General features: G+C 36.3%; 1 protein-coding gene across 16 annotated transcripts; it reads right to left on the bottom strand.

Annotated features, from left to right (window-relative positions):
* Window positions 1-6926: 6926 nt before the first annotated feature.
* Window positions 6927-50328, bottom strand: LOC134047426 (sodium channel protein type 2 subunit alpha-like). 16 transcript variants are annotated; one of them, XM_062498550.1, is made up of 26 exons: window positions 50056-50328; window positions 48219-48337; window positions 46832-46921; window positions 45869-45997; window positions 45351-45442; window positions 44066-44302; window positions 41914-41977; window positions 40541-40682; window positions 39515-39721; window positions 38457-38747; window positions 37426-37806; window positions 35768-35900; window positions 34702-34940; window positions 32754-32927; window positions 31557-31913; window positions 29245-29697; window positions 22670-22787; window positions 20616-20770; window positions 19285-19458; window positions 16111-16233; window positions 15571-15852; window positions 12773-12830; window positions 11847-11980; window positions 9158-9262; window positions 8483-8753; window positions 6927-8110 (listed from the first exon to the last, which is right to left on the bottom strand). In XM_062498550.1, the coding sequence occupies exons 1-26, from the start codon at window positions 50326-50328 to the stop codon at window positions 6927-6929; spliced, it is 5985 nt and encodes a 1994-aa protein (XP_062354534.1). The 16 variants fall into 16 exon arrangements, with proteins under 16 accessions (XP_062354534.1, XP_062354533.1, XP_062354542.1 ...); XM_062498549.1 differs by having other exon boundaries at window positions 11847-11984; window positions 12777-12830; XM_062498558.1 differs by having other exon boundaries at window positions 37459-37806.
* Window positions 50329-60948: the final 10620 nt, after the last annotated feature.

Genomic DNA, 60948 nt, shown 5'->3' with positions numbered 1-60948 from the left:
CACCTGTATAAATAAATTTACTAGTATTTGCAACAATGCTGCAGCAATCATTGTAAGACCACATTTGACAACCATTAGGGCCATGAAGAACTTAAGAAAAGAGAAAGGGTATTTACAATGTTAATTACCAGAGAGAATATTTTTAACTTTTTGCCTGCCTGAGACCAAGAACTTGAGACCACTGCTGGCATAGTTCAGTTTGCATTATGTTGTGGATGCAGCTGCAATTTTTACTAAACACTATATAAAGATATTAATGCAAGTATGGCTGCAGAATATGAGAATAAAGCTACTATACAGCTTGGCAATCAAGAAGTACCACATGATGGGTTGCTATGGTATCTGCAAGCATGACTTTTCTATAAAGAAATATTGCAAATAGCAATTCAGCATGTAATTCTCCGACCATTTTTAAACTGACTTACAGATGCTGCTTTGAAAATGAAAGCAGTTTATTACATTCCATTTCAGATACACATTTTTTGAAAAATATATTGTGCTGGTTTTTAATCAGCTGTCGCATTCCACAAAGATCATTATCAAGATTGCTGTTCAAGTAACATGCTTTTAAGACAATAGAAAATGAAAGTGCAGAGCATGTCTGGAACTGCACGCTTTGATTGTTATAAATTGTTTATGAAGTGTCATTCCTTATTTTCATCAAAAGCTTTTCTTGCAGCAGTCATCATGTGTGCTTCAGCATGCAATTTTCCCTCTCCAAAGGGATGAGAATGTGCCGCAGCTTACTTTGCTACACTGCAGTGTCTTTTTCTTTTTTTTTTCTTTTTAAAGCAAGCACTAGAATAGGTCTCTTTCCACTGTGCATCAGCTTCCAGTGATCAGCGTGGAAAAATAAATACACCAAGTGACAGAGCCTGCATACTGTATCACATTGACAAAACCTAATTCTGCCCTGAGAATGAAAGAAATGGTACCATCCCCCACTGAAAAAGATGTTGTTAATGCAGAGGTTTGTGAGCCACTAAATATTCTTACACTGCAGAGATTTCAGATTATTTCTCTAATGCCTTACTGAGTTAGATGAGCCTTTCTGAATCTATGCTAAAGAACGAATATCACAAGGATTTTCTATGTCAAACCGCCCCCCCTGCATATTTAATAAAAATACTACATTATATATATATATATATATATATATATATATATCACTATTTGCCACACAAACGACACACATACTTTCATATGTGATTCTTTTAGAAGGCTGGAGCTGTTCAGGGGGGCACCGTGGGATTAGATGAAAATGCTGTTAAGAAAAGTAAACCTAAAGCTGTTTGATTAATTCCCTGCTGCATCAAAACCCTTCAGCTGCAGTTTAGCAATCTGAGATGAACATGGCACTTTTCAGCCAGCATGGTATCAGGTCTGGATGTAGGTCCACATGTCTTACAGGGTACAGAACTGAAATGCAAGAAGCTACTGGTGCAGTCACACACACATTGCCAAGGAACCTGTCTGCACACAACCAGACGAGCAATCAGGCTGTAACAAGCACGTGGTGGGCGCAGTCTCCACAAGTCCAGACTGTCCCAAGCTGGAGCTGCGCCCACAGCTGGTGCTGGAGCTGTCCCTGTGCCCAGAGCTGGTGCTGGAGCTGTCCCTGTGCCCCCAGCTGGTGCTGGAGCTGTCCCTGTGCCCAGAGCTGGTGCTGGAGTGTCCCTGTGCCCCCAGCTGGTGCTGGAGCTGTCCCTGTGCCCCCAGCTGGTGCTGGAGCTGTCCCTGTGCCCAGAGCTGGTGCTGGAGTGTCCCTGTGCCCACAGCTGGTGCTGGAGTGTCCCTGTGCCCACAGCTGGTGCTGGAGCTGTCCCTGTGTCCCCAGCTGGTGCTGGAGCTGTCCCTGTGCCCACAGCTGGTGCTGGAGTGTCCCTGTGCCCACAGCTGGTGCTGGAGCTGTCCCTGTGCCTCCAGCTGGTGCTGGAGTGTCCCTGTGTCCCCAGCTGGTGCTGGAGCTGTCCCTGTGCCCCCAGCTGGTGCTGGAGTGTCCCTGTGTCCCCAGCTGGTGCTGGAGCTGTCCCTGTGCCCACAGCTGGTGCTGGAGTGTCCCTGTGCCCAGAGCTGGTGCTGGAGCTGTCCCTGTGCCCACAGCTGGTGCTGGAGCTGTCCCTGTGCCCAGAGCTGGTGCTGGAGCTGTCCCTGTGCCCACAGCTGGTGCTGGAGTGTCCCTGTGCCCACAGCTGGTGCTGGAGCTGTCCCTGTGCCCACAGCTGGTGCTGGAGTGTCCCTGTGCCCCCAGCTGGTGCTGGAGCTGTCCCTGTGCCCACAGCTGGTGCTGGAGTGTCCCTGTGCCCACAGCTGGTGCTGGAGCTGTCCCTGTGCCCAGAGCTGGTGCTGGAGTGTCCCTGTGTCCCCAGCTGGTGCTGGAGTGTCCCTGTGTCCCTAGCTGGTGCTGGAGCTGTCCCTGTGCCCAGAGCTGGTGCTGGAGCTGTCCCTGTGCCCACAGCTGGTGCTGGAGTGTCCCTGTGCCCACAGCTGGTGCTGGAGTGTCCCTGTGTCCCCAGCTGGTGCTGGAGTGTCCCTGTGCCCACAGCTGAGCCCCGATCAGCCGTGCCAGCAGCCGGGAGATGCTCCTGCTGTCCCCAGCAAGGCGAGCCCCTGCTGGAAACACCAACTACCCCAGCACCTGTTCGAGGCCTCCTCCTGAAAACCAGCGAGTCAGCAATATCCGACCTATCCCCCTGCCATCTCCTCCCTTTTTCATTTTTACAAGTGATTTCGTATGAGGGATGTGGGACTAGCCTTGTCCTTAGTAGTGAAACAGTTTTGTTACACTGTTGAGCCAGGGCTGAACCAGACCGGGATTTGAAAAATCCCAGAAATGTTCCTCTTTTACGTTCCTGTATAGGTTTGGGCTATATTTGGGGCTTTTTTGGAGGGTGGGGAGGGAAGCTGGAGGTTGATGACACCATTACAAAGTAAAATACACCTGCATTCCTGGGTTAGAGAGTAAGTTAATTATAGAGACTAAAGAAAACTCATTTCTTAGGCAATTTTAAGGGAGATTTTCTTCTTAATTTTTCCTTCTCTGTGAGCTGGGACAATAAGAGACTGCAGTTTCCTACCGCTCTGGGAATTTTACTGAATGTTTTGCATAGTTATGTATGACTGAGCAATTACCTGAAACCACTCTCTTATATCAAAACTAGAAGACAGATTTATTTGATACCTGCAGGTTAAGGAGGAAGTCTGCAAGTCAACTGTGTCTTCCATAAGCCTTTTACCTTCAAGGTATACTGAAATAATTTCAAAGAAATACAGAAGAATCTGAATTTATGCAAATATTCACACTTGGAACCCAAAAATATATTACTTTTTTTTGTAAAGGTCTAAGATATTGCATTTGAGATACTAAAAATGAAGTGACTTCAGCTGGATTATTGGTTCAATACTCATAAATTTAAAAATAATAGAAATCTTATAGGGTGCAATGATTTTATAAATGACCTTATATATTTCTGTGCACTATCAAAATTTGTAGAAAAGATATTAAATAAATATTTTATGCTTAGTCCACACAGAATTTTCAATTTGACTACACACCCATCCAGCACTGACTTAACTTTATTCGTTATATAGCAATTTAAGAGTATAACCAATATTTTTAAAAAGTATTTACATTATTACTTCAGTACATAGTTATTGTTAGCAACTCCGATATTAAAACACTATCTATTCTAGATTGAAAGAAAAATGCATATTAATTAAAATCAGGTATAGTTACTAAAAACATGCACATTGTCCTTCAAAGCACAGAATAGTTCAGGTTTAACCTGTATAACTAACAGGTTTTATCCTGTTAGTTATACTGCCCCAAAAGAAATTAGAACACAAAAAAAAAAAAAAAAAAAAAAAAAAAAAAAAAAAAAAAAAAAAAGAGAGAGAGAGAGAGAGACACTAATTACCCCATGCCCAGGTCCAGTGCACACGCAGTGCCCCTTATCCCCCTTATCCTGCCTCTTGCCAACCACCATGCCTGAGAGCCCCAGCAAAGGCATCAGTTCCCTGACGACAGCCGTGACATGGCCACTAAAACCTCTAACAGCTCTTGTTCCCTTCTCTGGCCAAGCATGGATTTCTTCAGAGGGAAAGGGATTAAAGCAGCTCTGTTATGCTCCCATGGGGTTATTTTGGTGACAGATCCCAGGTCAGCTATCCCAGCATGAGCAGTGTCTACAGGACCAGCTGTGGAGCCATCCTGCATCAGACTTGCCCAACAGAGAATAACACTGAAGATACTGAAAAATTTGACAAAAAGACAACATAGTTGAAATGTGGGGGCTTTTTGAATTCTAGAAAAACACCTCTGGCCAGGACAACATCAGCATTTCATTTCATCTTGATGGTGACAAATTGCTACTAATCTGTCATGAGGCAACATGTGATCTAGATGTCTAAATCACCTCATTGCTGAAGTGGCTGCCCTGTAATTTTAGCAACCATTACTTGTTAATCTTTATAAACTTCATAAAAAAAAAAGACAAAGACTACAATAATTACATAAAAAGGTTATCTTTATTCTTTTGGGTTGTTAGCAATGTAGTTATTTTTGGTAGAACAACTTCCTGCATGCAGTTCATCAATACACTATGAGCCAATAATTTCTATAAAAGCAGGAGCCCATCATACTCTAGTTCTTTTAAAAGAAATGCAAAGTGTTGCACTGCCCATTCCACAAGTTCACTACCCATCCTCATGAAGGAAGATTTTTGAATAACAAATTATATTTAAAGTGTTTCTATTGCAGTGTACACCAATAAGCAAAGCAGACAATGTGAGATTAACTTTGGGGAAAAAGCAATAGTCCCATGACAAAGATTACCCTGAAAATCAACAGACATCAAAAAAAGGCCTTCTAACTTGTTTCACATAAAAAGACCTACCTAAGGATCAGAAAAAAAATTGCACTGTCCACTGTTTTTTAAATTATTCCTTATTAAAAGTGTTTGAAGCAATTAGCAGAAATTTTCAATTACACATTGTATCTTAGGTTTCTGAAGAGTAAAGTGTCAAAGACAGAGAGCAATAAAAACTAATAGAAACAGGAAAATATGTGTAATTTCTTATAGTAAGTACAAAATGTTATAAAATAAAACTATTTTTAAAATAAAAAGCATGTATGTTAACATTTTCTTCTAGCCCATATTTTAAGCCATCTATTTGTCCTATATAGCCCAGTACCTTACTGCATATTTGCTGATTACAACACTCACACAAAATAAAACCTTTAATAGCAGCAAACTATTGCTTACTGGTATGAGGAATGATGGTCTTGTCAAACAGTTTTCCTTTTTACCACTCATATTTCTTCCCATGTTAAACTTTAACAGCTGTAGGATAATAGCAGCAAGCATGCATCAGTTAGAGCTTCCAATTAATTGAAGTATCACAGAATATATCATAATATCTATTGAAATGTTGTAAGCTAACTTACTTAGCTTAACTTACTCAGCTAACTTAACTTAGGGTACATATTTGACACATACACAGTAATTAGGTCATTGTTTCTTTGTTCAAAAAGGTACCACTGTGTAAAACAACTGATTAAATAACAGAGGGGATTTTACTTACATGTATAGTGTCAGCCTGAATGCAAAAAAGTTCATCTAAACCCCAGTGCAGGACAAAGCTGATTTTAGTACATCTTTTTGGTCGTCTCAGCTCTCTACAGCAGGTTATATTAAAGTGGAAACCTGACTGAATTGCCAAGCAGGTGTCAAAACCACCACTCTCATGTACATATTTTGCGTTTCTATGATCCATCATCCCCAAGTAGGGAAATTTAAATCTGAGGTATATATTAAGGTAGTATTTGTCCCCTAAGGTACTCTGCTATCAACTTATAGCTTTGATTATTTTTCTAAGTGGGATACACTTATGAGAAATAAGAAGTGTAGCAACAGACTTTGAAATAAAGTATGGAAGTTACTCAACAATATTACAGGGACAAAAAATACTTATAATTAAAAAATATTTATAATTTCTCATTGGCAGAATTTGGCATTTGTAGCTTTCCTGTGAAAAGAATTGATTGAATGTTTCAGGAATTATGAGCGATCTTGTAGATTGAAAGTAATTTTTTTTCATAGGTTCACAATTTTCCCAACAGGAGCTCTATGCAGAATCATTTATTTAAACCACTGTATCTGAAATGGACAGTACAATAAATTAAGAACTACTAAAAGGTAATAAATGTATTAAACTTAAAATACTAAGTTACCAACCTCTTTTCTGTGAGAATTATTCCCTTGTTTGATTTACTGATAAATTCTCTATCTGGACTTTGTTGTTTTTTTTATAGTTTGGTGCTTCTTTGATCTACATCCTGAGGTTTGATAAGCTGGAATGCTGGGATTTTTTTGCATTTAGAAGTGGCTTGAAGAGAACTATGTTCATGTTATGATGCCATAATTATGTATTCCTGACATTTGTGTTCCTCTGCACGTAAGAGTATTATTTAGTGTTTATGTAAATAAAAAGTATTTAGATTTTGTTTTCTCAGCACAGCAGAATGAATAAAGCAATATATTATTAAAGCAAACGAGATCATGAAAATGAACTGACACTCATGGAACACAGATAGGAGATGAAATGTACACAGTGGACACACTTATTCCACAAAAGTTCAGGCTTATTGGGACCCATTCAGGGTTCCTGTAGTCCAAGTAGAAATTTTGTGTCTCCTCTCAATTAGTAAGAGCTAATAATCAAAACTATTGCTCCACAAGTTTGTTTCCTGTTACAGACCAAGAGTTTACTAGTGAAGGATCATTGTCTTGGACAGGCACTGACTGCAGCAGTGGGTAAATATGTAAAAGCTTATAATTTTGGCATAATCCTCCAGTAAGAGTGCTACTGACAAAAACATCGCATTTTCAAGCTTGCAAACATTCATCATGGACAACCATTGTCTTTTACTTTTTGTTTCCTCTTCTGTCTTTTCCTTTGTCTTCCTTTTCTGATTTGTCATCTTCATATTTTTCTTTTTCTGGTTTTGTTACACTATCATAAGAAGGGGGAGCTGTGGTGGATGCAGACATACCCATTTTCTCTGGAGATGAGTTTTCACTCAGTTTACCAACAATCATATCTTTTTTGATAAGATGATCACCCCCATCTTTCTGATACATAAATGAAAGCTTCTTTACTGACTGTCTCAGAAGATGACGTCTGTAAGCACGCTGAATGATAGTGGCAGAAATTTCCTCCTGCTTTCTTTTCAATGTAGTTGTTATTGGTTCATAGGAGACTTTGGAAGGATTGGATGCCATAAACCGATCTTCCATCTGTATTCTGAGGGCGTCCATCTCCCCGCTTTCCCCCAAGACACGCTTTGTGAAAGCAAACAAGATGTCAAGGCAGTGAATTCTGTCACCGCTCACCACGGGTAGATCCATTGCAATAAGCTGGACTTTGTTTGGTTTTGGTATATTAAGAGGAGGTTCCAGAGAAGCTGCAAAATCAGACAGTTTGCTGTATTCTATGAATTGTGTTGCATCGGGATCATATTTTTCCCAAACCTCGTAGAACATCTCAAAGTCATCCTCACCCAAGGGTTCAGCGCTTTCTTCAGTAGCAACACTGAAGTTCTCCAAAATCACAGCAATGTACATGTTCACCACTACCAGAAAGGATATGATAATGTAGCTGACAAAGAAGAAAATCCCAACAGAAGGGTTGCCACAGTCACCTTTCACAGAGCTCCCCGGATGAGTTTTGTTAGGGTTACAGTCTGGCTCCCCACTGTTCAGAATTGGGTTGAGCAAATTATTCCAGCCAGCGGACGTGGTGATCTGAAACAGGCAGATCATGCTGTTGCCAAACGTTTCAAAGTTGAACATGTCATCAATCCCATCTTCCCTCTTGACATAGGCAAAGTTGGACATGCCAAATATGGCGTAGATGAACATGACCAGGAAGAGCAGCAGCCCAATGTTGAACAAAGCAGGAAGAGACATCATCAAAGCAAAAAGCAGAGTGCGGATTCCCTTAGCGCCTTTAATGAGGCGCAGGATTCGACCGATTCTGGCGAGACGTACAACTCTGAACAAAGTGGGTGACACAAAGTACTTTTCAATCACCTCAGCTAGAAACATACCTGTGAAATATCACAATAAATTAAGAGAGCAAGTTTTTAACACAGATTACATTTTCCACAAAAAAGTATAAACACCTCCCCCACCACCCCTAGTTATAGAATTAGTGGAAAATATAACTGGATTTATATTTTATCTGCTATGGATAATTTAAATTTTTTTCTTTCACTTCTAGAAAATAACCCCAAACCTAGAAGTATTACAACTGATAAAGAATTAATAATGAAGTTAGCACTGTCAAGTATACATTTCATTTCCTAAATAATCAAGAGAAATGAAAATTAAGTAACTCCTCTAATTTGCACAACTTGGTAGAGATAAAGCATTAAATACACATATAACTATATTTCATTTTGAACACAGTAACTTCTTACCTATTATTGAAAGAATAACAACCACAAAATCAAAAATATTCCAGCCAATGGTGAAGTAATAATAACGGAGTGAAAATATTTTGAAGACGCATTCACCAGTGAAAAGCACAACAAAGACCAAGTTAATCCAATATAAAATATTTTGCATCAGTTCAGTTTGGTCATCTGTTTCTATCATCATTGTGACCATGTTAAGACAGATTAGAACCATAACAGTGATGTCAAATAGTTGCTGTGTTACAATATCAAACATCAGACCTTGCAATTTGTTCTGAGGGGAGAAAAAAGAAAATGTCAATAGTATTTTTCTGTAATAAACATCTGCTTCCACCCTCCCATTTCATTCTTCCTTTCCCAAAATATACAACCAAGCAAAAGGCTCAAAAATCTAACAAAACCATTGTCCAGTAATTTATATTCCAGATCAAGATTTTCCCCTTAAAACCCAAAAATCCTATATTTCTTCACATTCTTTGATTCTCTGCTTCTTCAGGCATAAAAATATGAGAGATTTTTCCTGCAGAACAGATACATGTACATTTCAATTCAGAATAAAGGGATAATTTGAATAAGGCTAACACCATTTTAGAGTTAAATGCAAAATTTTGTTATAATTAATGTACTGCTGTGATTTCTCCCCAAATGAAGATGACATAAGAATAGGATTATTCTTACCACTGGTCGAGGTATAGGTTTTTGTGGTTTCTTGGATCCCAGCTTCTTCATTGCATTGTAGTATTTCTTTTGTTCTTCTGTCATAAAAATATCTTGACCTCCAAGGTAAATTAATAAAAGAAACCCCAAATCTGATTACAGCCAAGGCTTTACATCCATTAATTCACAGCATTGCAGAACATAGTTTTAATGAACCCTTTATTCATCCTTATACACTGTTACTAAAACATAACAATTATTTCAAAGATTGTTAAAATAGCTGACAAATCTTCAAGGAAAAATTTAAAAAATTACAGAACAAAGAAAATCCCCAGAATTTCTATCTCTTATTTTTAAAAAATACATACCTGATTAATTCAGTTAAATAAATAAAATTGAAAAAAATTGTAAAATACACATTTCATAGACACTTAAAAATCTAGCATCGCAAACTCCACATGGTAAATCAATCTACCAGAAATAAAAAAACTTCAAAGATACACTGTGATCAGATATGCCTTCAGGTAAAACATACAAGGAGAAAGAAATTACTGACTTTACTTTACAGGATGTGCATTTTACCATTTGAGTAAAGGTATCTCAGTTCAAATTATATATGAACAGTGTATATGAAGCTTGATCATCCCCCTACATTGTACCAAGATCAGAAGCATGGGTTTACTCTGGAGTTTCTTGTCTGAATAAAAGGATTTCTGGACTGGTGTAATACACACGTGGAAAACCCTTATCAGAAACACAATTTATACTGACATGTAACTACTTTTTATCCTTGCATGCATTTCTTTGTAATTAAATTTCAGGTATACATGACATCAAAACAGTGGCATTTGGAAATGCACTTCAGAGTCAGGGGTGATTCTGTGATTTTGACCCGCTGAATTTGTCAAATGTAGTGTCAATCTTATAGACAAAGTAACAATTCATCTGAATGAAGATGTGTTTAACTTTCAGTTGCGGCTATATACTCACATGAAGATTTAGAAGTCAAAAGAGACTGTCTTTAACAAACTCTCCTCATAAATCAAATATTCAACTAAAATTAACTTCCTGGAGAGTAAGAGTTTTAGAAGAAAAACAAGTTGACTTGATAGTTATGGTGGAAACGTGCTGTGACCGTTGGAAGATTTCACTCAGTAGTGAATGAAAATTTTTTTTAAAAGCCATAAAGTAAGTGGGATTGGATTGTGGATTTCTGCTGTTGTCTCACTGATGGAATGGCTCTCATGAGTGAACAAGCCATCCTTGTCTCAGTGTACTGTCCCTAGGGAGAATATAGGTGCCAAGGCAACATACCCTTCAGGACCAGTTAGGAAATCGACAGTAGAACATTGCCTCCCTCATGGAACTAATGTGATGAAAGTAGGATGCACACAGGAACCACAGAAAAGCACAGTTTAACTACACAGAGACAGTATATTGCAACGTGAGGTCTTATTCATATCCCAACATGACCAAATGCCAGTGATAGGAAAAAAGAATGGACAAGAAAAATACTGCTGGGTAGCCATGAACTGTGTGATCTGCACATTTCTATGAATACAAATGCACCTATTAAAAGTCAGACAACTAATGCTTGCTAATTTGCCACATAAAACTGAAGATTACCATATAGATAGAATTTTACACAGTCTAATTGTATGTAAAGTATTCTGCTTACTTGGTGATTTAAAATAGCTCCAAATGTACAAGAGGTGTACACCACACTGCCAGAAAAAGCCCTTTAGCAGGAACCCTTATCTGCCTTCTGAGTCATGATGATTCCAGTGGACAGTGTCAGCCAAATGAACTTAATAAAATTTATAATTACCTCATTACTGAGTAAAGTCACCTTGTTACATATTGACTGCCAAAAATGCCAATAACATGTATATAACCTTATATATATATAACCTTAGTCTTGCTCTCCAAGAATGAGAAATTGATCCACCTTCCTGCTAACTACTGGATGCCCCTGAAGTTTACTCCAAGGAATGTGCAAATATTTTGAAGGATGATGATTCCACCATTGATGGTTTAAATAGCAAGTACAATTAAATTTGCCATCATAGCCTACATTTTCATCTATGTAAATGTCCCTAGAGTTCTTGACACAATCCTGTGTTCATTTAAATAATAAAAACAGCTTAAGTTGAAAAGAAAACCTACATATTTTCAAATGACACCTATTTTCATTTTATTTTTCTTATAAATTCACTAACTCAAGACAATTTCCCAACCCTCTCTAATCTTACAATACAGAGCAGTATTTTCAGCATTCAACCTGTCTGTATTAGACTCTGTAATGGAGGCCTTCACAATACCACTATATGTTATCTCCTTTAAAATTTATGGTTTTGTATATTCTCTTCTTTCCTGCCTTTTATTTGCTTAAGTCATCTGCACTTTCACATTGCTTAGTCACAGCACTGTAAAGTTAAGAAAAACAAAGATGTAACTTTCTGATGGACAGCATATCCCTGGCTATACAGGGGTGTGGAGAACACTCAATCAGGCTAAGATGAAATAACTTCAAATGCCTTAAAAAGAAAAGACTGTTATTTAATTATTTTGAACAAACAAAAATCTTAAAACCTGATTTCTTTTTTCTATTACTATAAGAAATTTTGAACACTATTACTTATCATTGCATGCATTTACTGAATGCTTAATAACAATGAAGTATTGTGAAAATGAAACATGTGGTACTTATCTTCTTTTTTTGTTGGTTGAAGTTATCTATGATGACACCAATGAATAAGTTTAGGGTGAAAAATGATCCAAAGACGATAAAGGCCACAAAGTAAAGGTACATGTACAGGTTGTCTTCATACTTGGGTTGTTTCTCTGCCTATGTAACATAAGAAAACAGGAAAGCATCACAAACAACAGTTTAGACAAATGAAAGATTCCCAAGCAGGAGGAGAAATTGCATCCAGATGGACGGGGTAAACCCAGCGTTTTTGGAGCACACACTGCACTTGCCTCATATTTGAACTTGAAAATCTATATAATATACAGTTCTGTAATTGCCCACACTGCAGAACTTGCCATTCCTTCCCTCTCTGTCTGTTCTCTTTGATGAGATTTGACATTTCTGTAGGTCCTACTAAATTTCGCAGAAATGTGCAAATCTCAAAAGCAACTCAGTCCTATAGACTATATGCAAATCAAGAGCAGGATTGAGGAGAGATGCAAACAAATACCAAGATCAAAAGAAAAATAGGCAAAATGTAACAAATAATGTTTGCAAGATCAGAGGCTGCAGCTCTGGATTAACTTTTCCAGTGATGCCTCTTGACTACTTGGGTTATTTTTGAAGACAAAGGAAAAACTTTTTTCCTAATCTGGATAATTTCAGACATAAATTAGTAGAAAACCAGATCTTATTAGTTTGGACTTTTACAGAAGAGTTACTAGATTAGTAATAATTTATGTTGCTTACAGCTATAATTTTTTTTTACCTGATAAAAGTATAAACATTCTTTGTGCATAGATTGTAGAAAATTCATCAGGGCTTTACACTTAACTTTTTATATTTTAGCTCATTTCAACTGCCATTCAAGGAGCATTATATCAGTCTCAGATTTGTTTTCCCTCAGTAAATTTTATTTTTACTCAGTAGATTTTATATTGCACTCACTTCTGTAGAATCAACTGCAGCGTACATAATCTCCATCCATCCTTTAAATGTTGCCTAAAAACAAAATTTGTTAATATTTTCTATCAAAACTCCAGTTCTGATAACATTCTAAAAAATACAGTGTCTTCTGCAATGTATTTCTGTTCATAAAGAGAACACTAAAAGTCTGGTGCGTTACAAGTGAAGCATTCACAGGAAGTTCTTTACTGTAGAATATTTCCCCCCAGTTCTTAAAAGACACTGAATATATTCCAATCTTCATGGAAATTCATATGCACTCTGTGAGATGAGTTGCAGTCAATATCATCATACCAGAGAGACAGTAATTTATCTCCCAGGGAAATGGGATGTGCTGGTTGCCATCTGTAAAGCAGCACCTTAACAGGAAAGGCACTGTGCTATTTGGCATCCCAGTAAAGCCAAGTCCCTGATGTCAGGATACAGGGAACCTACATGAGCAGCTAGTCCACCTGCACAGGGATGGTGTGGGTCACTCCAGTGGAAACAAGGAGCTCCAAGAAGAGACTGAGTGAAGCTGCCCAGGGACTCAGTAGCTCATCTGTCCTCCAAGTGTGTGCCACGGTGTCCACAGTGTGCCATGGTGTCCATGGGGGCCAGTGACCACACACAGCTCTGTGCACCCTCCAGAGCCAGCACCCAGCCTGGATCCACTGCTTCTCCTCCAGGACCCCCCTGCACACCCCAGCTCTCTGGCCCCCCTGTAATTCCATTATTGATGGAACCATTCTGAACTGCCCCGTTCCTCTGCCCCGAGTGCAGCACGCGCTGCTGATACCAGCTCTTCTCAAACACTGCTTGGTTTTCCTCAAGGTGTTATAATAAGGCTTTCGGTTCTAACTGTCTGACTACCAAAAAACTGGAGGACTTTTCCAGGGGAAAAAAAAAAAAAAAAATCAGTCTACATCTATTGGCATTGTTCAGACAGAATACAGAAATAGTCCTAGAAGAAACTCTAAAAGGTAAGTAGTCCCAAGAAATCTTATGAAAATAACAGAACCATAGAATGGTTTGTATTGGAAGTGACTTTTAGAAATTACCTAGTTCAAACCCTCTTCCACGGGCAGGGATATCTTTCACTACATCAAATTTTCCAATGATGGGCCATCCACATTCTCTGGGCAACATGAATGTCTCAATGGATTATCATTAAAAAAATAAGTAAATCTTCCTCATATAAATCTACCTTCTTTCAGTTAAAAAAAAAAGTATATCTTGTCACTACAGGCCCTGTAGTGAAAAGAAAAATTTTCCCTCACTCTTTCTGATAACATTAAAAGGACACCATAAGGTTTCTCTGGAGCCTTCTCTTCTCCAGGCTGAATAACCCCAACTCTCTCAGCCTTTCTTCTAAGGAAAGTCATTCCAGTCCTCTGATCTTTTTCTTGACTGCCTTCTGGACCTCTAAGAGGTCTACATCTTCTTGTTCTGGTGAGGTCTCATGAGAATGGAGTGTATAGGGAGAATCACCTCTCTGTCTGTTGGCCACACTTCTTGGCCAGCCCAGGGTACGATTGACTTTGCAGTCAAATCCTGTGCAACCACATGGAAGCACACATTGCCAGCTCATGTCAAACTTTTTTCCCCAAGACCACCTCTGTGGGGCTGACCTCAATCCATTCATTCTCCAGTCTGTACTGACACTGGGGATTGCCCTGAACCAGGTGCAGGACCTTGCACGTGGCCTTGAATTGCCTGAGGTTCATGGAGTTCAACCTTCAGCTGGCTGAGGTCCCTCAGGCTGGCATCTCCTCTAAGCCTATCACAAAGCTCAGCTTGGGTTATCTGCAAACTGCCTAGGGTGCTCTCAATTCCATTATCAATGTCACTGATGGAGCTATCAGACAGTACTGGTCCTAGAGCAAATCTTTGAGAGCACCACTTGGTACTGGTTTCCTCTTGGACACTAAGCCACTGACTGCAAGTCTTTTGACACAGGCATCCAACCAATTCCTTATTCTTCTAGAGGGCCTACATCGAACTTACTCTGGTGAGCTGTGATACTGAGGGCATGAAATGTGTGAATGACATGTTCTCTGCAATAATTACATAGGTGAAGTGTAGGTTGAAGACACGCTACAAGTGCTAAAAGCAGTGCCACTCTCTAAGCTGGTAATTTATGCAGTTCCCTAGTGCTGTTCAATAATAGCTGCTGTTACCCCCTAAAGCAATCAGACGGTAGCCTGCTAGTACAACTGAACTACTGAACACTACCAGTTGGAAATTTTAAAAGACAGAATAATTACCAATTGCTTACAAGTAGTAATTTCCCAGAAGCAGGTTTTTAAATTAACCCGATTATATGTTTGTCTCACTGCCAGTTTACAGACACTTTCTCTAATAAAGGGTCATGCCTAGAAATCTAGCACTCTCTTCTTGTTTGAAGATCAGATAAGTCCTATAATGTATCTATGACAGCCATGGTAAAAATATTAGTCAATATGCCTTAACAGATAAAGAAAATAAAAGAAAATGAAACCTAGTTGCAGTTTTTAACCAAATATTTTAACTACATACTGAATTTCCCTAGCACTTGAAAAGGTACTAGCAGTTGGGTGCCAAGCAACTTTATATCCATCAGGTAAATATTAGATATTCCTCTTCTTCCAAAATGGCCAGAGAATGTATCATATTTTTACCATAAGCAACATTAATTAACACCATAGAACAAAATTATAAAGTTAAATCCATATCAGTTTATTTATTTAAAAATAACATTGAAAATTATGGAATTAAATGACACTGTAACTAAAAGCTGGAAAATTTATGCACTTACCACTTGAAGCAGAGAAAGATAACCAATTGCAACATTATCAAAGTTTACTTTCACATTTTTCCACCGAACACCTCCAGTAGTCCTGTTAATATCTTCACACATACTTTTATTACTGACTTGCTCTGGTGTGAACATCTCATCATTTGTGGTGTTCACACAGTAATAGAATTTGCCAGCAAACAAATTTACTCCCATAATGCTGAAAATTAGCCAGAATGTAAGGCAAACCAGAAGTACGTTCATAATGGACGGGATTGCTCCAGTAAGAGCATTCACAACCACCTAGTCAATAAACACAGAAAAAAAATTAAAAAACAACACAAGAGTTATATTAAAATAGAAAATTAAAATTAAAAAATAAAACATTACAGTACACTGAAGTAATACAAATAGAAAAGGAGTAATGCATGTCACATAACCAGACATGCTACTGTCGGCCTTGCTAACAGACACGCAATTTGTGTTATTCCATGATTTTATAATTTGGAATGTTTTTAAGGATTTGTTTTACACATTATTTCCTTTTTTTTTTTTCCTTACCCTCATGCCTTCAAAGCGCGACAAAGCTCTTAGAGGTCTCAAAGCTCTTAATGTTCGGAGGGATTTAATTGCACCAAATTCTGAGAAACCAAGGGCAGTAGCTACTAAGCTAACCAACGAGACCTAGAGGAAACAAAAAAAAAAACAACACAACAGAAGTGCTTTTCTTTTTTAAGTAGCTTCAAAATAAAAATGCCTTGAGTGGTAAAATTTTGATCTGGATATTGAGAAAAAATTTCACAAGGTCCCCAGTCTTTCAGTGAAAATAAATTTAAAAAGAAGGGGGAAAAAATGAAGAAAAAAGGAAATTAAATATTCTAATATTGCATGCAAATTTCACAACAGTTTGAACAAAAACATACCATAATACCATCTGTGGATATGTGTGTATGTTCATTCACATTTTTTTTAAAAATTAATAATTTCCTCTGGCTCTGTGTGTTTGATTGTGGTTTGGACAGCCTGAGATACCAGCTATCAACTGACTTCCACATATAGAAATGCTAAATATTACATTAGAAAATTAGAACATTAAAAATGTGTATTGCAAAAAAAGCAGGGGAACTATTACAAAAACCCTGCAATAATGCACATGAGACAGAATCCCAACCTCAGCTTCATTTCAACTTTCTGTTCTTGCAACTACCAAATAGGATAATTGCAGAAAAGCATATTATCATAAGGTGGAAAAATCTTACATCGGATTTTTTAATTGTTTGTATTTTTGACAATTAATGTGCCTTGAGAGCTCCTCTTTTAACTTTATTACTTTATTGTAAGAAAGGGTTTAATCCACAAGAATTTTTGAGACCTTCAGTGCAGCTGGATTAACAGCTCAAAAGTTGATTTTCCAGCTGTTTTCCAGTGAAAGTTGATGACTTGTGTCCTCACTGAGCCTCCCACTCCAGATGGCTGTCTCCTGTTGTGTTTACACATGAGGAAGTCTTCTGCAGATTTCTTTCCTCTAAGGGTAGCTCAGACAAGCTGACAAATACTACACAATCCCATCTTTGCACTTTTCTGTGATACCATTTGTACTTGCACATGGAAAGCTGACCAAAACGAGCATTTTTATTTGTTTCAGGGCTTATTATCAGTTTCTGGTATAACTGTAAAGTTCACAATGGGTAAAAACTCTTCTGCCTGTATACTGTAAGTTCTTTTCCAAACAGATAACAGCTGGACAATTAAGGCTGATAGGCACAGAACAGTTAGCCTAAAAATATTCTTTAAAATGTCTCACAGTGATAATTTAACTTGACTGGTACTGGTATGGCAAATTTGTACAATGTTTATCTTGATAAAGGCATAGGACAGAAAGATAAAACAAAGATCTATTTAAGCAGTTCAGGGCAGCTAAACCAGCAGGCAAAATGGCAGCAGGCAGAGGGGAAAAAAAAAAATCCCTGTTACAGGTTGAAAGCAACAAGAAGTCTGGCAATAATGTCAGAAAAAGTTAAGCAGACCACCACAGCTTTAGGGGTGGGAAGGAGTGGGTTTACAATACAGGAGGTCAAACACTAGGAATGGATTGCTAAGTAAGGCATTCTCCATTCAAAACAGAGTATTAGCCTGAGCTGTCTAACCTCACCTTGAGCTTAAGCTAATGGAAAACCTCCAATGGTGTCCCCCAGCATGAACTGTTATATAATCTGCCACTACAGGGCCACAAAATGCAGACACTCTAAACGAAAGATTAAGATGGCTACATGAAAGCACTGAAATCACTGAAAAAAACGAAGAATTCGTACCTACCTACATGAATGTATGGTATGCCTAATCAGAAGAATTGATCTTAAAACTCAAGTCAAGATTAACCTTTCCCAATACATGCTTGTATGGCGACACTAATTCTGAATACTCCTTAAATAGTAATAGATTTATTTAATTAATTTTATTTCCTTTTTACCAATGAATATTGCAATGGAAAAAAATTCCAAATATAAGTATCACAAGGTTCAGGAAACATACTGTCTGGTTATTCAAAATATGAAAAGAGTCTAAAACATAGCATCAACAATTTTTGCAAAGTGACAAAATCTATCCAGATAATTGCCACTGATTTCCCATTAATTATAAAATTTTCATAATTTTTCACTTAAGTTATAATAAAGAAAAGTCAGAATGCTATAGTATCCACAAAGAAAGCAAATATACAAAAATTAAATATTCAGCCTTACTCAAGACAGTCCTAACTTTTTTTTTCTTTCATGTGCTGAGGTTATCTTGTTTTGGAAAATTTGATTTTAGGGAAGGACCCTTATACTTGCTAAGTTCTTACAGATCAGTACATCTATTCTGGGAATATGCTGACTTTATACTTGGTGTAAGTATAAAGCGAGAGTTCACAACAGAAAAAATGGAGAGGCCATGAAAGTAAAAAGCAGGAAACTGCATGTATCCCATAAAAGACCTATCACATGTTTTCTCATGTAACTGAGCTAGTCCATTTGCTGAGAATGGGAATTCACTGAAAAGAGAAGCACAGTTAAATGAAGAAGACAAATAACAAACACCACTTGTGCCTTTCCCTCCAAAAAAGCTACTTTTAAAAGAGTATTAGGTAAGTTTCAATTCTTCTAGTAGGGGACAAAATTTCTGTCCAAGATTCCAGATACCATCCAATCAAGAGAGTTTACTTCTGTCCATTTGTTAAATTTCCACTCCAACATCTTTGCAAAAAGAAAGAGCTCCTTTAAATGAACGTATCATGAATGTCATCAATTTCATTTCTTTGGAGTGCAGTATCAACACTAGTTTTTAATGTTATTGCTGAAAAAATATTCTCCCCTACAGTGCTTTTTCAGTGCCCTCATTAAAACCATAACCAAATGCTATACCCCATGTGCTCACTTAAATTTCCCTTTCTTTTATTGTGTCTACATCCTCCTCCCTCTCTGTTGCCACATCCAGCAGACTGAAGTCAAATCAGTAAACAGTGCCCCCTCACCAGCTGGGACCCCACACAGAACACATGGTGCCAATGACAACACTGGGGCAGATTTAGCTACACGCTGCATAATTGCAGCAGGATCTTATTCACCAGTATGTAATTTTCTGTTCCTTTAAACCAAATTTATATTATTCACTGCATATACCTCTATCAGATTGAAGTTACATAAAACAGCCTGCCTAAACAACAGAGACAGACTACTTAGAAAGCATAGTACCTACATCGACAATCAGGAAGTCCAGCCAGCACCAAGCATTAGTGAAGTAAGTCTGAAAACCATAGGCAACCCATTTTAGCACCATTTCCAGAATAAACACGTAAGTAAAGATTTTATCAGCATAGTCCAGCAGGGTTTTTATAGTCTTGCGCTGTTCAATATATATATCTTCAAAAGCCTGTAAAGAAGGGGTTGCATATAGTCAGAAACTGAAAAGTGTTTGAAAATTAGAAATTAAGCCAGAACTAAATGAAAACAGCCAAGTAAAATAACTTTCAACTCCAGATGCCTTACCTTGAAAAACCAAAATAACAGAAATTACAGTTACAATTCTTTCTGCATTTTAGATTTGATTATTGTCTGAAAATGGAATTACAAATAAAGTCTGAGGTTGCCAAAATGATTTTTAGAAATTTCAATAATAGTCGACACAGAATTATAATTTTTCACCCTGAAAAGCCCAGCCAGGTTCCATCAGAAGGCAGCCCCGTTATTACGTTAATGTCAATTAATGAAAGAGACCAGGTATTATGCAGATGATCTCCAGTGAATTTCAGTTGTAGGTGCTGATGCAAAGTTTTAGAAGTGGGAGGCTGTAGATGCAGCCACCATGAGAAGAGATCAGGGGACTGCTTTGTGCCAGCCCCACCACTGAGCCCACACAGGAAACAGCCAAGCATATCAATGAAGCTGATGGTGCTCCTGGGAAAGCATATTTAACAAAGGGCAAAACACTGCAGGGCAGTATGAGCACTGAAGGAAAAAGTGAGAGAAACTACCCTGCACACGCCAAGGTCAGAGAAGAAGGGAAGAATGTGGTACTTTAGGCGCTGGAGCAGAGACCAAGACAATACACAGTGAATCCTGTGTCAATTGGCAACCAAAATGAACCCAAATATGTGAAGAATTAAATGTTACTAAGAATAGTATAAAGAAATTCAGGAATTCCTATGCAATAGTCCAGAAATACTGCAACTAAAACCACAGCAAAAATTAACTAAGAACATGATGAATTCAGTATCTGCTTTTGGGAACAATTTTCATTTGAAATAGAATAATTGTTTCATGCACATATTCTTTTTCATGATTTCAAAAATTTCTTAAAGAAGACTTTTAGTGTAATCCTTTTCATAAACACACACATCACCTTACATTCATCAAAATTTTAATTTAATGCATATTAAATGTAATACCCAAAATATTCTGGGGACTCAGTTCCAAGTTCTGTTCAAAGACAACTTTGTGTTTTAGTCCTAATGAATACACGTCTTATAATACGAACTTTGATAAAACATTTTTATAGGTACTGTTTCTATGAGTGCAAGCTCTACTTACCAGAGCACCACTGCTGAGAAGAATCATGAAGACAATGAATGATTCAAACCAGTTGTGCTCTACTATCTTGTAACAGGTTTTTCGAAGGTTCCACCAGATTCTTCCTATTGTGCTCTCCCTATTGCCTTTGCAGCATTTAAACTTCTGTACACAGCCTAACAGCACAAAAATTAAGAAACTGTTACTTGGTAGAATTTTCACTATCCTGAAAAATCGAATCATTCTTAGCTAGCTCCTGTTCCATGAAGTTCAAGCTACTTCATGCTACTTATGCTACTTATCTTTTCAATTTTATACTTTGGATGCAGGAAAACTTGAGTGTACACAATTTTTTCTCTACCCTGATGCCACATGAAGCTTATAGTAAAGAACAGTCATCTAATTGAGCTAATTTTCATTTACAAACACATTTAAAAACATGTATTATTCAGTTTATATACAGACAATTAAAGAACATAGGCAAATTGTCAGGGAGTAGAAACAAAGAACATACGTAGCAACTTTCACATGAACTTGTTTGAGAATACAGAAGCTTATTTTAAAAGAATTTTTGCCTTTAAGAAAAAGTTCAAATAAATCAGACATAAATAATATTTTTATTATACTGAGGACTAATGCTCAGTACAATAAATGCTGATGTTCCAAGAGCAGATGAGGGACACCCCTTTACATAAATGTTTTAACAGGAGATTATGAGAGCTTTTCCAATGTGATACAGGTTTGTGGCAATTGTCCACAGAAATTTGCCTCACATTGGAGAGCTCCCTATTTTATTATGAGGCCTTAAGGCATTGTAAGCAATGAAGCTCAGTATCTGCCTACCCAAAAGTAGCCTCCTTAATTCTTTAAAAGTTATTAATCACACAGAAACAAAACCAAGTTGACATTACTTTAATGGGTCCCAGAGGCATTCTGGTTTTCCTGATAATTTGTAACATATGAACTTATATCATTAAGTTCATATGTTACAAGTAAGTTTCACTGTATTTCATCATCTCAGCTACCACTGTGAAGAACATGAACTACCTTACCTTCAACCACTCAAAATGTTTACATTATGAAAAAAATGAATGCTATGGCCAAAAATGAATTGGTATCCCATAACACAAGGATAAGGAAGAATTGTAATATATTGTCAAATTATTTGAGAAAGGTACATTTGTCTGTTGAATTTTTTAAATTAAGAGCTTGATATAGTCAATACAGCCCCACACTGACAAACATAAATACCAGTAAAACAATACTTCAAAAGACAAAAGTCCTAGCCTAAATCAAAGATGTCTGCAAAACAGCAAAATAAAAATAACTGACAGAATAGGAGAGTTAATCCTGGACCATATTTTTTTTCTGAGTTATTTTATTCATGATTTAAAAGGAAATTAAGTTCTGTAAGATCACAAAAAACCCAGAAATTCTTTCCTACATAGTAAATTTCAGTAGTCCCCTGGAAGATATAGCTATACAGAACTAAAATTAATCAAAACATTTAAGGACATGTAAGTATGCTGCTACAACTTCTTTACTTAAATAGATACATAGGATCTCATCCACCTGTTTTAACCCAGAGTATATTTCTACATCCTCTCCCTCCATTAATGGTGTAATGTCAGCAAAATAAGTTTATTGTTTGAGTCAAACTTTCCATTGAATGAAGTGGATGTTCTGAATCACCCACTGGATTGCCTTCAAGCACTAGGAAGTGACCATGAATAATCACATGGCTCCATTTGAAATTGCTCAGTGAAGTGAGCCTTGTGTAGGGTTTGATCTCGCACGTTTCACTACTGACCAAGGAACTGAAACCAAGAGAATGGCTGTCTGCTAAGTTTATAGAACTGTGCCTGGCCATTCTTTTAAAATACTATAAATGATACATTCACACATAGTACTTCATAGATGTCAGTATTGCTATCTACAACAGGCAAAATTAATCTTACCCTAATACCTGATGAACTAAGATCCAGGAACGCTGTAGCAAACAGCTTCCTTGAACTTCCAGTGTTTGTTGTCAACAAGCAAAATGTAATTGCTAGGCCGAAATTTTATTTCCATACCTTCTGTAAAGCATGGCTGTAGTTCTGATGCTTTTTCTGGTTCAGTTTCACTTTTCTCTTCTCCGAAGACAGCTAGATTAACTGTACTTCCTTCTGATGAGCTGGAAAAATCTAGCTTCTGAAAATAAAATTCAATTATTTTTTTACTTTATTAATATTTATATTTTCAGAAGTGTAACAAACTAAGCATGCAACACTATGTGCCAGTAATAAGAACAACAATATTTTTCACCAGAAATACAAAGAAAACACCCACATGTAGCAGTCAATGCTGTTGAAATGTGCATAAATCATTCACTTTCTATCTACAGATTGCAGAGCATATCATGGAATCTTTCATGGAATTTCAGAATTTCTAGAAAGTTAACTGTTAACAAGTTGATTTGCTGTTACATATTCTATTTATTTTACATTCTACTATTACTTTCTTATACATTTCAACTGGCATTAATTTGCATTCTTTTTTGCCAATGCACATATGTAGTACATTGTGCATTCTGAAACTACCCATTACTCTGGTACACATACCTGTACAGTCAACACCCAGAAAGAATTTTTTGTTTTTTTGAAAATAATTAATATTACATAAGTCACATTATTAAAATTATCCCCAAGCATAAAAACAAACACACACACACACAAAACTTCCCATCCAATACAAGAACAAGCCTTAATATATTATTTTGTAATCTGCCTGTGTATTGCAGAGATCTGGAGATTTTAAGGGAAGATGTGGTGTCCTGTACATTTCAGTTAAGTATGAGTACCAAACTAAATCAGAGTAGTTTTGGTCACAGCATTCTCTGACATTTTACAATGTTATTATAAAGAAGTACATAACATCAGTAATGAAGTCACACAAGTAAGTGTCTGCAGGGAATGATGTAAGCACGTCTCAAAAAAAAAAACTTGGTTGTGTCAAATCAACACCACTTCTACTAATTTAGTTTTTTATAATTAAGAGATATTAAGAGATAAATGAAGAAAAGTTACTATCCAATCAAGCTGTATTTAGACCTCAATTGTAAAATGTGAAAGGACAAGATTATTTTTGGTATTAAACAATTTTTTATGTTTGTGAAAGAAGACAGACAATATGAAAACAATAAAAAAAACTCAGTATCCTGCATTAACTTTTTAACAGAAATGGTTTTATTACGTTGCCTACTTCGCTATTACTTTACAAACTGGACTAGAATCCTTCTATTACTTACATTTACTTCTCCTTTTTAGTAATGTAATTTCAAAATAGCAATATTCGTAGCTAACAACTTTTCCTGTCATTACTCCTACTGAACTCAGGGATATGTCCTCCACAATTCTATTATTATGCTGCTTTCATCATTCCATAACATAGCATATATATTGCAAAATGTTGCAGTGGCAGTGAGTAAACTAAAATACTTAATTAAGTCAAATTATTAGTTTTAAAATGTATACTTTTTAAAGAGAAAATAAGTTTTGTGACATATTATGAATAAAAATACAAAGCAATATGAAGTACCCTGAGTAATTTGAACTGTAAGCTTAGTACACCGTTTGAGCAGATGACATTAATTCAAATGCAAGTATAAAAGATGAACTACAAACACAAAAGGAACTGAAAAGAATCAATGTGTTTAGAACATGAAGTTATATATTTCATATAATTCATGTTAGAAGAATCAGAGATCAGAGCTTTTTAAAAATTATTTTTAAATACAAAAGGCAATTTTCTTTACTCTAGAAATGAAACTAGAGATTCCATGAGCTATTTGATATAGACCAGATAGTCTGGTTTCCTCTTTCTTCTACAGATGGTGTAGAGTATTATCCTACTGCTTGAAGAGTTACAGATTTAATTAAACATTGGCTCTTTTTTTTATGTGAGGGGCTCATGCTTTTCACTGAGATGCAGGCATCAAACAACAACAAAAGTGATCAAAAAAATCAATATGCATAGAAGAGTTTCTCCCTCTAATTGAAAACTAGAAATCTCATTTCTTTGCTATTTGCAACATAATTCTTTGCAGAAATCTAACTGTCTGGGGAATCACCCCAGGAAGAGAACTTTTAGGAAAGATAGAAATGTTCATCCTTCAACTTCCAGAACCCTTAACTGCTGCTGAGTTTACTAAACAGTGGTAAGAAGGCCACATTGTATGTACACTAAGCACTGGATTGAATAGATGAACTTGGAAAAAACTGGCACACAGATCTATTAAATAAAAGCACTGACTTGTTATGCAGGAAAGGATAAGAAGGACAAAGTGACATCCAAATGAAAAAGACTTGAGTATTTTTCAGTCAAACGACTGGAAGCTCCCAGGTTACTGGTTTGCATGCTGCTCTACACTTGACCAGACTCATGCAAGCAAAAGCTTGAGTTAGGAACAGTGTCACATAATTAATATCCATCAAATAAGACTCATGCCCTCATACCTGGGACCACCAGGATGGGATATCACCACATTCTACTCTTCCCTACTGTAGTGCCTTTTTGAAAATAGCTTCCAAAAATCTCTAGAAAGATACTTTTCCTCTCCTTCTGAAGTTTACCATCTCCTCAGACACAAAAGAGAGACCTAAATGTTTCCAATATATAACACAGTGCAAAAGAATACATGGAATATAATGCAAGAGTCCACAACAAAACCAGGCAAACAAAATTTTTATTTGCAAAAGGATTGCTTCGATGATCCCTAAATGGTAAAGAGAGGAACTACCAAACTACTGAGAAGAGACCATCAGGGATAAGAAATGCATAGCTTGGTACGATTAAGCTAAATAGAAGATTTTGTGAGTTTATGCTTCTAGAGTTTCTGAATTTAGAGGTTTGCGAGTGCAGTAGTTCCTATTTTGTCTTTTCAAAAATTGTCTTAACTTTATCCTTATCCTGAGCTCTCCTATTTTATATTTCTTTCTTGTTTGAACATCCTTATTTATATAGCTTTAAACCATCCAGATTTATTTAGTCACCTGCATATAAGTTTTGATTAATGTTTTATGTTTGTCTTTATAAAAATAAAGCAACTGGATTAAGTTCACAAAGAAACAATTATTTATGATGAAGAACAAACTTACATAAATGATTCCCTATATTCCAACCTTGCAGACATATATAAACTTCATGACTAGAATATAACTAAATCATTACGTCCATATTCAAGGGAACTATGCATATGCATAAAAAATATATTTGCTTGTTCCTAGGAGTGTATCTTTCACCCTATATTTTAGCTTCTCTTATATGGGAAAACTGAAATGTGAATTACAAAAACATTGTGAACAAACACAAAACAATTTATATCAAAGGTATAAACATTTTACCATACAAGTAACTGCATATATGTAGCATTAAAAAGGCATTGGTCAAATGAACATGATCAAAAAATGTTCATAATTACATGACAGCTAAAAACATGGTACAACAGATGAAGAGAAAACATCAAGTGAGGACAACCTTTCCATTTTCATAAAATCATAGGTTGTTAACCTCATTTAATCTTGAAAAGTGCTGATGCTTAATCATTCAGTTAACAACAATAAAACTTACAAAGCATGCAGGTTATGCACAGAAATAGTACAGAAAATACCAAAGATGTAAGAAGGAGAGAAGAACATGTTGGTGCTGCCCTCAGTCATGCTGTGATGAGTCATGGGACTCAGCGTACAGAGCGGCGGCGCAAGTTCCCACTACATTGCAACATATGGGGAAAAAGAGATTGGAGCTGAGGAGCATGCAGGCCAATCAATCTCAGAAGTGATCAAATATGTATGATTTGTTTAGGTAACCTGTGTAAACGTGCTGACACGTTGCTCTGCCTGGTTAATAACACCAGTCTTGACTGATCCAGCTTGATTTTACTCCTGTGAGAAGAACGGTACGCAGTGAAATTAAAATATGGTACCCTTGAGGTTGTTTGAGTACTGGAAACAGAAGTGTGGATCCCTCCTTACTTCAAATATGTGTTTTCTAGACATGTCACACATTTGCAAAACATAAAATTTTTAGGTGTGGATTAGAACTTTAAGCATATCCAAACATATCATGGAAGAGGTAAGATTAGCAAAAAACCTGAAGTTCATAGATGTATACTGGACTTTGGCATGAACATAAATAACACCCCACAAACAAAAAAAAACAAACCACCACCAAAAATCCTTCACCCTCAAGTCCTCCTCCTCTGGAAATAAAAAAATATAAAAATTAAAAAAAAACCAAAAACAAACACACACACACACACACAAAAAAAAGACCTATAGATATACCCAGACTCTGTGTATTTCAGCTTTAAGTGGTATTAACTAGACATTTAAAATAACAGAAATATATTTCTCCTTGCATTTAATTTTCAAGGTTATTCCTAGTCTTCACTAGATGCTAAACAGGATACATCTAGGTACCTTCATTCAGAAAAAAGCTGCAGGCAAAGCATACCACGTTAAACACACAAACTTCTGCATAGGGATTTTTTCCTGTCATCTTTAAACATTTAACTGAATGATTTAAAAAATTAAATTAAACAGTTCAAGGTGCATTATGGATTGTAGCAGACATAGCAATGAAAAACAAAACCTCATGCTTAGCAATAAAACTGTAAGTTCCTCAATCTGTCTTCTGGTATAAATCTGATCTCTCATCTTAGCAATGACTTCTCAAGGATTCATCAAATAATGTAGCTATGTAACAACTCCAACAAACTGCTCCATTTAAAGGGGAAGTCTGAAATAAGGAGCTGAACTCATCTACAAGATGAAAGACAATTTCCCTACTGACTATGACCTTGTGTACATGAAGTCTGAGGGTTTTGTTAGCTTATGTATCTCCTGTGGTTGCCAATTCTCAGCCAGTTTTCCAAATCTGAGCAAATCAAAACTGACACTAAATAAAAGTATCTAATAAACAGCTAGTGCTTATGTATCACCTTGAATATCAGAGATAAATAAGGCCCAGATTTTGTCATTCAATTCTAAAATACAAAATACTGAAGAATAGGTGTCTTCAGCTGAAGGCTTTATTCCAGGCAAGTGGTAGATTTAAAGTTAAATTACCCAGATTCATTAAATATTCCTTCCACATAACCAAGTTTTATTAAAACACTAAGAAATCCAGTAATCTTCAGTCAGCTTAATAATATGTAAAAGTTGTAGTGGCTATTCAGCTTCATTATACTATATACATATACTATAGCTTCATTACACACAGCAGTTAATATTTTAAACAGGTTAATAATACTGTTTGCTTTGCTTTAAAGAAGCCTCTTAGTAATCTATGCTCTTCTCAACAGAGTGGTCAATTTAACATCTGCAGTAACACAATCTCCAAAAAAGTAGATGGAACACATCAAGGATCAGGAAACAAGCTACTGAAAGAACAAGAAAAGGTGTTAAACTACTGAACTCTGTACTCTGCAATAAAAGAAACACCTAAAGAGTACCTTATTACACCTTTCTAAATTTAATTTTGTTATACTTTGCTGGAACAAAGGCATTTTCTAAACTTTGGAAGTAATACTGCTAAATCAATTGCCAGTTCAAAACAAAATACCTGAAAAAACCTAAAAAGCCCACAGCCAATCAAAAATCTCTTCAGACTCATCAACTGAATGCCCAAAAACCGACCACACACAAGAAAACAAAACAAAAAAAAACCCCAAACCAAAACAAACAAACAAAAAAACCCCACAACCCCCCCACCTCCAAAAAAAAAAAACCCCAAAACAATTGAGACTGGAGTACAGCAGTCTGCACAAGCGACGATTTTCTATTTATGTCCTCGTGTCTTCAGGTGCCAGAGGTGGTGAAACCAGACACAGTCTGCTCGAGCCACAGACTGCAATCTGAATTTTTAGAGTCTTTCAAAATCCTGCTGAAATCCATGATTTTGCTTTTCCCCTCAGTCTGAAGCTGCTGACAAACAACTACAGTCCTAGAGCTGACCCAGTTTAAAATCAGGCAGTTGTCTTAGAAGTGTCTTAAAACTCGCAAAAACAAGGAAGAAATTAATATTTTTTTCATTCAGTAATTCTTTTTTTCTTGAGTTTTTAGTTGATACATTCACCTTATAATACAAACATTGCTCCCTTGGCTTTCCCCCATCATTTTGATTTCAGAACATGGAAACCTGTTATGCTCTCATTAGCCTGAGTCAGCACCTCTTTTAAGTTTACCCAGTAAAAGTAATGCTGATTTTCCTTAGGGAGTATTAATATTCTTTATTAATATCTCATCTAATATTTTTAAATAGCAGTTTGCTTACATTTTTATTTCACAGAAACATTACAATTATAAAAAACCCCAGTCTTTGGACACTGTTTATTCCGTATATAGATACTAATTTCTCTATTCAACTAACAATTTGGTAGTTTGCTTTTCAAACACCTTCATAAATAGGTTCACATAAATTTATACAGTTCTTCCAGAATTTCCTACTCTGTCAAACTCCACTTTCCCCTTCAGATTATCCACTCTCTGTACAGTCCAAGAATCTTGAGTTACAATTGTTTTGCATTTCTAAGCAGGAAGAATTACACTATAAAACAATACAATTGGTAAAATTTTTTCATCTAAAATATAAAATATTTAAATTTTACCTCCTTGCTTTCATCCAAATCTGAGTCACTGCTAAACTCTTCTGTATTCAGATGTTCAAAATCAGACTCTCCAACAGCTATTGGTACTGTAACAGTAAGGCTTGGGTTGTTTATGAATGATGTATAATCATTGCCACCTATAACAGTGGCCATTCCATTTTCATTTTTGACATAATTCGTATCTATCCTTAGTTCAGTGATGGTACAGTTGGAAATGCAATGGTTTCTCTCATCATTCAACTGATCTGTTGCTGTTCTTTGATTTACAGCAGCTTGTTTTCCCAAACAAGACTTTCGGACACATTCACCTGCTTTTTTCTTCACATGATCTATTCCCTTCTGAATTCTTGCAACAGCAATCTGCAAGTTGTTCATTTCATTATCATCTTCTGTAGCAGTAAGATTGTCTGAACTAAATGAACTCAGCAGCAAGGCCAGAAAAAGATTCAATACCTAATTAAAAAAAAAAAAAGACAACAGAGCTGATTTTTTTTATTTTTTCATTCATATGCTTCTTATGAACCCATTATGAAAACAGATTTCATGTTTCGATTTACAGTATACGCTTCTGAAAGTACACTGGAAATAAAATGAAATTGCATTTTAGGCACAATACCTTCCCTATACCTGAAGAGAGGGGATTTTGTGGCTTTACATTGCTTATGTTTGTAGAAGGTCAGAAAATAATGATTCTTTGGTACTATCTGAACAGATTCAGCATGTGTACTTTTCTGGCAAATTGCAGCATTTTGATCTGTGCAGAAAACACTTCTATGTGCTGGTCCGAACTCACAAAAATATTTTTTTGTATGCGACTTAAAAAATGAGGAATGCACCCTATCTTTTTACCCCCAAGTGATCCGTTTCCCACAGCAAGACAAAACATAGAACACAGATCAGTTATAAAAGCCCAGAGGTCACCAGGAACTCAAATGCCAAAGCAGCAGAGTACCAGCTCTTAAAATCTTCAAATCAGCTCTTCTATCAGCTTGGAAAGTAAGATAAAAAAATGTGTTGGGAACACAGAAAGACAAATGGATAAAACAGCAGGGACATCTGCTCATGTAAAAAGTTTTCCTAGAACTATGGAATAATATCAGAATATAGTAAACACTGTGGAAATATTCACATAGGTGGATACTTCATTCCACAAAGTTCAATCTTCTGGTTTAGAAAACTACTTATGGAGTTTAATCAAATAACCTCACAGTTCTCTTCATTATAAGACAATAGATTTATAGAAAAACCTGGAACAAGTGGCTGTGCAACTTGCACAGAAGCAGTTTTGGCTTGGTTTGAAGATACTTACCTTATTCCTTTCAGAAATTTTATTACTAAAGAATACTTCCAGGATGGCTAATTTAAAATGTCTTCTGCTAATGACAGTTGTTTAAAGCAGAGATGTTGAATAACAGAGGGAATGAGAAAAGCAGAGCAATAAGCAGAGCAATTAATGTCTTAAATACTGGCGAGTTAAAAAATATAAAACATTTTCAAAAACATTTAAAAATATAAAACATTTTAAAATAAAAAAAAATTTATATAAAAATATAAAACATTAAAAAAGATGCTTTCCTCTGAAAAAGAAAAAAGCAGATATAATACAGGCCACATGAGAAGTATCTGCAGAAAGCACTTATGAAATAGGAAGCAAAAAAGTGAAGAAGCAAAAGAAAACCTGAACTAATTGAATCTAGGTTTTTTCCTGCATAACAACTTCCTTCTAATCCAAGTTTCCTTACTTTGTGTAAGATGCTGGCTGTGCAGCGAGCAGCTCTCAGAGTGGCATACGTTTCTTAAGGAGTCTAGAGAGCCTTAAGAATGGAACAGGAGTCACTTAGACAGGAGAAATCAGAAAAAGGTTTTTAAAAAGGCCCAATAACCTGCCTATGTGTGAGTGCAAGCAATGACTACATTGGTTAGGGAGAAAGAGCCCTGCTATATCCTCTTCTGCAAATAGGAAACTTTCACCCTGGAAGTCCAACACTGGGGATGCCTTTGCTCTTCTCTCCCTCTCTAGGTAAGCAGGAGTAGCCCGCAGTACCCTGAGCACCTGGGGCTGCACGCTCTCATCCACATCCTCTGAACTGCCCTCCTGACCCCTGAGGGGCTCATCCTCCAAGCTGAGGACTCTAGATAGGATCAGAAATCTAACAAATGGAAAACTCCATTTGAGATCTCACACTCATAACAAATCCAAAACAATAAAAATCATATTTAAAAATCACATTTAATAATACTTTTATAATTAATTACTGGTTCTCTTACCTTTCATATTCTAAATTAATTGTAAAATTATTTCAGCTACATACCACTAGGTTTCCAATCACCATGACCAGCATGAAAACAATAAGGCACATGGCTTGGCCTGCAACCTCCATGCAGTCCCACATGGTTTCTATCCATTCTCCACACAGCACTCGGAACACAATCAGGAAAGAGTGGAAAAAGTCATGCATGTGCCAGCGAGGAAGTTCACAGTCACTGGAGATCTTGCAGACACATTCCTTGTAGCTTTTCCCAAACAGCTGCATCCCAACCACAGCGAAAATGAACACAATGATGGCCAGCACCAGGGTCAGATTCCCCAGAGCTCCCACTGAGTTGCCAATAATCTTAATCAGCATATTTAGGGTTGGCCAAGATTTTGCCAATTTGAAAACTCGCAACTGGAAAAAGAAAATATACAGGCTTTATTTGCAGTAGTTACAACAAATGCTATAGAGATAACAGCATATTACAAATTAGTGACTCTCAGCAATAGCAAAATGAAAAAACTTCAACATGATTCCAAAAACCATAGCCTTCATAATGTCTCATGAAACCCACACTTTTAAAACACAATAAATTTAAGACTTTGCTCTTTTTTTTTCTTTTTTCTGGGTTTTGTTTTTTTTTTGGGGGGGGTCCTTTAGTTTTTGTTTTTTGTTTTTATTTTATCATATTAGTTCTTTTCCACATGAAAGAAAGAGCTCACTGGTTATATTTGTTCAGACAGTGGATTCTGAACACATTATACACCTTGGACATTACATGTAGAAACAAATTAAAATAAAAATATTTGTCTAATAAAATAAAGATATTTTTTTTTGCAAAGGGGAGAAGAAAAATAAATTTTCTTAAAATTTATTAAACCCATGAATTTTATAATTCCTACACTTTAAAATAAACACCTCTAGCCTTCTTGCTATTTCCAGATATGAAAGTCAACAAGACTACAAATGTTTTCTACTTCTCAATATACACAAAACAAATTCTACATTTCACTGAGCTTTACCCATTCATACTTAAACAATTACAGTAAAATTACAGCTCCTTCCCTTGAAAGAATATTTGCTTCTGAATAATAAAACGGCATATAGTATGAAAAATAATTTTTAAAACATGCCTGCAGAGAGATCCCGCGTCACTTACTAAAAAGTATAGCTAATGCTAAAAGGTGCCTCATTTATATGAATAGAGTTGAAATACAAACACAGTTCATTAATTAATGCAGATGTATTATTTACCAATCTGAATGATCGGAGAACGGATAATCCATCCACGTTTGACAAAAACAGCTCCACCAAACTAAGAGTAACTATAAAACTATCAAAAATATTCCAGCCAACTTGGAAATAATTAAATGGATGCATGGCAATTATCTTGAGAACCATTTCTGCTGCAAAAATTCCAGTAAAAACCTGAAGAAAAGAATTTTATTGTTACTTTAGGGATGAATATAAAGAAGTTGAACCAGCAGATAAGGAACAACTGAAGTAACATCCCTCTTATAGCAGGATGTCACTAAGTAAAATTATCACAAGCTGAACGCCACAGAGAAGGTAAGTGGCAACATCAAAATGAGCTGTACAATAAACATCAGTTGAAGCTAAGATACATTTAGTGTCTGCTGAAGAATAAGTTATTCCTAACAGGCCTCCAGTCTGCTCCTTATATCTGCCATCCATCTAATCAAAAGAACTTTCCCCAGCAGGATAATACACTCTCTCTTGTCAGAATGGAAGCTGCTTTAACCAAGGTGTATGGGAAAACATTAATTGGTCATAAATCAGACTGATATACTGTTAATGAAGTCTATGCAAGAATTCACAGGTAAGCTTTTCTTCTATATCTGCCAAAAAAAGGTCAAGTTTACCAAGGCTTGCATAAGTAAAACTCCTTTCTAACACTCTGAATGCCTCTGATATCTTCTGAAGCAGAAGGCAAACAACACCTCTGAAATAAATGAATTGTATTTACTGTAGATGTGTGATCACCATAAAACTGCATCAATTACTACAGACAAAAAAAAAAGTTGAAAAAAATCAGGAGCAATTTACAGCCTTTCAAATGTAGAGCTACAGAGTCCAAAAAGGAAGAAAGCAACTGCTGAAACTCTACCAGTGTCATAGTGGCATATTGACTGACTGGGAGCACACACAAATTCTTGGCACGAAGGAACACTTATACTCACACACACTAAATGACTCCATTACATAGGAAAGGTAGAAATGGGAATTTCCTGGGTAAAACACAGACACGATCACAAGACAGCCCTCTGAAAGAGCTGATGGACCTCACTTATTTGTCTTCCCTATCTTTTCCTCAAAAACATCCTGCACATATTTTAAACAGCAACATGAGGTGTTTATCTTCTACAGATAATCTCTCATTTCAGGTTAAGGCAAAAACACTGAACTATATCTGCATTGGCTAAAAATACCAGTACACAATTTCAATGCTGATACTTTAACACTGCCCTTAAGTCTGTTACCAACATGTATTAGATTTTCACATATTCTAATAACCAAATTGCTTTATTATTTTTCTAGCTCCTAATCACCAGAATAAACACTTAGAATAAGCACAGGTTAAGAAGCATAACATGTCTGTATCACTGCTGTTATAAACCAAACAAACCTACCCCACCAAACCCAACTCACAGACTGTCCACTAAGGAACAAAACCCAGCTGTATCAACAGATACTCTTAGAATTAAGTCACACATTCTTCACATTCCAAATCGATATGGTCCAATCAAATAAATGGTCTTCAAGGAAATACAAAAATCAACACATAGAAATAGCAGTGAGAAATAATAATGAAAAATAGCATTCAGCTGTTTTTGTGTTATCAATGGTACCTGCACTAAAAAGGATCTAATTTGGCTCCTACTCATATTTGTAATACTAAACAAAAGCATGTCAGATTTCTTTCAGTTTCATGTAATTCCAACTCTGGCTGTTGGAAACTCTGTTGAAGAAGATTTAATACGGAAATCAAACTTTACGAGACAACATCTCTCAAATATACTTATATAAAAAATATTCCAAATGGAATTTTTACGCTATTTTTAGTACAATTAAACCTTTAACACTTATTTTATGGGATGACAATAACAATAATAAAAACAGTTCTATTCCAAAGGGAAACCAGGTTCCAACTGAATAAAATTTTATACATTGAAGGACTTACCAGATTTCCTATTGTAAGTACAGTGTCAAATTGTTCAGTCATTGGATAATGTTCCATGGCCATAAATAGTGTGTTTAAAACTATGCAAACAGTGACAGCCAGATCGACAAATGGATCCATTACAATAAATTCAACTACACTCTTTACTTTTAACCAGGACTCACAACACTCCCAAATTAAGAAAGTGTGGGCAAATTTATCCCAGCAAGGTGGACATTTTTTTCTGGATCCTTCAAGTTCTGGAGAAAAAGAGAAATTTATAGTGAACAAGTTTTGGAGGAAGTGAAGATAATTTTTTATCTGCTCTTTCAGGTTTCAGTCTTCATACCTGGAGCCACTAAGGACACTTGGAGGAACATCCTCAGATTTCCAGGAACTTAAGTTATTGTTTCTGACACAAAAGGTTTTAGAAGACAAAAAGAAAAACCTCAAGTGTTCTGAGCAAATAATTTTAAAACTTGTCTATTTTTAATAACATACAATCTTGTTTAAAAATACCAAAAAGCCATAAAAACTATGCTTCTAATTAGGAATCTTCTTTCAGTAAAACTTTTGACTTCAAAGTCCTCTTAAACGTCAAAGTACTTAATTTCAGGAAAAAAATACATCACTTTTAGCCTGAATAGGGCTTTGAAAATGATTCAAGTTCTGTTCATGTTCCTTTTCACGAGTAGTCATTCCACTATTCCAAGTAATCCTTGTAGAAATTTTCTTCTCATTATTAACTAAAGCCTGGGCTTCAATTTTCGCTAATATTTTTAGGGTATAGTTAGTGGAAAATGTATTATAAGGCATTTCTTCCAATAACTGCATTCTAAGCATGAATAACTAGCATAAAACACATACATATTACCCATTTTAATTCAAATGAGCTTTTTACATCAGCCCTCTTATCAGACTCCTTCCTTTCTTTTTTCACTATGTACATGAATTTTTTTCCTGTTATTCAGTTTATGTATTTGCAGTGGCTACTTATTTTTTCTCTTCTGTATTTGCATTGTGCTGTAATACCTTCACAGAAGCAGATTATGTCAAGAAAGTTCAAGTATCTACAGTTATAACACACCTTCCATTCTGTTTGTGATAACATCAGCTAGACTCATGGCCCTTTCCCTTAAATCAGGATCCTCCAGCAACTCCATTGGTATTTGATATGAACTTGTACGTCTGGTTTTTGTTCCTATTTCTGTGGTAGTGCTCTATTTAAAAAAAAAAAGGAAAAAAGAAAATTTAAAAAAAGTGTGTAAATTAAATTCAACTTTAGAATACTGTGATGTTTTTGTAAATAACTATTTTCATTATATATTTCCTAATACTATTAACACTTAGCAAACATTAAGAAAAACATTTGGATACTCAGTTCCCATATTTCCACTGCATTATACTTGTATAACATTACTCCACTTTAGACATCAAGAAATTTTGGAGACAGCTACAGCCAAGAAAACAAAGCAAGACCTGCAGAACTTGTGCAAAAAAAATTCCCAGTTCCAAACTTTCTCTACCAATATTTCCACTGTAAACTAGTTCATTCACAAGATACTTCTGACAAGTGATTAATGATAAGAAGATTCTACAGTAACAAGTATTCCATAAAAGTAAGTTTTAAAGATCAGTTTTGATCTCTATACCCATTCAACACTTCTTTAAATTATATTTTCTAAATTGAATTGTTATCAACTCTGATTGATTTTCTGATTTTCAACTGAAGAAACAGCATAGGTCTGACTTAATTGATCCCAAAAATGAATACTTGATGTGATTTTTCTTAAAAAAATGAAAGCTGCATTATAACTATAGTATTGAGCACACCTCAGTCATAAAGAAGTTTTGAATGCATAAGGATTGGTAGATTTTTTTCTCAGTACATTAAATAAATGCAGGAAAATAAAAGTATAATAAACTGCAAGGCATCTGGCTGATAACTGCCAGGAAGCTGGCTGATGTACTTTCAGGTGCTCTGACCTGTATAGAAATTTCTGTTTCATTAAAATAATGTTTTCAGGAAAAAACATGCAGATATTTCTGCTCCATTCCTAAAGCAGACCGAGGGATAAGGAAAAATTGAGCAGAATTAAAGTTTTTGTTGGTTTGGGCTTTTTTTTTTTTTTGTTTGTTTTTTTGGGTTTTTTTTTGGTTTTTTTTGTTATTTTGTTTGGGTTTTTTTAATTATACCCTGATGCTAGGCAGTGAGCGATTCAGATAATCTTTGAAACCCAGGAGGAAAAAATGCTTTCAGAACTTTTAAAATGCCAACATAATCTTAAAGACTATGCTATATTTGCACAATACAAATATTTGAACAAGGGAGAAAAGCAGAACCAGTGTATTACCAACAGAGGATCAGAAAATATACTTAAAAGGAGGCTAAAATCATAAAGAAAAAGAAATCAACATAATCTAATAATGTACAGGAAGCTTAGAGTTGAACATCCTATTTTGGTTTCTAAAACAGATTTAGCAATGGAACATTACTAATCTGATTTATTAAGCAGATGTATGAATATCCTTGCTTTGCAGGTATGTAAAAACTTACTACTTTGCTCTCTTCCATGCTTCAGCCTCTCACTTTTGACTGAATCACTTCAAACCAATTTTACTACAATAAGGTCTGCAAAAGCATTCACAACTTCCCGTCCATTTTCAAAGCAATAATTCCATTGAAGCACTGTCCATGCAATAAAGAAAGGCCACGAAACCTGGAGTAATTTATAACTTTCGTACATTGCCATCGGTCGCTGGTTTATCTATTATCACCTCTGGCAGAAGTTGTCCGGTAGGAGACAACAGACCTGGCGGTCCATCCACCAAGGAAACCACTCCATTGCAATCCACGGTGCTGTGCATCTTCCCATTCACTGGGAATACTGTCATCCTCCTGGATGACCTACTGGCCTGGCTAATGTTACTGCTGCGCCGTTCACCGTGTCTGCGCGGCACAAACAGAGAACCTCTTCTGCTCGAGTTATCCTCAAACATGCTGTGCTCATCGTCAGCAAAGTCATTTTCAGATCCTCTCTCTCTTCCGTCGTCTCTAAAACTGAAAAGACTTGTTCTGCTACTAGGCCTGGGAGAAAACAGGGAGCCATGAACACTCAGCAAAGACTGCAAAGGAAACATAAAAAATGACCGTCTGAAAATTATAAGTATACAATATGCACGTCTATGTATAAGAAAAACAGTACGTTATATTCCCCAGCAATTTGTCCATGTTATCTTTAATACACTGCCTCAGGCTGATCTCAAAGATGCATTACAGATGAAAGTCAATTGAATGAGTAAATTTACAGTGTACCTAAAACAATAACTGGAGAGGAAAAAAAAAAAAATCACATGCATAAGGCCATAGTAGTTTCAATCTCTGCTTTAAAGAGAAAAAACAAGATTTCCATAAACTCTAATGATCCACAAAGATCATGCATTACATTAAAAGACATCAATACTTTTATTTTTCTAAAGTCATATATTATACTTAAATTTACCTTTTATGAATTAAGAAGGTATTCCTATTTCAGATTAACTAGGAAAATGCAATGCTGCTGTGCATGTTAAGATCCTAAATAATAAAATGAGAGTGCACAAAACACCTTTTTAAGGTACACTCTAGAAAATAATACCAACAGTAAGCTGGTATTTAAGAGAATGCTACATTATTTTCCCTTTGTTGCTTTACATTTCGAAGTTACAGTGAAGTTTGTTGAATATGACAGTAATCTCACAAATTCCAAAAATTACAATTGCATTACTCACAGTACCTGGTGGGGTGATGTAAATGGCTTCCCATAAGTTAGTCTGTTCCCATCAAAAGAAAAACGGAAACTTTTCCTTTTGATACTGCCATCTGATTCAGATTTTGGAAGCTTTTCATCCTTCATGTCATCCTCTTCCCCAGAGAGCTCTCTCTGCCTTCTTTTCTTCCTTCTATTTCTCCTTTCTTTGGCACTTTTTGAGCTAAGCTTGGATGCATCCGAAGAACTATCAGAGGGTGCAGCATTCCCACTTTCACAGCTGTACTCAGTCATCTCTGCTGCAGCTGCTGCTATTGCCTGCCACAGCAATTATTAAACAACATGCTTTATAAATACCATTTTTAAAGAAGTATATAGCCCTTGTTCTTAAGATTTGTACCAAATTACTTCTAGTAAACAGCATATTTAGGTTTGTGCAAAACTACAAAAACTACAAATGAAATTCTGTAGTATGAATGGAATTTGAAAGGATTTCTACTTAGCTTCCATATCCCGGAGTCACCCCACATCAACTACAGCCACAAAGTTAATTAGAAAACATTTGAAAATTAATAAATTTATTAATTAGAGTGAATGCAACAGGAAACAAAGAGCCATGCATCAGTCTGTATTAATTTAGTAAACCAATCCTAAATTTCATTGTAAGTAGCTTCCTTAAGCTGCTTTCAGTCTTTCATTCACTGGCAGTAGCACAACTACCAAAAACCAATCAGAAGTTTATAGATGAAAATACTTTAATCAAGGCTTGAAAAGTACTGAAAATATTTCTAAGATGAGAATTTGAAAAATCATCATTACAGTTTACTAGATGCTACCCCAAGATAAGAGAGATTTATTTAAAACTATTATAGTAGAGACTTCTCTTTGTTCCCAGTTCAGAAATTCATTAACACTTTAACTATTATATATTTAAAAAGCAATGAAGAGGCATAGAAAAATCAGTCTGAAGTATTTGCAAGGTATGTTAAAGAATGGAATTTTTTAAATATGTGAATTTAATTACTGGTTTTGACAAACAGCATGCAAAGGAACACACTAAGGCCCAGACTCTTGCTAGAAAATACCTGAGCTTCTTCTTGCTGCTTCCGCAGTTGTTCGAGCTTCAGCTTAAGGTCTGCTTCTCTCTGCTCTGCTTCAACAATAGTTGCCTGATTTTGTTCTTCATAGGCCATGGCAACCACAGCCAAAATCAAGTTAATCAAATAGAAGGAACCCAGAAAAATCACCACCACAAAAAATATCATGTATGATTTGCCAACAGCTCGTAGTGTCTACAGGAGGAGAAAAGAAATCAACCAGCTGGGGAAGAAATGCATCAGTTCTGCAGTTCATAAGTATTAATGACATTGAAAAGTGCAGAACTAATACTTAGTTGTTTCCTTCTGTATTAAAATCATACAAGTTTCCTGAATTACAAAGTAATCAAAATGGAGCATTTTTGTATGTGAAAAGCATACTGAAGGATCATGCTGCTTTGCAACAAACCTCCTTCAATGCCTAATAATCTTCAAAGGTACGTGGGATCAGAGTTATTAATGGAAGTTACATATCACAGGTTGGAGGCTTAGAATGCTTACCATGTAATAGCATGCTTTTCCTTTGAAATAACCAATGAATTAAAAATGGCACAATTGATTAGATAATTAGGAGAAAGTATTTATTATAGTTAACACATTCACACACACTGCGTAATGAAAAGCTACTGTAAGAAAGTTAGTTTATAACAATTCATGCATTCTAAGTTATAAGAAATAGGATTAAGAGCACTGATCTACGCTGAGGTTTTGCTGTTGTTAAGTCTTTTTAGAATTTAAACTCAATATTGACATTTGCGAAAATATCATAAGGCACAAAATGAAACATACTCTGTAAAAATTAAATTAAGGATCAAAAAAACCCCTCGTGCATCTTTGGAAATCATGTGAGATTCTATATTGTCTGTATCTGCCTAGTTTTGCAACTGAATTTGCTTCCTTTGATAAATTTTAATGGCTAACAATAGAATGGTATGTAATATAAATAAGTATGGCCTTTCCATGATTGATTTGGGGCCCATAATACACTAATCACAATTTTTAAAATATACTCACCAACTGATAAAGATTTTCCCAATAGTCCTGTGTCATCAGTCGAAACAGTGACAAGAAAGCCCAGCTGAATGTGTCAAAGCTGGTATATCCATAGTTAGGGTTTTTACCAGCTTTCACACAGATAAACTCTTCTGGGCATTTACTAGAAGAGGGGGGAAAAAAGAGAAAAAGGCAAAACAATCCATACACAAATTTCACATAACACTTTTTTTTTTTCTTATTGTTTCTTGAGCTTCTCATGAGGTTTCATCTGTGGAGGGTGTTGCTATTTTTGGCTTAAAACAATCCAAAAATTAGTGAGGAAATTAAAAGTCTGGTCTTTAAAGAATAATCCAGAGAGAGCAAACAAGTAATGACAATATTTCCTTCTATCTCCTTTTACAATTTTAAACAAAATAAAGTTTATTATCAAAAGTTTGATATTACCTCTGCAGATAACTTTTCAATTAAAATAATGTATGTACTCAACACAGAGATTTCAATAGGTGGATACTTCCATGCAGGAAAAAGAGAGCCAGCACACATATTTTATGCTGAACTTTGTCTGTCAGTGAGGTTGGCATACCAGATCTCTTGGCTTCTTGCCATCTGTGAGCGTAATTAACAAATTCTACCAGCTGGTCAGCAGCAAATAACCAGCACAGGGATACTTTTCTCTCATGACATTTTTCATATTGTTTTTGACAGTAGGTGATGCAGTCTTGATATCAAGTGTAAGCACACTGTTTCAGCTAGGACAGAGGAGGCTCTTGTACCCAAGACCTCTACAGAAAAACACTATGAAGATTTCTTTTCATGTATTTGTGTCTATTTGATGTGCATTTACACGCGTACAAAAAATTATCTCATAGTTATGTATGCAAGTTAAATGTTTATGAAAATAATTTGAATATGTGGGTTTTAAAGCTATTACCAACCAAAACCAAGGGATGGACTCATAATTCATAAGCATACAGAATTATGTGGTTTTGTTACAAAATATTGTCACAGAAAGAGAGCAATGCATGCAGCTGTCAGACAGAGGAAGCCTGAAGATGTCTTCCTTAAATCTGGTTATAAATCTCAGTGCTCTATGCCTATTTTAGGATTGAGAAATGGCAGGGAACCTATGTTAATGCTCTTATGCCATTGATAACACAAGATCTACCTGCTAAGTGGAATTTTCTAGTTACATATGAGCTTTTAAAACAAATTTCCAGGATAATATTTTGTCATTTAACATTTTTATTCATTCAAGTGTCTAGCTACTAGGAGCCATGACCATATTATTATTGACTGTGACATTAGGTAACTAAATTAGCTTTTTAAAGTTTAGATTGATACTTTTTACATGTTGCCTAGACAGATAGTATGTCATTTTCAGTGTACCTTACCCTGCATCTGTGCTATTGCCACAAAGCAAAAAATCCTTTGCTCCTTCTGGGCGATAGAAATGACCTAAAGAAAAAAAAGAAAAAGTAACATATTTACAAATGAATGGAAATGGGGGTTTTTTGTTGTTGTTGTTGGTTTTTTTTTTGTTTTGCCTTTTTTTTTTTTTTTTTTTTTTTTTTTTTGTGAGGATGAGCCTATGTTCAAGTCATCATGTTTTGGATGTTCATAATCTCCTGTGAATGTTTTCCCAACAGTAGAAAATACTGTTTCCCAAAAACTGGCAGAAGCAAAGAACTTCTTGGGTACGAAGCGACCTCAAAGTTCATCTGTTTCCAAAACCCCTGCCATGGGCAGGAATGCCACTTAATAGATCAGGGCCCCATGCAACCTGGCCTTGAACACTTCCAGGGATGGGGCATTCACAACCTCTCTGGGCAACAAAACAAAAACACATGGCAAAAATAAAATGCTAGAACAATTATTAGAACATAAATTGCATATTTTTTTTCTTGAGTCACTACACACTGGATACCCTTCCAAAATAGGTAAGAGATAGAAAATACAAAACTTAAAACTCCTCTTATTCAGTAAGTAGACTGTAATCAGGCAAAGCCTATCTCCTTTAAAATGGAATATTTATCATGGGTTTCTGGCAACTTAGAAGTCAGAGCAATATTAACTAGCACATCCTGGGAAAATATGAAGGCAGCATTTTAAAAGAAGACAGGTGTTCCAATTACAATGATCTTATAGCTGCTGTACTGTAAACAACTTTACAGAATTGTTCGTTTAATTATAAGGTGGTAGCCTTCAGAAAAAAAGAGAAGTATATATCGTTATTAATGATTAACAATTGTGCTGTCCCTAAAACAAAAGACAAAAAATAATACAGTTAGAAAGATAATAATGAATTAGGAAAGAAGTTAGTAAGAGTGAGGGTAGGCCCCACCCAGTGAGATCTAGGCAAACTGGAGAGACGGGCTGACTCACAATTCAGCAAAGACAGATGCAGCTGTGTATCTGGGAAGGAAGAGCCCCTTGTAGTGATACAGGCTGGGAACTGACTGGCTGACAACAGCTCTGCAGAAAATGCACTGGGAATTTTGCTGGACAGAGAGCCAGGAGAGGCTGCCAGCAGTGTGCCCTGGCACCCAAGAGGGGCAACAGCCTCCAGGGCTGCAGGAACAGAAGGCCAGCTCACAGAGCAAGGGAAGTGACTGCAGCCCCAGCTCTGCACTCATTAGACTATACCCAGAGTATTGTATATACCTAGAGTACACCCAGGTTTGGCACTACAGTGCGAGCAGACATTGATAAAATAGAGCACAAGGTCACCAAGGTCACGAGGGGGCTGCAGTATTCACCATGTGCCAAGAGGACAAGGAACCTGTGCATGTTCCATCCACCAAAGGGAAGGCTCTGGGGGGAGTTGCTAGAAAGCATCCAGTGACTACAAGGAAGTAATCAAGGGGATAACCTGTCAAAAGACAGGTTCTTCTCAATTGTGCATGGCAGACAACAAGAAGAATGACAAACAGGCATAATTACAAACAGAGGTTCTGACTAGATATAAGGAGAAATTTTTGCCATGAGGATAGCCAGGCACTGAGATCGGGAAAAGAGACAGAAATCTGGAAAAACACTCTTACCTCAACTAAATCATGTCAGGAGTATACTCCAGAAAGATAAGAGACAACTAATTAAAATTTAAGTATGGGAAATTGTGAAACGATATTCAAGAAAGTTTCTGTGAGACTGGTCAAATGCTGGCACACACTGCCCAGAAGAAGCTGTTGCATCTCAATCCCTAGAGATACTAAAAACTTGACTGCAACAAGGGATGGAGCAGCTGCTCTAAATGGCCCTGCAGCTGAGCAGCAGTTGGTCTGGACCGTGGAGATCCTGTCCAGCCCGCATGATTCCGTGATTCTGAAACTAACCTAAGCCTCTACACCCATTTCCAAGTGCAGTTAATGGAAAGAGCAATCATGTCAGCATGAATCTGGGATGTAATATATACAAATTCCTATTCTTTGACATCTATTTAATTGGTTTTTTTTAATATTTGGTCTGATGTATAGAACAGTTATCTTGTGATCATGTGTTGGTTTATATACAAAGAAATTTAGCAAGTTACAAAGTATTTCTTACTTTCTTCGTTAATGTACGCTGCCCAGTCAAATTCTGTACCATTAAAGTATGGAACTACATATTTTTTAAAAGCTGTTGAATTTTCTGATGGCCAGAACAGGCATTTATTCTTCAAGTTGCCCATGAACAACTGCAGTCCTATCAATGCAAATACACTCAGGCAAAATACAGTCAGGATCATCACATCCGAGAGCTTCTTCACAGACTGAATTAAGGCTCCAACAATAGTCTTCAAGCCTGCAAACAGAGGCAGATCTTTACTATAATATTTAATATTTAACTAAGTTAAAACGCAATGTAAATGCCTCCAACACACTACTAAATACCATGCACAGCTTCAAAAAAATAGTCTTAAAAGCATTTTTCAAAGGAAAATCTACCATTAAGTTTCATCATTCCTGAAAAGTAATTTGAAAATATGAACGGGAATGAATGGCATACATTCCAAAGCACCTGCTCTTCAAATCAAGAACTTTCAATTCATGCTCTCTATACATGTACAATACATCTAAAGAAAATAGTTAATTTTATTTTCTTTTTGATGCCTCTTGCTCCAAACCTTTGACAGTATTCTATTTCAATACACCACATTTGGTTCTATAACAGAAAACAAAAAGAGACCACGATTTTATTTCAGTAATAATTTTAATGTCTGCATTCTAATGCATTGTCTTCTGTTGGAGGTGGGGTTTGGTGAAGATAGGCATCATAAGCTAATAACTACATCATGCAATCCCCATGCTAATCATTATTATCTTATTCCTTTGTCAGGGATTCAACTTTCACAAAACACTAAAATTTTCAATCCCAACTGTCTTTCACAAATACATATAAGAAACATTCACATTAAAAAGACTTAATTTTGATCCTTAATGTGGGAGAGAAAATTTGACATCATTAAATGGAGAAATATACAGGCCATGTAAATGAGTTCTTCATGCAGTTGACTATTAAACTCTGAGGCTGACTGTTTTAGAGACTTACAAAAGGAAATGAAATGGAAATTGAGTCAAAGACCTGGTTGTTTCTGTTTAAAACTAGAGTTCAGCTTCTGTGCAGTTTCAGTCAGCCTCAGTGTTTAACCTCGCTCTCACCTGGAATGACTGATATTGTTTTCAAAACTCGGAGAACTCTGAATGTTCTCAACGCTGAGACATTGCCCAGGTCCACAAACTCTGTCACATATCTGTAGTGAGGGATTCCACACACAAACACAATGACAGCACACACAAAATTAAACAGAGGTGATGTAGAGTGTCTACTATTTTACACAGTTACTTCTTACCTGGAATTACAGAAATAGTTTTCAAAGCTCTCAATACTCTGAAAGTTCGAAGAGCTGAAAGATTGCCTAGGTTTACAAATTCTGTTATATACCTGTAGGATTAAATCACAATTACTCAGAATTGAGGCAGAGCTTATACTACTTACCTGGACCTGAAATCCAGAATTCCTATTTTTTTTTAAGGAATAAGTTTAATTTAAAGACTTGCATTCATATTTTCCTGTTTCAATTAAGTTCTCCCTAAGAAATTCACCCCAAAGGCTTTCCATTAACTGCAAATTTAAAATGAAACCTGCTTTTGTTTTTAAAATCTTATTTTAAATTGATTGTTTATCTTCTGTACTGTGGAATAGTCTACTAATTCTGCCATGTGCTACATTAGTGTAAAATATTCAAGTGGAAAAACTTGAAACACAATTCAGCTACAATTAATTTCATATGAAATAACAGAAGCCAAACAAACTATTACAGGTTCAAAAAAAATTGTTATTTTACTTTCAAAAATATTGTATACTTACGCAAAGGAAATGACAACAAAATCAAGCCAGTTCCAGGGGTCACGAAGGCAAGTAAAATCATTTATACAGAAGCCTCTTGCAAAGACTTTTACTAGAAATTCAAAAGTATAAATGCCAGTGAAAGTGTACCTATGAGAAAACATTCAAGCAAAAATTAAAGACTGTTGTGTTGTTCAGTGATACATCATGAGCATACAGGAAAATAACTCAAATCCAGTAACTAGTACCTGCGCTGAACAGCAGTTATAAACTCACAGAAAGTGTCACTGCTTTCCCACCATTTTGTGAGGTAATAGGATCATACTTCTTTATTTTGTCTGAAACATATTTTTTGCAGTTTCTAGCGCATAAGATTTTGTAAATTTCAGCACTAATAAACATGAACAACATGAAAAAGTATTTTTGTTCAAGTAACAATTGAGCTGGTTGCCACATCAGAAATAAAGTCCATGGGTAAGGGAAACCTAGTATTTACTGAAGGTAGTCCATGACTGACCAGGTAGTCTTAAGAATTATATACAATAATCCTCAGCATAGGTATTTTCTTTAAAGAATGTGTGTGTCCCATGAGATTTTGCTACACAAAATGAAGGTAATTCAGAGGGGCTATAGAAAGCAAATTCCACACTGAAAGTCAGTAGTTTTGGGTTGAATGACCATTTTCTTTTTTTTTTTTCCTAAGGAGAGAGGGAGAATGCATGAAAACATTGCTTGAACAAACATTCTGAGGGAAAGTATTTATCAGCATTTATTCAGAGAAAAAGGTTAACAATGTCACAGCTTCTTTCCTTCGCAGAGCTTGCAGGACTGTGCTGCTTTGGTTGCAGCTAGGATCAAACTCCAAGCAGGAAAAAGGAGAATACTGGTATTACACAAGTAAGTAAAACTGCATGGTCTAGCTCTTCATTTGCTTTTCATTTGGAAAACACTTTAAAAATTATTAGCCTATTTAAGAATACTTACTCTACATTCTTCGCCCATTCTGGGAGATTCCTCCATGTCATAAATACACAATTTGCCAAGATAGTGAGCATAATGACCTTGTTGAACCATGTTGACCATAGTTAAGGAACATACTCCTTTTAAAAGCCAAATTTGCTTAACACAAAATAAAAGGAATTGACCAGGATGTAAAATGCTGACAACATGTACAATACAAATCAGTTTACTATCACTAGCAATGTCATAAATAATGCAAAGCTATTTCACAAAAATTATGGTTATACACCTATCACAGAATAATTTTAGGTTGGGAAAGACCACAAAGGTCACCAAGTCCAACTTTTGACTCTTCGCTTGTCAACTAGACCATGACACTACATGGCACATCCAGTCATTTCCTGAACATCTCCAGGGATATTGACTCTACCACTTCCCTGGGAAGTCCATTCCAATGCCTGAAAACCTCTTCTGTGAGGAAATTCCTCCTGATGTCTAAACTGAACTTCCCTGGTGCAGCTTGAGGCCATTTCCTCTTGTCGTGTCACTGGTTACCTGGGAGAAGAGGCTGTCCCCCACCTGGCTACACCCTCCTTCCAGTGAGTTGTAGAGAGCAGTAAGGTCCCTCTGATCCTGCTGTTCTCCAGGCTAAACACCCCCAGTTCCCTCAGCTGCTCCTCACAGGACTCACTCTCTAGACCCTTCACCAACGCTGCGTCCCTCTCTGGACACACTCCAGCACCTCAATGTCCTTTCTGAACTGAGGGGCCCAGAGCTCAAGGTGACCTCAGCAGAGCTGAGTACAGGGGGACAGTCATTGTCCTGGCCCTGTTGGTCACACTACTGCTGATCCAGGCCAGGATGCCATTGGCTTTCTTGGCTATCTGGGCACGCACTGGCTCGTGTTCAGCTGCTGTCAACCAGCACCCCCAGGTCCTTGCCCACTGCACCACTTGCCAGCCACTCTGCCCCCAGCCTGTAGCACAGCACAGGGCTGTTGTGGCCAACATGCAGGACCCAACACTTGGTCATGTAGAACCTCATGGCTCTTGGTCTGACCCATTGATCCAGCCTGCCCAGGTCCCTCTGCAGGGCTTTCCTACCCTCCAGCAGATTGACACTGACTAAACTTGGTGATATCCACAGATCTACCAAGGGTACACTCACTCCCTTCATCCAGGTCATCCATAAAGATTTTAGACAGGGTTTGGTTCAATACTGCACCTTAGGGAACTCCACTAATGACTTCTCCTCTTCTGAATTTAATCAGCAGGTCAAGTGACTAATCTTAACTCAGACTGAGTTTGAAAGAATTAAAGGCAGGAACACATTCAAACACTAAATCAAAACTCCTAGTGTTAACATTAGTAATATTAATCAGTATTTTTAACAAGCCACTTGAAAAGGATATGAATGAACCAAAATCTTAATAGCTAGTCTTCTAGTGATATTGAAAGGAGATAAAAGGTACAAGGCAGGTGTGGCACTGAACCTGTGGATTGTCTTCGCTTTATCCAGCACTATAAATGTCTTTAAAAAATAGACAAAAAGGGCATGGGGGTGGCAGGGTTAGGAAATTAAGGATACATTTTAGCAACCTTGCCATAATAGAGGCTGCTTACATACATCTAAGTAGCCAAACTTATTTTCAGTAGAACTATGGAAGGAAAGAACAGATTCTAAATTTTCACATGAGCAATGAAAATGCTACACCATGCATTCTTTGTCTCTGTGCTCTTAAAATCTGCATTACAGATTTCACTTTCAAGGATTAAGTAATTGCATTCAAACTATAATTAAAATTGTGACTTTTTACATTTAAATTTAATGAATCTCTCTTACTTGCACTTCAGAACAAAGCTGGCAATGCAAAACAAAGTGTGTAAGTAACCAGTTCTGGGACCTCACAAGGAATCATTTAACCATTTCAGCATGTTAAAACTGCTTTTGGGGTAAGACATCCTTGGCCTTTAAAATCCTTGGCTTTACTACTTCTGTTGCTTGTGCAGCTGTCACTAGTATCATCAGTGTAATCATTTTTGATTTTGAATAGGAGACACAATGAAAATATCATCTAATGAAATCTTAATTCAATCTAAATTTAATGATTAGTCTCCCAAAAACTAATATCCAGAAATAAGCAGGTTATACCACTGAGTATTTCTGTTTTCCAATAACATTTTACTCTAAAAGAAATAGGTCATTTGTCAATAGTGTTTGTGAAGTTAAGAGAAAAAGAACTAAAATAACTAGAAAAACTATATGTGATTATTTGTCATGAACATTTTATACTAGAACAAAAACCCTGATTTAATTAAGTTGCTTATTACACATATAATACAACTCTTTGGTTAAATTCTTATCTTGTAAGATACTATTTTGTTGATTATCCAGTACTTAATTTCAAGATCCTGTTCTATGTTTTTAATTCAACAAGCATTTTATTGATTACACAATAAAATAACCACTTGCTCCTTGTTTTGTACTGCCTTTTTAATTGTAGACTCAGGGTTTTTTTTTCTTTCTTGACATCATTTCACTTCACACGCCTATATAAAATCAACTTTCCTTCATCTGTGCTTACCAAAGTAAACACCTTGCTCTTTTCCTCCTTTTTTATTTTTATAAATGAATCATGAAAATATCATCTATAAACTAATGTATATCAATATAGATTTGTCTTCAGGTCTATATTGAGCCTATAACATAGACCCAACACCAAACACAAGGACTGGTTTAGTATTTACACTTTAAAAAAAAAATGTAACACAAACATTTGTATTATATTTTCAAGAATGTTTGACAGAGATTATTCTGTCATATGACTGAATGAGCACTTTGTCTAATGACTTCTGAAATTAACTAAATGCCAGGTATTATGTTTCTTAAAAAAACCCAAAAAAACCAGAGAGTTGCCAGAGAGATGGAAAGTTTTCAAATGATTCAGCATTAAATCAGATCTGAAGAGATTACAGGATATTTAACACAAAATACATTAACTAAAATATCATAACATTAGAAATCAAAAGAAAAGTGCCCTTTTCTTTAAAATTTAAAGGAAAAAAAAAAGGCAACTTAAGCAAGAGTCACAGTTGTCTTTATAGTGAAATCATAATAATTAACATGATAGTACCTACTGCATAATACTGCTTTCAAACAGGGCTTCTGACCAACTCCCCAGCAGAGCATTTATCAGGTTACAGTTAAACAGGAGTGCTCTAATTACATTCTTCATACAAAACACTTACTTTTTTATTAATGTAATACGGGTCCAGGTCCTCCAGAGGTTCAGACACCATTCCTGGAGGAATATCACCATAAATAAATGGCAGTGTCTTTCCTGCCTCTAAGTCATTATTTGGTTTTGGGTGATTTTCTTCATGACCAGCATCATCTGTAGGCTCATCTTGGTGACAATGAAATTTTTCATCAGCAATACGTTTTTCAATAGCTGCAAGGGATTCTTCAGTGAAATAGAAGAAGCTGTCAGGTCCTGGTGGTACCAGCATTGCCTGCGCCATCTTTTCATTCTGCAAATGTTAAATGCTTTTAGGCTCTTGTGCAAGAAGATCCTAGGAAGACATGCAGGAAAAAGAAAGAAGAAACAGAAGGTTGCACCACCAACAAAATCCCCAAATAAAATCTTTTGGCATAGTCAGCATCTGCCTCTTTTCTCTTTAAAAAGCATTGTAGCAAGAAGTATTTCAATTAACAGTCAGATATTTAATAGAAAATTAGCTACTCATGGCAAAGACATAGAAGTTAAGAAGAGAAAAACCATGAAAGAAAAAAAGAGATCAAATTTTCTGACAGTTCGTCAACTCAGATTAATACCTCACAACAAACAAAATGAAAAACATTCTCACTTTCCCTAGCCTAACATTAAGTTACCTTATTGTGAAAAAGTAAAAAATGTTTTAACACAGCTAAGTACTACAGTCAATGGTCACAACCTCCAACACACAGATTTATGCCTTTTTTGCACACCACCACAATCTTGCATTTATATTACAAAAATAGAAAGAAAAAGCATGATATTTTTATTACTCTCAATTTCTGATGGCAACATTACTCCATCTGGTGGCTTATACTGTAATTGCCAAACTAATGTTCATATTATACTATTAGGTACTATAAAAAGACATTGTATATTTAAAGCCATATTCACAGGCAGAAACCAACTGAAGTTTAGTCTTTCTCTTTTAGGCTTTCTGATTCGTATCTACCTGATTTTCAATTATAACTTTGATGGTGTTAGCTCCATAATTAAGAAAGTTATGATGGATGAAATGTTTTCGATTTATACAAAAAAAAATCACAGCATAATCAAAATTACAATACTCTCTTTGAGACCAAGGATATTTTCAATATACTTAATAAATTCATTGAATTACAACAATCATTAATTGATCATTTCTTTCTAGCTTGTATTTTTCACCTTGTGTGTACAGTTAACACTTAAGGGTACAGTATCTTCAGAACAAACCCATTTTTTTGAACAGATACGAGATGGAATCCAGTCCCACTTGCTCACAGTCATTAAGTATTGTAGCCTTTGTCAACTCAACAATGTGGTGAGTCGACCTTGGCTGGCTGCTCTCCCACTCACCCTCCACAAAAGGAACTGCACAGGGGAGAATGAAGTGAAAAAGGCCAGGTATTAAAAAAAACAAACAAATAATTTACAAATCACTGCCATGGGCAAAACAGACTCACTTAGGGAAAAATAACTTACTGCCAATTAAAGGAGAACTGGAAGGTAATAACCATCAGTCCTAAAAGAATTTACCCTTTGGGGCTTCGTTCTAGGCTCAACTTCACCGTTTCACTCTCAACTCCTACTACTCCTCCCTCCCCAGGAGGCATGGGGAAGGTGGGGAATGGGGCTGGGGTCAGACAATTGCAGTTCTTCTTTGCCACTCCTTCATCCTGTTTCTCCCTTCCTCCAGCCTGGGTCCCTCACACAGGCTGTAAAGCCTCAGGATAAGGTTGCTCCAATGTGGGTTTTGTACATGCCTCTCCCTCAAGCAATATTCACTTTCTCCAGTGCCTCCTCAGAGGCTGCAGGCTGGGTGTCTGCTCTGGCACTCTCCTCTATGACTGCCACGAAACACCTGCTTCAGCAAGGCTGGTCCCACAGCTTCCAGGGAATTTCTGCCCCAGCACCTGCAGCCCCCTCCTTCCACTCCTGTTCCCCTGACCTGGGAGTCAGAGCCTTTTCTCACCCTCTCACGGAGCGCTCCTCACCTTGACCTGTGGTGTTCTGCTTTTCCAGACGTGTTTTCCTTGAGGCGCTGGCAGCCCTGGGCTCTGTGCCCGGAGCCCGTCCAGCACCCCCACCCCTGAATCACTGCTCACAGCGACCACAGGCAAGAGGAGAAAACTTAAACATGATTTAGGTGATGGCAAATGCTATGGGCTCCTGCCACCCCAAAAGCCACGGAGTGAGCCAGTTCTCCTGACCCCAGTGTGTGCAGTGAGGATGCGCTGGGATGGAAAAATACTGACGGCAGACTTTTTCATGAAGTGTAACAGCTCCAAAGTAAAATAACCCATGACACAGATAGCTGCCTCTTCTATGTCAACTTAATGTTAGTTGAGGAAATTTTCTAATTTTAACAATTTTACAGCAGGAACTAGATTGCCATGGACAGACAACCCATCATGCAAGCTGTCTTTTCTTCAGAATTAGTCAGCGGGAGTTGTGGACAGCCTTCAAATCCCTGCTTTTTCAGCTGAGCCACAACAGGTTCCAAGCCTTTGGCACACAAAAAAATAGACACCAAAAGGGGGAAGGGCTCTTTACACTGACTAGTAAAGTGAGAAATTTCCTAATAAATAATTTTAAAAAATAAGACATTTTCATGTCAGCTGCTAAGCACTGTAAGAAAACGCAGACAGGTTTTGTTGTTGTTTTTTTTCTCAGAAAAAGAAAGCCTGAGAATGCCAATTTTTTCTCATTTATTTAAAAATGCTTAATCTCACCTGTTCCATCTTAAAGAGATTCGCCATTTCCAAATGCAAGATTTGATAGTTGTTTAGCCTTTTGGGGAAAATCCTTCTCTAATCCTCTGCACCAGTGAACCTGAAGATCTGCCCAGTTGTGCCTGGACTGAGAACCAGCTGTGTCTCAAAAGGTACTTTTCCTTCAGAGGCTGAATGACACCCGTGGCTCTAAATACCCAGGAAACCTTCACCAGCAAAACGGGAGAGAGATCTGTCTTTCAAGAAAGAACATGATCTCTTTCTATAAGCTTCATTTTTACCTAAGAGCCAAGGTAACACAAGTATTACTTGGTACCTTTAGCATCATTTATTTAGCTTACAACTCTGGGTTTGATTTTTTTATGAAATGGAGGGGTAGGTATTATCTACTTCTTCATTTGTAAGCTGAAAACTCACAAGAATTTCCTTAGTGCAAGCAGCTGAGTCTATATATATATATTCTTTTTTTTTTTTTTATGTCAAGGAAAGTTCTTACCAGTAGGGGCTTTCTCCTACACCAAGGTGGTAGCGGTATTAACTTAAGTAGTCTGTTTTCCTTAAAAAAAAGTCTGTAACATATAGGAATGACTTTTTATATACCAGTACTACATGTATTGTAAAAGATTCTGAGGACAGCACTTGGAATAAAATTTGCATTTCATGAATGAGGCAAACAACAGTTAATGTTATAAGTAGTCCACAAACACTCCCTTATTATCTAAAATGTTTAGATGGTTGCACTAAATCTTCTAGAGTTGGAGAGACAAGAAAGCAAGATCTACAGCTACTAGAGCAACTTCTATCATATAACCAAATAAAACAGGAGCTGTACATATGGTGCTGCCCTGTCACAAGAATGTTGCTCTTTACAGGCTGAATAAAATACAACTTTTCAGCACACCTACACACCACTGACCAGTCCACCACACCTATGAATAAACAGGAGTACACTTGGCAGTCTAAGAAAAAGTCAACTCTGTTTTTCAGTGATTATATTCAGAAACAAGAATGTCAACAACAAAACCCAACCAAACAAAACTAAGCAAACAAAACAAACAAACAAACAAACAAAAGAGATACTGGACAAGAATGCAAACATATACCATGACATCCATCTAGTCTTTTAGAGGATGTTCCACTACTTGGATAAGGACTCTACAACACTAAAAATAGCTTTCTAGTCAACATTAGGCACATAGCCTTGGAAAGTGACAAATGCAATGCCCACAGAAACTACTTGTTATCAAAACGTACTTGAAAATATCACTAACTGTTATGTCTGTCTATGCATCTTGGCTAAATTTACTCTTTAGAGGTCGATAATGCATAAAACAGAAAGTTCATGACTGTTCATTTTACCAAATACCACTAGGGCCTTATGGCAGTTTTTCTGAGTTATTGCAGTTGTTATCAGAATGAAAACCAATCTTTCCACTTGTGTGCTCATATTTTGCTGGTTTATTCAGCAAGGCTTAAGTGGCACCCTTAGGGCTGAGATGAACTCCAGCATTTCTCTCTAGAGATAACACAGCCAATGACTGCAGCACAATTTTCAATGTTAACACAAAACAAAAAAGTTATTTTCCACTACATGACAAATCTCTTCTGCGAATGCCTTATACTAGCAGCCTAGTCACAGCCCATGCTTGGAAAAAAATCCACACTTAAATGCTTCTTGATTTACAGTTCAGTGACTGTTTCCCTGTCATGACTTTTTTTAGAGTACTGTAAATATATAAATGTTGTAACATTGTGGAAGAAATTGAAGCTGCTTATACTGTTATCGCATGGAAATCACTTTACCCAAGAAGGAAGCAGAATGAAAAAAACAAAAAAAAAAGGATAAAGCGAGATGGGTTGGTTTAATAACTTAAATGTGTCTCTTTTCTGCAATTTTGATGGCATCTGTATTATGAACAAAGAGATACTAACAGTCAAACCAGAAAACAAATTTCATGTGAATCCTGAAGAAACTGTTACCCTTCCATCCAAAAAATTCCACAAAGGTCCTTCTCAAAGACCAACATTAAAAAATCCACCATCAGTAAAAAGCAAAACCAAACACTTAAAGCCCCATTTTCTCAGCTTACTCTTAAGAAATAGGCTTCTCATCTTTCATGGCTATGTTGTGCATGTAAGCCTGATTGGAGACTCTGTACATCAAGAAGGACAGAAAATTCAAATTACAAATGAAAGATTACAGAAAATACCACTACATACCACAGACTCTGTAGCAGCACAGTAGTGAGAGGAAACTCCTGGGGCAGGAATGAGTCAGTTAACAACCTGATATTAATGTTAACATAAATATATTCTTATGGAGCATGATTGAGTAAGGAAGAATAATTTTTAAATTATCTTCTAGAAAATATTTTTAATATGTATGCAAAGAAAAGCACCAGAATAATTTAAATTAATTTTGAGGTTTTAAGCTTGAGTCCACTGGGCTATGAAAAAAAGCACGAATATATAGTTTTTATTGTTTCCACATATATATATACACACACACACACATATATATATGTATTTGTTTCTATATTTATTTAAATATTTGAAAAAATAATGGTCAGACTTAAACCCAAACCAGTCAGCAACAAACCCTCAGTACTGACAAAATGTGTTTCCCTAACGTAGTAGTTTTATCTTAACATTTTTCAGAGGTAGGAATAACACATGTGCTCTTCCTACTATATATTCTACAACATAATGATGAATTTTTACAGTATTGTTTCCATTGTTCTCTCTGCCATGGTACATTTCATTATGTTACTTGAGTAATTTGAATAAAGCTTCCAGTGTACTATGGAAGACATACTATTGAAATTACTACGTCCCAAAAACCATCTAAATCTCAGGTGTATGAAATTTCATTAAAAATAAGAAGCTACCTTCATGATTGTCAGTAAACATGTTGAGTGAATTTCATTTAGGCAAGTGATCAAATCTGATGAGTTCTAAGTAAATTTACAGATATTTTCTTTGCTATGCTCTTTTTTTGTGCATTTCTGTATATAAAAAACATAAGGTGTTTTTTTCCACAGATATTTAATTCTATTATATAAATTGAGACTTACTCTATTAACTAATATATTGCTCATTGAACAGTGATGCAGCCTTCAGTTTCTACAGAAAATAAGCTGGGTTTATTACTGCTACATCAATTTCAGAATTCTGTGACTGTTTGCAAAACAAGCAGGAGGCTATAAGACAAATCCAGAAAATTCTTAGGACAGTGGTTTAATCTAGAATGCATCTGCTCCTAAACATCAATAAGAACTAAAAGGTTTCTGAATTATTTATTGCTTTGAGACTGAATAGATTAGATCTATGCCACATTTCACCCCTGATACTTCTCAACAAAAGACTGTGCTAATGCAATAGCACTAAGTGGGACAGCTGATTTTTGAAGAAGTATTTTACCATGTCATTCTTTTGTCTGTAAGTCATTTCATTCTCTATAGCTTGTCCATGAAAATAATTTTTAAAATCAAAATAAATTCTTATGGAAGACAAAATGCATTTCTGTTCAGTTTAATGGATTCTACTCCTTACATGAAACTTGCTTTACATGACCTATATCAGTTCCAAAGGTATTCTAAACTAGCTATTTTCAATTCAGTAGTCTCTGACTTTAATTTATGAACTTATGGTAATACACAGAAGACACCAAAAGCATATTAATATTATAGGAATGAAAAGCTCCCCCAAAGCAAAGTTTAACAACCTTAAGATTTTTTTATATTAGAAAAGTCCTCTTGAATAATAATAAACTAAAAATACACAAATTCTATGTTCTACATTCTACAGAACATAAACCTATGTTTCACCAGATTTTAAACAGTAAAAAAATGTTCTTGAATCCTTAAACTGTACACTGTTTGGTTTTTATCTACCAGAAAGCTCAAAACATTATCATTTAGAGCATAGCAGAAAAGAACATATCTACCTATAACAGAAAATATTTTTTTTCCATTGACTGAAAACTGTTACAATTCTGAAGCAAACTTTAATTTTATTTGCTGTTACAGGTAACATTGGTATTGTGACCTAGTAAACATGACTGAATTTTATTAGATGTTTCTAACAACTATTTTAAAACTTAGCCATCTCATTCCACTTTGATTTTCCACGAAGAAAATGAAGACCTCTGTAAAATGGTCAGAGAGCATAACTGAACAGACATAAATTTGGCAGACTTCAGAAAACCAATATGCTTTGTTAGGTTTATTTATGTCAGGTCTTCTCCCTCAAATTTTTGAAAAGATTTTTTTTTTCCTTTTGGCAAATAAGAGAACACAGAAAAAAAAAAGTGCAGATGGAGGAAAAAAGCAACTCTTCCACCCAAGTAAACACACAGAATGTGAAAACTGGCTGCAAAATGTAAAAGACATAAAGCAAGGAGTAAGTACAGCCAGACCTCTTCCCGTTCCTCTTTCTGGCCAGACGGGCTCCCTATATCTCATTTAATGGCCTCATTAGTGTAATCTGAGTCTACTTTCTGTGCTAGTCAAATTTCCTAGAAAGACTCAGCTACTGTTCTGCAAATGTGGGGGCAAAATTCCCACATCCATTCTAGGGCTTCCTGAAAACACACCAAAAGTGGAAAATGGCATCAATGTACATCAACACAGAGATGTATGGCAGGATGTTCTTCAAAAGGTTCACCTGTCAGGTCCAAAAAGGATTTTGCTCCTTCCAGTATATTACTGAATTTTTGTACGTATCAGAAATAAATCGTTTACTAATGACCTCCATTAAAAAAGCCACAGAAGTAGAATAAGCCTGTAAAACTGAATTGAGAGTTCAATACCAATTATTCTGTTCAGTTCAACAGCCTGAAACACAATGCTGTGCTGGTACAAGAGACTTTCAGGCTGTCAGCCTCACTGAAAAAGTTCATTATCTGCTTCCCAATGAACATGAGAGCACAAGAAGGAAAGTGAGAATATGCTACAACACTTGACGCCATGATGGCCTTTAAAAACTTCATTTTTAGTTTTTTGGTTGGTTGTTTTTTCGTTTTATTGGAGATTCAATTATTAAGAAAGCAAAGCTTTCTTTTTGTAGAGACTGCCACGTGCTCTGAATGACATTGCTTGAGCAGGGAGGTTGGACCAGATGGCTCCCTGGTCCCTTCCACCCTGACCCATCCTGTGAATCTGAGACTGGCTGCAGTATAAACAGTGGCATCAGCATTACTCCCAAATAGTTCATTCCTGTGGACAGAACTTCTAAATGGAAGTCCATTGTCAAGGCTTTATCACAGAATGAAGTTTCTCTCACATGTCTGCTCTGGTCCTCACCTCCTGTGACTTGTGTTCCACAGCATGTTACTAGTCTGTACCTCGTTAGTTGTCATCTGCATATTCTGTCTTGACCAATTCAATTTACATGGCACATTAATATTAAAAATTCGCTTACATTATTAAAAATTCACTTAATATTAAAAATTTACTTACTGTGCATTTCTGTGAGTTTACAAAAAAACCCCACTGTTTTTTATGAATATGAAAACTGGTTTTAAATGTTTTAAAAATATGAAAAAAATAATGTAAGTTCAGGTCTTCTCCTTGACACAGTATCTATGGAATAGCCATGGCAATACCCATCAAGCAAAGGTGTCAGGAGGGTACAGACAAATCAAAATGTTTTGGAGAGTCAAAGAAACTCCTCTACCTACAGCAGAAAATATATACCAAAAATACATACACCTTAACAGCAATGCAGGAACTTGCAGAACACGGTAAAATTATAAACAGCACAGCACTTAGAGTGGGCATAACAGAATTAGGGGAAGCATTGATAGCCTTTTTCCTCGTGTCAAATTCATGACCAAAAAAACCCCAAACAAACCAGGCACCCTCATCATCATCATTTTAAAGCCAGATGTTAACCAAACTAAATCCACAGTTATGCCAATGGTTGAAGGAAAGAGCTGGAGAGTATTTCCTTTGGTTTTTCTCCAGGTTTAAACAATCAGAACTAGTTTAATACAGAATTGCTTCCTATCACAAGTGAAAGAAAAATGGAAAAGAGATTGTGAAAGAAACTTGGAAAACAGGTTATTAGAATTTAAAGTGTTAGAAAGTGCCACGGTGAAACTAGTCAGATGACCACATGCCTCTTTCACAAACAAATAAGCCCTGGATTTACTACACTGTCTGTTTTGCTCAGGTTTGTTCAGGGGTGTAATTATTTTTAAAAGGATTTTTTTTTTTCTTATGAGCACTGAGTCTTTCCTATAAATGGTGGCAATTCTCTTAGTCTTTATCAGTCATTTTCAGACATTCATGTGATCATAAGCCAGAACAAAGGAACTTCAAGGAAAATTTGGCAATAGTTTTCTCTGGGGCTTGAATCCAAAAGTCTTAACATTTTCTGAAATATTTGTCCTCCTTCATTCCTTTTTATTCTTGGCTTTATATTGTGAGACAGGTCTGCATTCAAATGTATCTGACATTACATCCAGCTGGCAAGAATACAACAGGAGACTTTCTCATACAAAACCCTCACCACTGGAGACTAAAGGACAGCTGGAAACACATCTCATGTTTTCATTTACCTACCATATTTACTTGCTTTTGGAAATTAACCCTGTTGTAGATTGTGTAAACAAAAACTATGGACAAGAAAAATGAACTCGATTCAATTAAGCTATTATAAAACAAAATCCCCAAGTTACTGCTACTCTTGTGTCTGGAGAGGAAATGATGAACAAATAAACAGATATGACAGTATCCTCTAAAAGAAAACAAAACCTTCTGAATGAAAAAGACAATTCCAAAATATTAATCTAATTTCATAGTTGTTTTTTTTCCCCACTGAACATGTTTTACCCTCTGCATTTAAATTCAGACTTTCAAAATCAAGACTGCAGTGGCTGATTGCCAGCTGAAAAATGAATAAGAGGCGGCAGTATAATAAAAACAGTATATCACATCAGATTATTGGAAAATACTGAAATACTGACAATTATTATTAAAATGCTACCATTAATAGTACTAGAATCTAGCCAGAGAAATACATTCTACAACCAATCTACCTGATTGAAAATCCATTTTAAAGATGTCACTGCTTCTACAATGAGATATAATGTTCAGCAATTATGTATAAAAGATTTTTGAGGATCAGAAAGAAAAGGATAGACTCCTATAAGCTTTCTCATTATAATCTTTAGACAAAGATAAATGCAGTGTTCAGGTTTAATCCTCTCTTCTGGTCATTGAGAACATAGAAAGAAATTGAAAAATAATTTCTTTTTCACCTCAGGTTAGAATGCCAGCTTTCCTATTTTCCCAATGCATGTTTAAAAATTCAATTATTAAGAATAAGGAGAGAAAGTTGGTAGTTTTATTGACCTAGGCTTTGTAAATTGTGAAATATTCGAATTGCTTGCACTCATTTCTTTAGCAGCATGATATAAAAAAAAAAAAATTGCCAACTTCACACTGCTTTATCAGGGTGTGCCACTTGGTAGAAGAAAAACAACTGCACAGAAATGTGTCTGCCAATAATACTTACTCAGAAGTCACAGAACCATCTACTGGCTTGGAATGACCTGCCTTGACCTCAGTGATTCATAACCCTCCTGAACAAACCCTTGGTGTGGTTCAAGACATCAGGCTGGACAGGGCTTTGAGCACCCTGATGGGGTGAAAGATGTCCCTGCGTGCCACTGATGTCCCTGCCTGTCCCTGTCTCCAGCACAGACAGTGAAATACCCTTTGGACCACTGAAGGCCCCATCTCCCAGCACAAAAGCACTTGGTAAGAGTCCCACTTTAATTACTACTGCAAGATCAGCACAGGAAACATCCAAAGATGGCCTGATAGTGATCAGTGTCTGTTAGTAAAATATAGAGCCATTAGGAATACTTCCAGCAATGACACTCGAGAATCACTTACTGTGCACAACAAAGCACCAGATGAGTATGGGCAGCTGACAGGCAGATGTTTGAAATAAACCTACAGCAACAATAACAACAGTAGTCATCAGCATACAGGGGACAGAGAGTGAAAAAATCCTCCCTCCCCCACCCCCCAAAAACCAATAAAACCCGACCAAAACTAAATCTAATTTTGTTCCTCACTGTGGGCACACAACTTTTCTTAATACATGTGCAATAGTACAGTTCCCTATGACAAGGGAGCCTTTGC

Source organism: Cinclus cinclus, chromosome 9 (genome assembly GCF_963662255.1).
Source record: "Cinclus cinclus chromosome 9, bCinCin1.1, whole genome shotgun sequence".
Taxonomy (NCBI): domain Eukaryota; kingdom Metazoa; phylum Chordata; class Aves; order Passeriformes; family Cinclidae; genus Cinclus; species Cinclus cinclus.
This window is presented reverse-complemented; position numbering and strand designations above follow the sequence as displayed.

Excerpts from the sequence above, each read along its gene's own strand:
- LOC134047426 (XM_062498547.1), bottom strand. The coding sequence starts at position 50,328 with ATGGCGCAGGCAATGCTGGTACCACCAGGACCTGACAGCTTCTTCTAT. Across the intron at positions 32,928-34,701 it reads TACTTACAATAGGAAATCTG|GTTTTTACTGGAATTTTTGC; the intron begins GTAAGTCCTTCA and ends TCTTTTCTTCAG. Across the intron at positions 22,788-29,244 it reads ATTTGGATGAAAGCAAGGAG|AAGCTAGATTTTTCCAGCTC; the intron begins GTAAAATTTAAA and ends TTTTATTTTCAG.